Source organism: Rhinoderma darwinii, chromosome 4 (assembly GCF_050947455.1).
Source record: "Rhinoderma darwinii isolate aRhiDar2 chromosome 4, aRhiDar2.hap1, whole genome shotgun sequence".
Taxonomy (NCBI): Eukaryota; Metazoa; Chordata; class Amphibia; order Anura; family Rhinodermatidae; genus Rhinoderma; species Rhinoderma darwinii.
The window spans coordinates 31,985,164-32,048,996 of NC_134690.1; the positions used below are offsets into that span (position 1 = coordinate 31,985,164).

Genomic DNA, 63,833 nt, shown 5'->3' on the forward strand with positions numbered 1-63,833 from the left:
AATTTTTTGGTTACCAAGAGGGCTGGGTCTAAAAACATTAATGCTAAAGCACTGTCGCATAGCTTCATGGCCAGCCCTCCTTCGGAGGAAGATCCTGCTTGTATTTTGCCTCCAGGTATAATCATTTCCTCTATTGATTCTGATTTAGTCTCTGAGATTGCTGCTGATCAAGGTTCAGCTCCCGGGAACCTTCCTGAGAACAAGCTGTTTGTTCCCCTGCAATTCCGGCTAAGGGTACTTAGGGAAAATCATGACTCCGCACTATCTGGTCATCCAGGCATCCTGGGTACCAAGCACCTCATTGCCAGAAACTATTGGTGGCCTGGGTTGCCTAAAGACGTTAAGGCCTACGTTGCCGCTTTTGAGGTTTGTGCTAGGTCCAAGACTCCCAGGTCCCGACCAGCGGGCTTACTACGTTCTTTGCCCATTCCCCAGAGACCTTGGACCCATATCTCCATGGATTTTATCACCGATTTGCCTCCATCTCAAGGCAAGTCGGTGGTGTGGGTTGTAGTAGACTGCTTCAGTAAGATGTGCCACTTTGTGCCCCTCAAAAAACTACCCAATGCTAAGATGTTAGCTACCTTGTTTGTCAGACACATCCTGTGTCTCCATGGGGTCCCTGTCAATATTGTTTCTGACAGAGGGGTACAATTTGTTTCTTTGTTTTGGAGAGTCTTCTGTAAAAAGTTGGAGATTGATCTGTCCTTCTCCTCTGCCTTCCATCCTGAAACGAATGGCCAAACCGAGAGGACTAATCAGTCTCTAGAACAATATTTAAGGTGTTTTATCTCTGACTGTCAATATGATTGGGTCTCATTCATTCCCCTCGCCGAATTTTCCCTTAATAACCGGGGCAGTAACTCGTCAGGGGTCTCCCCCTTTTTCTGTAATTTTGGGTTTAATCCACGGTTCTCCTCCGTTTCACCTGGTAGTTCCAACAATCCCGAGGTAGAGGTCGTTCATCGGGAACTGTGCACAGTCTGGGCCCAGGTTCAGAAGAACCTAGAGGCGTCCCAGAGCATACAAAAAACTCAGGCTGATAGAAGACGTTCTGCTAACCCCTTGTTTATGGTCGGGGATCTGGTGTGGCTATCGTCAAAGAACTTGCGCCTTAAAGTCCCGTCCAAGAAGTTTGCTCCCCGGTTTATAGGGCCGTACAAGGTCATTGAAGTCCTCAATCCTGTCTCCTTCCGACTGGAGTTGCCCCCATCTTTTCGAGTACACGACGTGTTTCATGCCTCCCTCCTTAAACGCTGCTCCCCGTCCTTGGCTCCCTCGAGGAAACCTCCTGTCCCCGTTCTCACCCCTGAGGGGGTAGAATTCGAGGTGGCCAAGATTGCGGACAGCAGGATGGTCTAAGGCTCCCTCCAGTACCTAGTCCATTGGAGGGGATACGGGCCTGAAGAGAGGACTTGGGTACCCGCCTGGGATGTTCACGCTGGGGTATTGCTCAGGAGGTTCCACCTTCGTTTCCCCAATAAACCAGGTCCATCTAGAAAGGGTCCGGTGGCCCCTCATAAAAGGGGGGGTACTGTTAAGGATCTGCCAGGCACAGCTTCTGTATCCACGCCCATAGGTAATCAGTCTGCACCTGCTTCTATGTCTGTGAGACTGACTCCGTCTTCCACCACTCAGGATGGGCAGAATCCCCCCCCCCCTATAGTGCCCTCTGCAGTAAGTCAGACGCTCAGACCGCCCCCCTCTATCTATCCTTCCATTATAGTGATGTGAGGGCTCTACTGGGTGGATTATTCCCCCCCATAGAGCCCTTGTCTGTCAGTAAAATTCCCAGACCCCCCTTGCAGAATACTCCCGGGTCCCAGTCCCTCCGGCTTCGGCCCACCGACCCCTTTTAAATTAGTGAAGGCAGGAGCGTGAGCGTTTTAAGTGGCGCTCAGTTTTTAATACAGGCCACCGTTCACATCGTGCGTCTCGTCACTTCTCTTCTTACTTGAGGACACAGCGCTCGACCGCTCCATCTGCAGACCTGCTCCTCTCTGGCGGCACGTGCTGCATACAGCGTCAGACAGAAGGAGGAATGTTCTTACAGATGTGCCTATCATGCGGCATGTCTGCTAAGTAAAATAAGGCATGCCCTCTCCCCCAGTCCATCCCTGGCTCAAAATGCCGCCCCCCATTTCGGCTAGGCTGCACCGCCTGAGGCTGTCGGCTCACGGCAGGTGCGGCACTGTACCTGAGATACTTTTAATCAGGCACTCAAGTAGCGTCACGAGTGTGTCTGTCATCCTTTGATTTTATCCATTCCTGAGGAAGAGTTACAGGATTTTTTTTTACTTAGTAGGAGATCTGTCGCCATCTTGTGTCTGGTAGAGGGACCATTTTGTCAGAAGAATGGCTGCATCTTTTGGATCGAGAACAACATGAGTAGTTCCATTGTTCATGATGATCAACTTCACCGGATATCCCCAATTATAAGAGATGCTGTGGTCTCTCAGAATCTTTGTGAATGCTGCAAATTCTCTTCTTCTGGAGTGGGTAGCAGGGGAGAGGTCTGTGAATAAGGAGATTTGTTGGAAGCATTCTGGAAGATCATTTTTATGGATTGCCGCTTTCATTATCGCCTCCTTAAAATGGTAGAAATGGAGGCATGCAAGAACGTCCCTTGACACAGTGGAGGGAAGACTCTTTGGTTTAGGAAATCTGTGAGCCCTATCAATAAGGAGATCTCTTTCTTTAGCTGTAGGAATGAGAGCTACAAATAAATCGGTCAGGAATTCCTGTAGTTGTGAGTCTGAGACAGATTCAGGAATTTTCCTGAACCTGATATTGTTTCTTCCAGATCAGCTAATTTGAGCTTTATAATGGAAATATCATGCTCCATATCATTGTGGGCATACCTCCCAACTTTTGAATTCGGAAAAGAGGGACATTTTAAGCCATGCCCCTAACCACGCCCATAAACACATCAAATCGCGGCAGATCCTTCTGCAAATAACACGCGCACATTCTCACTGCGGATCTCTAGACTGTCTGGATATCACAGATATTATGGATAGCTCCAGACACAGCCCCCCTGTACATAGCGCCAGATACAGCCCCCCTGTAGATAGCTCCACACACAGCTCCCCTGTATATAGCTCGACACACAGCCCCCTGTACATAGCACCAGATACAGCCCCCATGCAGACAGCTCCAGACACAGCCCCCCTGTAGGTAGCGCAACACACAGCCCCTTAGGCCTTATTCACACGAGAGGGTCCGAATGTCGGCCGATAAAAACGGCCGTTTTGGGCCATTTTTCCCGGCTGTTTTGCATCCATTTTGCATCCGTTCCGATACCGTTTCGGGCCGTGTTGCCGTTTCTTAACGGCCGATTTTGACCCGTTTAGCATCCATTTTTCTCCCTGTCCATTTTAAAATCGGATGAATTTCATTTAAAATTGTTGCCACACACTTCCCTCTGTAGATAATGCCACAGCCCCCCTGGTAGGTAATGCCACACAGCCCCCTGTAGGTAATGCCACCTAGCCCCCTGTATGTAATGCCACCCAGCCCCCTGCAGGTAATGCCACCCAGCCCCCTGTAGGTAATGCCACAAAGTCCCCTGTAGGTAATGCCACACAGCCCCCTGTAGGTTGCACCAATTCCCCTCTTCCAGGATAAGTCACTGACTTCAATGTCCATATATGTCCCAGCCACAGGGTAGGGGATTCCGCTTCAGAAGTGAGTGACGTCACTGTATCCATATATGGACAGTGTAGTCACTCACTTCTCCTGTAGCGGAATCCCCAATCCACGGCCGGGGTTTGGGGATTCCGACTCCGACAAGGAGCAAAAAATGACCCTCCTCCTCCTCACATGCACTCTGCACTGTGAGGTGGAGGAGGAGGAGGATAGAGAGAGCGCGAGAAGACACGGACGTCACTCGGGACACATTCCGGTGATGACCGTGTATTATCCGGCCCCATAGACTTCTATGGGGGCCGGGTAAACGGCCGAAAATAGGGCATGTCCCATTTTTTGACGGACAGATTTCCCGGGCCGTCTAAAAATCGGTCGTGTGAATAGCCTCATTAGGGCTCTATTGTTCCTACTGCAGCTGTGTGGTAAGGGCTTATACTTTGTGCGGAGAGCGGTAGAGGTAGCCGGCCCTACTGCTGCCACTCTCCGCTCTGCTTTCACGCACCATCAGAAGAAGGCAGGAGTCTTACAGCGGCGTTCTCACTGGTGTCGATGCCAGCCCAGGAGTGGACCAGTCCTACCGGAACCGGAGGGGTGTGGTCGGGGGCGGGGGTACGCCGGTTCCGGAAGAGGCGTGTCACTGAACCGGAAGGGTGTGGTCTGGGGACCGTCAGTTCCGGAAGAGGCGTGTCACCTTTCAAAACCGGAACCGGAAGAGCGTGGTCTGGGGTGGTGTCTAACTGCAAAGATCAAATTATGGGAGCGTGGCTATATGTTAGTCACGCCATGACCACGCCCCTAAAGGCCGTGGCACATGTCAAAACTAGTTTGATGACTTATATAGCTCTATACTACTCTCTGTAATTCAGGAGCTTAACCAGAAAAGGTCTTGGGGCAGCTCCTGGCATCGGAGGTTTAGCAGGCACACGATGTGCTCTCTCCAGCACAAAAGCTGAAAAAGACGACTCTCTTAGTTTTGATTTTACCCAATTTTCAATAAACGTCTCAGGGTGCTGTCCCTCAGCTCGTTCTGGGAGACCAATAATTCGTAAATTGTTATGGCGTAGTCTATTTTTGAGGTCATCCGTTTTAGATTGGCAGGCATCAACTCTACGTGGCTGATAACGTAGCGGACCTATTCTGTCCTCCGCACGAGGGAGTCTGTCCTCTATTTCACTCATGCGACCCCTCATATTTTTCTGTTTGGATTTAGGTATGATGTAATGTAGGCACATTGATAGTAAAGGCTGTATGTGTGCTGCAGCAGGGGGGAGGGACAGTGTGTCTTGAGGTAATTTGGCGGGCTTTCACTATGAGCTCCGTGCAAGGAGCTCTAATGCTGTAGGTGAAGAGAGAGTCTGTGATCTGATGTAAGGGGGGGCTGTGCGCCGTGTGTATAGCTGTGGGGTGCCAGCTTGGTATCAACACATTCCGGTCTTCAGGGCGTCAACCCCTGTAATCAAACGAGGCTGCACTAGGCCGCAGCTCCCAAGCAGCTACCAGGAAGAAAAAAAAGTGAAAGTCCGGCGATACCTGGTGTATCATACTTTTCGGAGATTCAAAGGAGGATGCAGGAGTATTCAGTGCCTGTTCAGGTCCAGTTTCTACCGGATTAAAACCAGGTTGATGCAGGATTGATGCGGGAGCTCACCTCAAACGCGTCCTTCCATCTCGCTCGCTGGCCACGCCTCAACATAACAACCTTCATTTGGCGGGAAAGCAGTGCTGCTGCTTGGACTAAAGGACAGAGAATTTATGGTGAGTAGAAGTTACACTTTCCTTGATATCCACAGCGGCAGCCCCAATGGGGATTTAGCAATTAATCAACTTAGGGTGGGTTACTATTAACCGCGGTCTCTAACACCATTCGACCAAAGGCTGCTTCCCCAGCTCTTCTGACGTCTAGTCTGTAATGATTTACAAACGTATGAATTGTACTCCATGAGGCAGTCCTGCAGATCTTCTCAATTGGAACAAGATTTCTTTCAGACCAAGACATTGCAATTGCCCAAGTTGGATGGGCTCTAAAAGGTTGTGGAGACTGAAGACCTGCTTGGTTCTAGCAGATGTAATCACTTCCCTTATGCATCTGGACAGGGTTGCCTTGAGACCTTCTACTTCTGCCATGGAAAAAGAGAAAAAGATGATCCGAGCTCCTAAACTCATCACTACGATTCAGATAGACCTCCAAAGACTCACCAACATCCAAGGAATGGAGTTTTTTCTCTTTCTCTGAGGTGGGACCTGGGTAAAAGACAGGCACTTCAGTCTACTGGTTAATCTGCAGTGAAAGCACCTTAGGGATGAAATTAGGTAGAGTTCTGAGCAAGATTCGGTCTTGGAAAAAAAATTAGATACGGGTCAACAGCGCCTAATGCCTAGATCTCACTAACACGTTTTGCTGATGTTATAGCCACCAGGAAACAGACCTTGAGTGCTAGATGTTCTGCAAGGGTTCAAAGGGGGATAACAAAGCCTGCCCATGACAAGAGAAAGATCCCATTTTGGAACTGGATTGGAGATGGTAAGCCTGATTTTCTGGACGGCTTTGATAAACCTTTGTATTAAGGGTTCACTTGACAATTTCTTCCCCAAAACTGCTGACAAGGCAGAAATCTGCACTCTTATCGTGGCAGGTTTAAGTCCCCTGTCAAACCCATTTTGCAGAAAACTCAGGCTATCCCGGATAGAAAGATGCTTTAAAGAGACCTGTTTGTTTCTGTACCACCTGAAAAAAAGCTGTCTTAATCCTTAGATAGGTCTTGTTTGTGTTCCTATCTATGGACTGTAGGAGGGTATTAATGCATGCCTCAGACAAGCCGGATTCCCTCAAAAGGGAGCGGTCAACATCCATGTCGTCAGATGGAGACGATCGAGGTGTGGACAGCATCGGCTGTTCTGTGCCACCAGGTGTGGAATCAGGGGTAATCTCCAGAAGACTCCCGTGCTCATTGTCATTAATTGAGCAAACCAGGCTCTCTCTGTCCAGTAGGGGCAAATGGCAATCACCGAGACTTATTCCCGTCTGATCTTCAGCAAGACCTTTGGGATCATAGGGAGCGGCGGAAATTATAAGCAAAGTGAAACTCCCAAGGTATGGAGAGGGCATTCAGAACTGATGGTTTGTCATTTCTGAATAGGGAACAAAACTGAGTCACCTTTGCGTTGTGCTGTGTGGCCATTAGGTCCACTTGAGGCTGACCCAACCGTGCTGTGATCCTCTTGAAGATCATCGGATCAAGAGAGCATTCTCCCGAAAAAGGTCCCTTTGATATGGACCGCCGAGAGTTGCCGCGCGTGGATTTCTGCCCAAATCATGATCGGTTCCACTTCTACAAGCAGGGCTATAGATTATGTTCCTCCCTGGTGGTTTATATAGGAGACTGTTGTGTCATTGTCAGACTTTATCCTGATTGCTCTCCTGTGAATGACATGGTGAAAGTGTATCAGGGCCCACTGGGCCGCTCCATCGTGGTGGAGTGGCAGCTGGCCAAACAACAGTCTATATAAAGTCTTTAGCACAGGATTACCTGTAAGAGTCCAGACAGTAGCAGAGGCTTTGGCACTGATGGAGGTTGATGTGGCAAATGACTCAAGATGTGGCAGATGACACCAGGCGTGACAGATAACTCCAGACGTGGCAGATGACACAACACGACTCCAACACTAGATAAGGCACAGGAACAAACACAGCATGGGATACAGGAAACAGGATACGGGAACACTGGGAACAGGATACAACTAAGGGACCATTTGCGAAGACTAACATGGTAATGCCACAAGATCCCTCAGGCAAGAAGTGGAAGGGCAGAGTCCTTTGGATAGTACAGGGTGATCTGGGGATAATGGGATAATTTAATACATGTGCACGCACTGGCCCTTTAAGGCCAGGGACAAGCACGTGCACCCTAGAGGAAACCCCAGAGAGCTGCGGCCGCGTGTGCCGGCGTCTCCTAGGAGGGAGACGCTGACAAGAAGATAAAGGTCTACAGTTGCGCCCGTCGGGAGGTAAGGAGGGCGACGGTCCACGACCGCGGCCGTTACAAGCCATAGCACGAGATGCAAATCTCGCTTGCTGGATTGCTGCATAGCATAAAAAAATCAGAGGCTAAAGAGACCTGCCTAAAAGATTTAAGAATATCATCTCTGGACACCCTATTGTTGATATCTTCCTCCATCTGGAGTAGTCATGACCGCAGGTTTTTAGCAACGACTAATGAGGATAGGGCTACCCTAGCTTGGGCAGAAGCTGAAAGGTACCCTCGTCGGATCAATGCGCTGACCCATGGGGTCATCGAAGTTTGACCCATCCTCACTCGGAAACACGGTGCACTTATAAAGTCTGGCGATGGCTACATCCACCTGGGGGGGGGGGGCTCACCCCACTCCTACTCTTGCTCCTCATCAATGATGAACATGGTCTTAAATATCTTATTCAAAATTGGACCCTTGTCAGGTGATTTCCTTTGAAAGCTCTGACTTGCTTGGGAAGACCATCATCCCCCACGATCTCAGTCTGAACCCGCTCATCCGATTTAATCGCCTTAAACAGACGAGACATCTTTTCCAATGGAAAGCGACTTATCTCCAGGTCATCATCCGACTGGGAGGTAGAGGTATCAATCTAGTCAATCATTTTTTATTCTTTCCCAAGCTATAATTCCTAAGCAGATCTTGTATTGTCCCTTGGCATACTACCTCGGGCCAGAGAAGGGACCGTTCCTGCAGGTTCCCCCTGCTGACATAAGGATTCTTTAAATTCTGTGAGTGAATTGCTCTCAAAGTTTGTATGCAGGTGATGTTGCCCCTTTAAATTCAACTGTCTGCCCAGTGCAGCCTCCATGTTTGTTGCTACCTGCGTTCTGTGTTCCCTCCTGTGTGAGGTGATGTTTACACCTATGTGGTATCTGTTGCATGCCTGCCATGTTATGTGCAGCCACTAGGGGTCACTGAAGTATGAGTGAGATAGAGATGCCTGGCAGGAAACAGGAAGGTGTATGTGTGTGTAGCACACAGGGAAGTCAGAGAGAACCCAGTGCCTGAGACTGACAAGAAGCTGCAGGATGGAGGTCCACCCTACAAGAGAGGGAATGTGAGGGAACAAGGCGGTTACCCTGTGAGTAGAAGGAGGGGAGCGGGAATGCTGAGGAGAAAAGGGAGCCGCCATTAGAGGGAGTGCAGAGGATGTCAGAGATGAGCCTGACAGGATTAGCACAGAGAGAGAGAGAGATTGGAGAGCTGGATCAGGAGGACTTCAGTAAAGGAAACCACAACAGGAGATAAGTGTGCCCTTCCTCATGAACTCATCATCTGGACTGTCAATGGGTGAATTAATGTAAAGCAACTGCAATTATTTTGAGCGGTCCTTAAAGAGACGGTACCCGATTCAAAGACTTGGACTTAAAACTGTGTGAGCGTGTCACTCCATGGCCTGGTACCATTCTGAGTGCTGTGTGAACAGTACACAACGTGCACGTTGCACGAACGCAGCTGAGGGAGTCGGGATCTGTGAGGGTAGTGGTGTAGCAGCCACCGCGACCCACGGAGGCGCAGAGCATTCCTCCAAAGTAACTGGTGCACCCCAGGAGTAGCAGAGCAGGCTGTGGGTCGAGGGTAGCCCCATAGCGACCCGTAGCAGCATGGTGGTAATAGGCTGCGAAGCCTGCAGTCACTATGGCGCAGCCCGACTTGATTAGAACTCATGCAAAGTGGAGAGCCCAATCCCGGTTTAAGACTGCTCGTGTTGTTTGCCACGTGTTTAAATAAAACCTGTTTAACTGGTTGCCGACACAGGACGAGAATGCTCGTCCTGAGTGGCAAATACTTGGCGCATTAGGACGAAATTCTCGGCCTGTGTGACAGCCGTCTGTGCGCGCGATCGAGAGCGGGGCAACGGCTGTAATACACAGCCACGGCCCCGCTCTGACAGTGGAGAGAAGAGAAACATCTTCTCTCCGCCGTTAACCCTTTGAACGCCGTGATGAAAGCTGATCGCGGCGTTCAAGGAGACGGGACTGCACTTTGGTCGCGTCACAGAAAATAACTGTGATGCGATCAAAGCCCACAACTCGTATGGCCAGACAGCCCAGGGTCCCTTGAAGGACCCCAGGGCTGTCTGAACATATTTCCTGTTGTTAGGGCATACTGAGGTGCGCCCTAACAACTGCCTATGTACAATCAGTACACAGGCTAATGTACTGGCATATAGATCTATGCCAGTACATTGCAGTTACAAAATAAAAAATTCTAAATCCCTTTATGGGATTAAAAAAAAAAGTTAAATGAATGTAAAAAAAATTAATGATAAATAAATAAATAAAAAGTAAAACAAATACACAGAAATACAATTTTTTTTAATAATAAATAATCTTTTTATAATATAAGTCCCAAAACATGAAATAATATATGCATATTTGGTATCGCCACGACCGTAACAACCTGTACAACAAATGTATAACATTATTTATGATGATCGGTGTATGGTGTAAAAAAATAAATATTAAAACTGCAGCGGAACTGCTTTTTTTTCTGCATTTTCGCCAAAATAATAAATTATAGAAATGAAACCATAATAATAATAATAATAATCTTTATTTATATAGTGCCAACATATTACACAGCACTTTACAATTTAGAGGGAACATGAAACAAACAATATCAGACATTACATAGTGACAAAGTTAATTTACAATTCAAACCTGAGGAGTGAGGACCCTGCTCACAAGAGCTTACAATCTATGAGGAAATAAGGGAGACACAAAGTGTAACAGTGTTTGTTCTGTACAATAGTACGGCCATTTTTATACACATGGGGTGGTAACATAAAGCTGCATGAGCCGGTCACCAGCCAGTATCCATGTATGACAGATATGAAGAGAAGGAGTGTGAGGGAATCTTATTCTGATGACTAATCTAAAAGGAGGGCCATGGAAAGGAGTCAGATTAGGGAATGTTATAGGCCTGTCTAAATAGATGTGTTTTCAGGGCACGTTTAAAACTGTGCATATTGGGAATGAATCTGATTGTCCGGGGTAGCACATTCCAGAGGACGGGTGCAGCACGAGAGAAATCCTGGAGACGGTAGTGGGAGGTTCGGATTATGGAGGATTTTAATCTAAGGTCGTTTGCAGAACGTAGAGCCCGAGTTGGGTGGTAGACAGAGATGAGGGAGGAGATGTAAGGAGGTGCAGCACTGTGGAGAGCTTTGTGGGTGAGAGTAATACGTTTGAATTTTATTCTGAAGGGAATGGACAACCAGTGCAGTGACTGGCACAGGGTAGAGGCGTTAGTGTAGCGGTTGGTCATAAATATGAGCCTTGCTGCTGCATTGAGGATTGATTGGAGAGGGGAGAGTTTGGTGAGGGGAAGACCGATTAGTAATGAGTTACAGTAGTCAAGATGAGAGTGAATCAGAGCAACAATGAGAGTTTTGGCGGTTTCCTCCATAAGAAAAGAGCGGATTCTGGAGATATTTTTGAGGTGAAAATGACAGGAGCGTGAAAGTGATTGAATGTGAGGAGTAAAGGAAAGATCTGAGTCAAAACTAACCCCCGAGACAGCGGGCGTGCTGCTTAGGAGTTATGATAGTGCCACACACAGAGATGGAGACATCAGGTTTAGGGAGGTTAGTAGATGGTGGGAACACAAGGAGCTCAGTTTTAGAAAGATTCCGTTTCAGATAGAGAGAGGACATGATGTTAGAGACAGCAGACAGACAATCACTGGTGTTCTGTATTAGAGCAGGGGTGATGTCACGGGAAGAGGCATATAATTGGGTGTCATCAGCGTAGAGATGGTACTGGAAGCCAAATCTGCCGATGGTTTATCCAATAGGAGCTGTGTAGAGAGAAAAGAGGAGCGGACCTAGGACTGATCCCTGAGGAACCCCGACAGCAAGGGGAAGAGGAGAAGAAGTGGAACCAGCAAATGACACACTGAACGAGCGGTCAGAGAGATAGGAGGAAAACCAAGAGAGAGCAGCGTCCTTGAGGCCAATAGAGTGGAGCATGTTAAGTAGGAGTTTGTGGTCTACAGTGTCAAAGGCTGCAGAGAGATCCAGAAGAATCAGTAGAGAGTATTTGTCGTTAGATTTAGCCGCCAAGAGATCATTTGAGACTTTAGTAAGGGCAGTTTCTGTGGAGTGTAGAGTGCGGAAACCAGATTGTAAGGGGTCGAGAATGGAGTTAGCAGAGAGATAGCGGATAAGGCGAGAGTAGACCAAGCGTTCCAGGAGTTTGGAGATGAAGGGCAGATTAGAGACTGGTCGGTAGTTGGCAGCGCTGGATGGGTCAAGAGTTGTTTTTTTTCAGTAATGGGTTTATAATGTATTTGTCCCAAAAAAATGGTACCTACATAAAGTACAACTTGTCCCGCAAAAAACAAAGTCTCATACAACTACGTCGTACAAAAAATAAAAGAGTTATGAGCGTCCAGATGCAAAGAGGGAAATATAAAAAAATTGTTCTGTCCTCAAGGCCAAAATTGTCCGTGTCCTTAAGGGGTTAAACTGCTGCCCTCTGTGATTATTGAAGAACCACCTCCTACATAATTTGGCATAGTCAGCAGGATCACAGAAGAAAATGGCGCAGTCAGCAGGTGCTGATGACCCGAACATGATGTTCCTGGAATTCGCTAAAGAAATTGTGGACTTAGTGAAAGATCTTGCAGCAGAGATTGACTGACTTAAATGGGCCGCTGCAAGTATTGGAGACCGTGCCCATAGATACAGGGGTAGTTCAGCTGAGCCTCGCTTGTGCTGGAGGTGTAATCGACTTGGACATTTTGCCAGGGAATGCTGGGAAACCAAAGGGGCCATAGAGAACAAATGGCTCACATCAAACAAATAAGGACTACTGCTGTGGGCAGAGCGATGGAAACCCCAAATGGAGACCAATCTACATCCTTTCTAGTCGCTGCTCCATGGTACTGGCAGGTCAGCTGATGAACCAGCAGTTTAACCAAACCAGAAAGAGAGTTCTTGCCACCAAGGTACAAGGGACATTGAGGTGGTTCCGCATACGCAAAGGATATGCCTTTATTCACCAGAACGACATCAATAGTGACGTGTTTGTCCACTGGACTGCTATAAAGCGAAACAATACACGCAAGTGGAGAGCTGGTGGAGTTTGAAGTGGTAGAAGGTAAAAGAGGAGTGGAAGCTGCCAATGTGATAGGTCCCGGTGGGGCCTGGGTGAAAGGGAGCAGAACTACTCCTAATAGAAGGCGTTCTCGTCAGTGCTAGTTTCGGCTATAGATAAAGACTTCACTGCTGCCACCAAGCCGAGTCAACCAGTCACCTACTCAGGGCTGCCCTTGGAAGTACAAATGCCTAGAGGGGAGAGCGGCTCTAAGCATAGGGTGATGGGCACATGCCACATTGACTCATCTGTTCAGTCCAGTGAGCGAAAGGTCCAGCTGTTAGGAGTTACTCCACAGCCGGTGAAGGCTTCAAAGGTTGTCAGAGTGGGGGAGCCATTGTGTCAGAAGGCTCCGATAGAATCTGCCCTCCTAGCTGTTCAGCGGCAGAGTCCAATGCCAGCAGATGCACAGACTGAGGTGAGGCTGCTGAAGGTGGAGAAGCCCCAGAACGACACTGAAGTGAAGAAATCTGCTCCACAAGAGTTTGAGACCGTTACCGCAGCACAGATTAATGCCTGGTTTGCCTCTGTGAGTGCAAGGGACTGCACTCGAAAAGCCCTGGGGAAGTGTAAGCAGGTGATGTTGCCCCTTTAAATTGAACTGTCTGCCCAGTGCAGCCTCCATGTTTGTTGCTACCTGCGTTCTGTGTTCCCTCCTGTGTGAGGTGATGTTTACACCTATGTGGTATCTGTTGCATGCCTGCCATGTTATGTGCAGCCACTAGGGGTCACTGCAGTATGAGTGAGATACAGCTGCCTGGCAGGAAACAGGAAGGTGTATGTGTGTGTAGCACACAGGGAAGTCAGAGAGAACCCAGTGCCTGAGACTGACAAGAAGCTGCAGGATGGAGGTCCACCCTACAAGAGAGGGAATGTGGGGGAACAAGGCGGTTACCCTGTGAGTAGAAGGAGGGGATCGGGAATGCTGAGGAGAGAGGGAGTGCAGAGGATGTCAGAGAGGAGCCTGACAGGATTAGCACAGAGAGAGAGATTGGAGAGCTGGATCAGGAGGACTTCAGTAAAGAAAACCACAACAGGAGATAAGTGTGCCCTTCCTCATGAACTCATCATCTGGACTGTCAATGGGTGAATTAATGTAAAGCAACTGCAATTATTTTGAGCGGTCCTTAAAGAGACGGTACCCGATTCAAAGACTTGGACTTAAAACTGTGTGAGCGTGTCACTCCATGGCCTGGTACCATTCTGAGTGTTGTGTGAACAGTACACAACGTGCACGTTGCACGAACGCAGCTGAGGGAGTCGGGATCCGTGAGGGTAGTGGTGTAGCAGCCACCGCGACCCACGGAGGCGCAGAGCATTCCTCCAAAGTAACTGGTGCACCCCAGGAGTAGCAGAGCAGGCTGTGGGTCGAGGGTAGCCCCATAGCGACCCGTAGCGGCATGGTGGTAATAGGCTGCGGAGCCTGCAGTCACTATGGCGCAGCCCGACTTGATTAGAACTCATGCAAAGTGGAGAGCCCAATCCCGGTTTAAGACTGCTCGTGTTGTTTGCCACGTGTTTAACCCCTTAAAGAGGCAATGTCACCACATTATAAGTGCCCTATCTCCTACATAAGGAGATGGGCGCTGTAATGTAGGTGACAGTAATGCTTTTTATTTAGAAAAACTATAAATTTTTACCATTTTATGAGCGATTTTTAGCTTTATGCTAATGAGTGTCTTAATGCCCAAGTGGGCGTGTTTTTACTTTAGACCAAGTGGGCGTTGTACAGAGGAGTGTATGACGCTGACCAATCAGTGACCAATCAGCGTCATACACTTCTCTCCATTCATTTACTCTGCAGATAGCGATATAGCTATATCACTATGTGCAGCCACATACACACACTATAACATTACTGCAGTGTCCTGACAATGAATATACATTACCTCCAGCCAGGACGTGATGTGTATTCAGAATCCTGTCACTTCGGTAGCGTCTCTGTGATATTTACAGCAAGGCAAGTGTAATCTCGCGAGATTACGATGTAACCTGTCATTTCAAACGAGATTACATTTGCCTTGCTGGAAATCTCACAGAAAAGATTCAGAAGTGTCAGGATTCTGAATACCCATGACGTCCTGGCTGGAGGTAATGTGTATTCATTATCAGGACACTGCAGTAATGTTAGTGTGTGTGTATGAGGCTGCACATAACTATCGCTATCTGCAGAGTAAATTAATGGAGAGAAGTGCATGATGCTGATTGGTCACTGATTGGTCAGCATCATACACTCCTCTGTACAACGCCCACTTGGTCAAAAGTGAAAACACGCCCACTTGGGCATAAAGAAACTAATTACCATAAAGCTAAAAATTGCTCATAAAGTGGTAAAAATAGATCGTTTTTTCAAATAAAAAGCACTGCTGTCACCTACATTACAGCGGACATCTCCTTATGTAGGAGATATAGCACTTATAATGTGGTGACAGAGTCTCTTTAAGGACGCAGCCATTTTTGGTCCAAATGACACAGCCTCATTTTTTAAATCTGACATGTATCACTTTATGTGGTAATAACTTTGGATTGCTTTTACCTATCCAAGCGATTCTGAGATTGTTTTCTCGTGACACATTGTACTTTATGTTAGTGAAAAAATTTGGTCGATAAATTCAATATTTCTTGTGAAAAACACCAAAATTTAGAGAAAATTTACAAAAATTAGCATTTTTCTAAATTCAAATGTATCTGCTTGTAAGGGCGGATTTACACGAGCGTGTAATATGTCCGTGCAACGCGCGTGCTTTTCACGTGCGTCCCACTGACTTATATTAGTCTATGGGGCCGTGCAGACAGTTCCTGATTTTCACGCAGCGTGTGTCCGCTGCGTGAAACGCACGACATGTCCTATATTTGTGCGTTGTTCGCGCATCACGCACCCATTGAAGTCAATGGGTGCGTGAAAATCATGCGCAGCACACGGAAGCACTTCCGTGGGACGCACGTGATTCGCGCAACAACAGTAAAACTATGAATGAAAACAGAAAAGCACCAAGTGCGTTTCTGTTTACAAACATACAAACAGAATGTCATAATGATGGCGGCTGCGCGAAAAGCACGCAGCCGCACATCATATGGTGATCACACACGGAGCTGTTAAGTACCTTTTGCGCGCCCAAAACGCTGTGTTTTTTGCGCATGCAAGACGCACACGCTCGTGTAAATCCGGCCTAAGACAGATAGTAATACCACACAAAATAGTTACTAGTTTACATTTCCCATACGTCTACTTTATGTTGGCATCATTTTTTGAACATGCTTTTATTTTTCTAGGACGTTACAAGGCTTATAAGTTTAGCAGCAATTTCTCACATTTTCAAGAAAATTTCGAAAGCCTATTTTTTTAGGGAACAGTTCAGATCTGAAGTGGCTTTGAGGGCCTTATATATTAGGAACCCTCACAAATCACCGAATTTTAAAAACTGCACCCCTCAAAGTATTCAAAACAGCCTTTAGAAAGTTTCTTAACCCTTTATACGTTTCACAGGAATTAAAGCAAAGTGGAAGGGAAATGTGCAAATTTCAGGTTTTTTTTTGCAGAAATTCCATTTTAATCCATTTTTCCTGAATACTGAAGGTTTTTACCAGAGAAACACGACTGAATATTTATTGCCCTGATTCTGCAGTTTTTAGAAATATCCCACATGTGGCCCTAGTGTGCCATGAGCCTGAAACAAAGGCCTCAGTAGCAAAGGAGAACCTAGTGGATTTTTGGGCCTTCATTTTCTTAAATTATATTTCAGGCACCATGTCAGGTTAGAAGAGGTCTTGTGGTGCAAAAACAAAGGAAACCCCACAAAAGTGACTCCATTTAGGAAACTACACCCCTAGAGGAATTAATCTAGGGGTGTAGTGAGCATTTTGACCACACAGGCATTTCATAGATTTCATTAGAATTGGGCAGTGAAAATTACATTATTTTCCAATAAGATGTAGTTTTACCTCAGAATTTTTAATTTTTTCAACAAATAAATGAGGAAAAGCACCCCAACATTTGTAAAGCAACTTCTCCAGAGTACGGAAATACCCGACATGTGGTCATAAACTGCTGTTTGGGCAAGCGGCAGGTACCAGTACAGTGGAAACTCTCCAAAAGTAACTCCATTTGGTAAACTACACCCAAGAGGAATTAATCTAGGGGTGTAGTGAGCATTTTGACCCCACAGGTTTTTGCTGAATTTATTAGAATTGGGATGTGAAAATAAAAAAATATTAACAAAATTTTGCATTTTCACAAAGACTATAGGAGAAAAGCACCTCAACGTTCGTAAAGCATTCTCTCTAGAGTAAGGCAATACCCCACACGTGGTCATAAACGGCTATTTGGACACACAGCAAGGCTCTAAAGGGAAGGAGCGCCATTTAGTATTCGGAGTGGAGATTTTACAAGATTCGTTTTTTGACACCATGTTGCATTGAGCTATAGTACCAATACAGTGGTACCCTCGAAAAATTACCCCATTTTGGAAACTAGAAATTGCCATTTGGGCACACTGCCAGGCTCAGTTGGACTACCATTTGGCTTTTGAAGAGCAGATTTTGCTTGGTGTTTTACTGGTATTTCAGCTTATAATGTGGAGGCATATGTAAGCTGGGCGGAGTACATCAGGCTATATGTAAACTGTGCGGAGTACATCAGGGTATATGTAAGCTGGGCGGAGTACATCAGGGTCTATGTAAGCTGTGCGGAGTACATCAGGGTATATGTAAACTGGGCGGAGTGCATCAGGGTATATGTAAGCTGGGCGGAGTGCATCAGGGTATATGTAAGCTGGGCAGAGTACATCAGGGTATATGTAAGCTGTGTGGAGTACATCAGGGTATATGTAAGCTGTGCAGAGTGCATCAGGGTATATTTAAGCTGTGCGGAGTACATCAGGGTATATGTAAGCTGTGCGGAGTACATCAGGGTATATGTAAGCTGTGCGGAGTACATCAGGGTATATGTAAGCTGTGCGGAGTACATCAGGGTATATGTAAACTGTGCGGAGTACATCAGGGTATATGTAAGCTGGGCGGAGTACATCAGGGTATATGTAAACTGGGCGGAGTGCATCAGGGTATATGTAAGCTGGGCGGAGTGCATCAGGGTATATGTAAGCTGGGCAGAGTACATCAGGGTATATTTAAGCTGTGCGGAGTACATCAGGGTATATGTAATATGTGCAGAGTACATCAGGGTATATGTAAGCTGGGCGGAGTACATCAGGGTATATTTAAGCTGGGCGGAGTACATCAGGGTATATGTAAGCTGGGTGGAGTACATCAGGGCATATTTAAGCTGGGCGGAGTACATCAGGGTATATGTAAGCTGTGCGGAGTACATCAGGGTATATGTAAGCTGTGCGGAGTACATCAGGGTATATTTAAGCTGGGCGGAGTACATCAGGGTATATGTAAGCTGTGCGGAGTACATCAGGGTATATTTAAGCTGGGCGGAGTACATCAGGGTATATGTAAGCTGTGCGGAGTACATCAGGGTATATGTAAGCTGTGCGGAGTACATCAGGGTATATGTAAGCTGTGCGGAGTACATCAGGGTATATGTAAGCTGTGCTGAGTACATCAGGGTATATGTAAGCTGGGCAGAGTACATCAAGGTATATGTAAACTGTGTGGAGTACATCAGGACATATGTAAGCTGTGTGGAGTACATCAGGGTATATGTAAGCTGTGCGGAGTCCATCAGGGTATATGTAAGCTGGGAGGAGTACATCAGGGTATATGTAAGCTGTGCGGAGTGCATCAGGGTATATGTAAGCTGGGCGGAGTACATCAGGGCATATGTAAGCTGGGCGGAGTGCATCAGGGTATATGTAAGCTGGGCGGAGTACATCAGGGTATATGTAAGCTGGGCAAAGTGCAACAGGTCATAATAGGATGATGTAATAATGGGGTGAATGAAGAACCCATGGATTGGTGTGGTACGCTTTGAACCAATACTTTATACACAGGCCGGGTTTATTGGCTATTATACAAAATATCTGCGCTCCAGTATTGCATAATCTTTGACTTCATCACTAGCCCTATAAGCCACACAAGGCCCTAAAGTTTCCTCATCACCGTTGCATCTACAGGGTCCACCTGTGGGGTCCAGCAAATGATGATGTGGGGTATTTAGTGAAATTCTACTGGACCTAAAAAATTAGTCTGGGCCGTCATTTTGCATCATTGCGTTTTGAGAGTCATAACGTGTTATTTTTCCGGTGACGGAGCTGTGTGAGGGCGCATTTTTTGTGTAACGAGCTGTAATTTTTATTGGTTCCATTTTGAGGTACATGCGATTTTTTTTATTTTTTATCACTGTTTATTACATTTTTTGGTAGATGAGGAATCCAAAAAACAGCAATGCTAGTACGTTTTTTGTTTTTTTACAGTGTTCACCGTGCAATTTCACACTGGACCGCAAGACACTTGGATTGATTCCTCTCCACTCTTCCTCCAGACTCTGGGACCGAGATTTCCAAATGAAATGCAAAATTTACTTTGTAAAGTTTCCACAGTCAGTGATGAAGCAACCTGAGCTTGCATAATAGCTCAGCAGTGCCACAGGCTGATCGCCTCCATGCCACGACGCATTGATAACACCTCAGCTGTGCCACAGGCTGATCACCTCCATGCCACACCATTGATGCAGTCGTAGCCCCGATCAAGTATTGAGGGCATATACTGTTCATACTTCTCAGTAGGACGACATTTCGGTATTAAAAAGAATTTTTTTAATTGGGCTTATATAATATTCCAATTTTCTGAGACACTAAATTTGGGGTTTTCATTAACTGTTCCCATAATCATCAACATTAAAAAAAAAAAATGCTGGAAATTTTTTGAATTTAATTGTATATGTTTTGAGCTTGGTTGTTCTGATATATATGTACTGAGCTTGGTTCTGGTGGGTATATTTGTACTGAGCTTTGTTCTCATGTATTTATGCACTGAGCTTTGTTCTGGTGTATTTAAGTACTGAGCTTGGTTCTGGAGTTGTATATATGTACTGACTTTGGTTCTGGTGTTGTATGTATGTACTTAGCTTTGATTTGGTGTTGTATTTATGTACTGAGCTTGGTTCTGGAGTTGTATACATGTACTGAGCTTGGTTCTGGTGGCTATATATGTACTGAGCTTGTTTCTGGAGTTGTATATATGTACTGAGTTTGGTTCTGGTGTTGTATATATGTACTGAGCTTTGTTCTGGTGTTGTATTTATATACGGATCTTGGTTCTGGTGGGTATATATGTACTGAGCTTTGTTCTGGTGTTGTATTTATATACGGATCTTGGTTCTGGTGGGTATATATGTACTGAGCTTTGTTCTGGTGTTGTATTTAAGTACTGAGCTTCGTACTGGAGTTGTATATATGTACTGAGTTTTGTTCTGGTGTTGTATATATTTACTGAGCTTTGTTCTAGTGTTTATGTACTGAGCTTGGTTCTGGAGTTGTATATATGTACTGAGTTTGGTTCTGATGTTGTATATATGTACTGAGCTTTGTTAAAAGTGTTGTATTTATGTACTGAGCTTGGTTCTGGAGTTGTATACATGTACTGAGTTTGGTTCTGGTGTTGTATATGTGTATGAGCTTGGTTCTGTTGCTGTATTTATGTACTGAGCTTCGTTCTGGTGGGTATATATGTACTGAGCTTGGTTGTGATGCTGTATCTATGTACTGAGCTTGATTCTGAAGTTGTATATATGTACTGAGCTTTGTTCTGGTGTTGTATTTATGTACTGAGCTTGGTTCTGGTGTTGTATATGTGTATGAGCTTGGTTCTGTTGCTGTATATATGTACTGAGCTTTGTTCTGGTGTTGTATTTATGTACTGAGCCGAGTTGTATATATGTACTGAGTTTGGTTCTGGTGTTGTATATGTGTATGAGTTTGGTTCTGTTGCTGTATATATGTACTGAGTTTGGTTCTGGTGTTGTATATGTGTATGAGTTTGGTTCTGATGCTGTATATATGTACCGAGCTTGGCTATGATGTTGTATATATGTACTAAGCTTGGTTCTGGTGCTGTATATATGTTCTGAGCTTCTTTTTGGTGTTGTATATATGTATTGAGCTTGGTTTTGGAGTTGTATATATGTTCTGAGCTTCTCTTTGGTGCTGTATATGTGTATTGAGCTTGGTTGTTATGATGAATACAACTCCAGAACCAATCTCAGTACATATATACAGCACCAGTACAAATACAGCTCAGTAGAGAGATAATTTGCAAATTTAGTTTAACCCCTGCCATATAAGTTTGTACGGAATAAAACTACAGCTCCCAGTATAGCCAGAACGATGGTAAGAATATGCTGGGAGTTGCGGTTTCAGAAAAAAAGAGCGATACACACATCATCTTGCTGCAGATCATGCAGTGGCTACAGTACTGAGCAGTCACAGGGGGAATAAACATTTACATTTAGTGACTCACCGGTGACGTATTCTCAGATTCGTTCTTTTTCTCTTTACTTTTCCATCTGGTCCAGAACTATATGATGCCTCCTGGCCATGACCCATTTCTGCAGAAATGGGTCAATTTGTTCAATCAGATGTTTTCGGAAGCTCACTTTTTCTAAATTTCTGCACCTATAAAAATTCTTATGGTGCTACACTCTGTGCCACTAAATATAATAGTATCATAAGCTGTGTCCCCGAATATAATAGTGCTACACACTGTGCCCCTGAATATAATAGTACCATACACTGTACACCTGATTATAATAGTACCATACACTGTGCCCATGAATAAAATTGTGTCAAACACTGTAAAGTAATGCACCACACACAGTGCCCCCTGTAGATATTGCCCCTCATAGAGCCCTCTGTAGATAGTGCTCCCAGTAGAGCCCTCTATAGATAGTTCTCCCCATAGAGCCCTCTGTAGATAGTGCTCCATATAGAGCCTTCTGCAGGTAGTAGCGTTCCCTGCAGATAGTGCCCCATGTATCGTTCCCTGCAGACAGGGCCAACTGTAGCATTCCCTGTAGATAGTGCCCCCTGTGCTATTCACTGTAGTGTTCCCTGTATAGTGCCCCCTGTAGATAGGCCCCCCTGTGGCGTTACCTGTAGATAGGACCCCTGAGGCGTTCCCTGTAGATAAGGGCCCCTATATAGTCCCCTGTAGTTAGTGTTCCCTATATAGTCCACTGTAGTTACAGTTCTCTATATAGTCCCCTGTAGCTACTGTTCCCTATATAGTCCCCTGTAGCTACTGTTCCCGATATAGTCCCCTGTAGCTACAGTTCCCTATATAGTCCCCTGTAGCTGCTGTTCCCTATATGGTACCCTGTAGCAACTGTTCCCTATATGGTCCCCTGTAGCTACTGTTCCCTATATAGTCCCCTGTAGCTACTGCTACCTATGTATTGTCCCTTGTAGTTTATGTTCCCTATATAGTCCCCTGTAGCTACTGGGGACTATATACAACGCTTACCTGTCCCATTCCCGCTCCGTCCTCCAGCGACTCCAGTCCTCCTCCAGCGGAACAATGCAGCAGCGCGACGACGTCATCGCCGACTGCATCATCACTAAAGCGCCGAATGGCGAGGCATCATGTGCCTCGCCAGGGCAGCGCTAGTGAAGTCAATTGTATCCGCGTTCTAAGGACGCGAATACAATTGAGTGCAGAGGACCAGTTCCGGCTTCCCGCTTCACCCGGTTCTGCGAACCGGCTGTTATTTTAACAACCGATTCGGGGGAACCGGGGCGAACCGGCCGGATCCCACCCCTGGGTCAGACAACCCAGTCTGTAGCTCCACCCCTCTTCTAGAAGCATCTTAGTGATGCTCTATAATAAACCTGTCCTGTTTCCTGTATCCAAAATCTGCAAATAATTTTCTTAAAGGTAAATAAACAATAAAGTGCAACAGCATGAAAATATGTCAACATCATAGATACATTTAAGTAGTGTAACTCTTGTACACTACATGGGCAGCTGTAAGGGCATTATACTGTGTGGGGACCACTAAGGGGTCATTCTACTGTGTAGGGGCCCACTTAGATGTGTTTCACCCCCCTGTGCTAAACCCCTAGCCTCTGATGGACAGGTCGGGTCACATCCATAATCAGCGGCCATAGTCGGGGCTCAGTGACGCACAGCAGCAGGATACCTTGAGCCTGCCGCATCCCTTGTCCGCACAATTAACGTGGTTTCGATGTAGCAGGTACTTATTTTTATAATGGAGCTAAGTACCAGCAACTGACTATGAATGATGAAAGAAATTGTGCTAAGTACGGTAGTGGGGGGGTCCCAAACAAGAGCCTTGACCAAAAGAGGGTCCCGGCCTCAGAAAGTTTGGGAGTCACTGGTCTAAACTATGCACTTAACGGGAGGTAATCTCTGGTAGTGAAGATTTCTATGGAAACCAGGTTTACTACAACAGGTTGTCACGTAGGGTTCGTGGACCCACTGGACCGTACCGACTTGGCGTTATGGCAGCTGGCCAACAGGACGCAGGTCACAGTCTACAGTTCATATAGGGTACCTGTGGCAGCTCGGACAGTAGCAAGGCAGCTTGGCTGGGACTAGGCAGCAGGCAGACGTCAGGCGGGGTGTAGCAGGACAGGCGTGGTATACAGTACAGCACGACTACAGCTCAGCACGACACTTGACCAGGATAGCATGGGATACAGGATACAGGAACAGGGAACACTGGGAACTGGAAAACACTAGGAGACCATTTGCTTAGACAAACAAGGATACAACAAACAAAGCCCAGGCATGGAAGAAAGGGACTGGGCCCTTCTTATAGTCCAGGGCACTCATGGGCTGATTACACATTAAAGTCTGGTGCGCGCGCTGCCCCTTTAAGAGTGGGCTTGAGCGTGCGCGCGCACCCTACGGGACCCAACCGAGGTGAGTGGAAGTGAGCGCTGGCGTCTCCTGAGGAGGAGACTGGGGCCAGCGCTGGCCGACCCATGGCTGCGGCCGTTAGGAGGTGAGTGAACCTGACGGCCTGCAGCCATAGACATGACACAGGTTACCATCTTTTTAAAAATTCCACTGTTCTATGAGCCTGCAGGGCAGAGAAATCATCATCATTGTGCTCTGTAAGGGATGTAAGGAAAAGCCTTTTATCGCATTCCTAGACAACCCCTGTAAGGATGTAACCAATTTTGGATTTTTTTTCCTTCGTAGTTGTAGTTCTTTTCGTCCAAGCACTGGGATAGTGGCCACAAATAATCTGCAAACAGGGGTCACAATACCCCATTCTCCTAATGGGATGTACCTATCAGGCTTTTATGGCAGATTCTCTGAATTAAAATACCCCTTTATTGATCATGCGATTCAAGTGTTCTTTTTCAGTGATTCATTTCCTAAAAGTAGTTGTGAGATTCGAAAAAGGTTCTGCTTTTTTAACAATGAGGCAAAACCAGACACAGACTATGGACATGAGTAGTGTTGTTTCATTAAAAAAAACAAAAAACACCATATTTAATAACAATAATATCCTTAGTGTCAGGGGTTAATGGCAAAAGGGATGTTCTGAACTGTAGCTTTCAATAGTTCTTAAAAGTAAACTTTGGGTTCACCTTGTTAATCATCCTATGCACATATGTCTCTACCTACATAGTGAATACAGTGGCATATCTACAGTACATCACCTATCTGTTCCCATTATAGATGCACATGAATTGACTTTATCCTAGGGAGATACAATTGTTTAATAGGTACGGTACTCTACTTTGCAGACAAAGATATTTGTGTTGGGTGGGGGTAGGTGCGGTGTGTAGGGCCACGGAAAATGATTCCAACTCTAATAATCGAATAAAACAATTAGAATTTTACGAATACAGTATAAATTAATGTGGACCCTAAATAAATATTTTTACATGTATCAGTAATGTCCTAGAAACATTCTAAACTGATTTGGAAGAACAGGGTTAGGGTTAGGGATCAGGAAAATACATCCGGATCTCACCCCTGCATAATGCTGAGCAATGCCTTTAATATCTCTGGTGATCTATAGGGTTCATTATAATATCCCTTTGGATTACTTTGGATCCCTTTGGATTACTGGTGTCAACAAATATTATCCTTGAGTGGTAGTCTTGAGGTAATAAATAATATCCTTGGTGGCCCTGTGTGGTTTAACATTAAAATTAAGATCCCTGGTGGTTTAGGATAATTTACTGGCTAATACATTATATTCCTAATGGTCTAGGGTGGTTGTGGCATGAAGATTTCCCATCAGAACATTGCCCAGAGCATCACACTACCGATTTGCTTTCTTACATAGTGCCTCCTGGTGCCATCTAGTGCGAAAGGCACCTGCACTGATCACTAAATCTTAGGTCAATTGACCCCCATTCTTCCTCACCCAAATGACCACGATAAAGAGTTTAAATGGACACAAACTCTTCAAATAACTTATGCTAATCTAATAGTTTACCTGATATATGTCAATTTTGTAATTTACTTACTGTTAAAATGTATTCAGGCAATTTCTGTTATGTTATTGCCACCAGGTGTCTCCCTTCTTTATATCTGCTGTCCACCCTCTGTTGTCAAGCAAAATCCTTCCCTGGTTACAGAGGAGATGGACTGCAGGAAGTGGGGGGAGGGTGTCTCTTCCCAGCCTGCCCATAGAAGTCTATGCGGAGGGGTGGGGAACAGAAGAAAGGAGCAGGAAGTAGAAACAGATGCTACTGCCCATAGAAGTCTATAAAGAGGGGAGGGGGAACAGCAGCAGAGGGAGAGACACACACAGACCCTGCTGTCCATAGACGTTTATGAAATGGGGAGAAATAGCAGGAGGGGGAGCAGAGACACAGATACACAGAAAAATAAACTACTGCCCATAGAAATCTATGGAGAGGGAAGGAGGGAGTATAAGGAAGAGGGAGCAGAGAGAGAGACAGATGCTGCTGCCAACGGAAGTCTATAAAGAGGGGAAGGAGGAGTGTACAGGAGCAGAGAGAAACAGACACAGACTCTGCTGTATATAGACGTCTATGGAGATGGGAGGGGGAGGAGGGGAGGGAGAGGGACACAGGCGCTGCCCATAAAAATTGAATGCTTTAGGGTGGTTGTGGCATGAAAGCTTTCAATCAGAGCATTGCTCAGAGCATCACACTGCCACCGCCGACTTTCCTTCTTCACAAGGTGCCTCCTGGTGCCATCTCTACCTCAGGTAAGTCTACACACACCAAAACGCAAGTCACTTATCCAACATTGCTCCTCACCCAAATGACCATTGTGAGGAAGCTTTTGAATGGACACAACATTTTTAAACAATTTACACTAATAGTATACATAATATAGATCAACTTTGTAATTCACTTACTGTTAAAATTAAGTTGTATTATCCATGCAAATTCTGTATGAAGTTACTGCCACTAGGTGTCTTCCTTCCTTGAATCTGTTGTCCACCCCCTGTTGTTGAGCAAAATCCATCTCTGGTTATAGACCAGAGAAGACAGACTGGAGGAATTAGGGGGCTATCTAGTCATAGCCTGCCCTTAGAAGACTATAGAGAAGGAAGTGGGAGCAAAGGAGGGAACAGTACCAGAGAGGAGACATAGACTGCTGGTATGATTTAGATGCCACCCCAGTGCTGGATTCTCAGCTACACTGCTCATTACTGCTCTATGATGTCCTCTATGCTGCTTCTGCTTGTAAAGGTGTGCCACAGAGATAGTGGACCAGGATGTTCTCTTTTCTATGTGTGCAGTGTATAAAAGACATGGTAGCAGTATTGCATCCCCCACTAGTTCAGAGAAGACTGAGAACTTGAGATACAGCCTGCAGAGGGGAAAACTGCTAAAAATTGGAGAGTACAAGTTATATAATAGCCAGAAATAATGTAATTTCTCATGTGCACACATTTTCCAATTTATTCTTTAAATGGCGCAATAGTCAAGTATGCGTGTTGCCGATCTATTAAAACTCGATGGGACTGACAGAAACAGCTGAGCCCAAATAGGAAGACACCAGTAATATAAATGTCACACGGTAGGTGGGGGCCCTGTTATGGATTTTGCATTGGGGCCCAAGCGCTTCACATTACTCCTCTGGTTTTTTTTTCTTTTGGGAGAAGAAAAAATACAACAAAATTTATGTACAAGCATATAAAAATAAAAAGAGACATTTTTTAAAATTCCTGTAATTTATTCAAAACAAGAAATAAAAGTAACAGACATGGATCAACATATGTTGTAATGAATAAAATGAAAAGATAACAACATTTATAGAGAAAATAAATGATTAGTAAAACGATATACAACTAACTGGAAATCTATCAATCGTCCCCGTGATTTTCAGGTTCCTCTCATTCAGTGGTTTCATTCCTCAAAGTTCTAGACCACTGAAAAACATATATAATAAAAAAATTATGAATTATTGAAGGACAACAAAGAGTTATTTTTTATGGTCATAACTTTTCAAAAGCTTGGGTGCAATTTCTACCTGATCCCCACCCCCACCTTCATTTCCCTGGCCCTATTCCTCACTGATAAGATATTTGCTTGATACCTAATTTTGGTGGGATTTGTAGACAGTCTTATATCTATGGTGGAAATTATTATATACAGAACATGTGCACGTACCCTTTTAAATGTATTGTAATCTTTTTTTTTATAATCATTGAACACAAACAGGACTTATCATCATTAGGGACTAATAGGTTATTTGTGAATAACCCTATTGGCAAAATATTGGCTCCAAAGTGAAATCCAAATGGGATTGTCTTTTGCTGAACCTTTGGGGCATGTATTAGGGGTCGATTTTGTGTCAGAGATTAGGCCCACTGAAATATCCTCTGGTACTCTAGTGGGCCAGTCTGACACTGTGTGGGCCATAAACATTAAAGTCTTGGTTGATCTCCCTGCAGATGGGGCCACAAGGATCAAACCGGTCACATTTTAACCTATTCAATTCTTTGTATTCTCAGAAGAAGGCAGTGCCAGAGGTGTTCTCACCCCTCTACCCAAATAACAAGCTGAATGTCCCCGAATGTGCAAGTTATTGAGGGAGTCAGGGTCAATTTTTGTGACCATCTTTGGATGAGAGCTAAACACTTACCAGTGGAATAAATAGCTTTAAATATACTCAGTTTTGAACTGGATGTGCTCACAAACTCTACAAGCATGTTACGCCCAGATGAAACCAGAGATATGAATAATTTTAATCCGCTTGTCCTCGCCAATAGGACAGGTGAAGATTTAGTTAAACCGTCATAGACTTTAATATAATCAGTAGAAAAGATGCTAAGATTAACAATCTGCAATGAAACCTGGGACATAAATAGAAAGTAAAAGTGGCTATTAGTTTAGACCAAGTTACAAAAATGTTAAATGTTTTTTGTATGTTCATATTATCTTCATTCATCAATTTTACCTTTTTACCAGGGACTTGAATGAGCCAGAGGCAGTTTCCACCACCATTAGTTGCAGAATTGCTGCTTCCGGTAAAAGATCCTGAGAGCTGCCCCAGCTTTTCCCTGCAAAGATCTGTGGTGATAGAGATGGACAATGTTAGCGAGAAGTGTAACGTTCACACCAAATAAAATACATATAAGTAGATTTCAGAGAAGACATAAGGTAAGGAAACCACTTACTGCAGCTGTAAAAGGCATTAATTTTCTTCACGTCCAGGTTACTCAACCCTTTTCTCTGTCCAATTTCCACAGTAGGGTCAGGTTTCGGGACAATAGTAGGTAATAGCGGACCATTTCTGGAAAAGGCATACCTAGAGAGAATGGATGAAGAAGTATTTGCAATATTAATCACATTGTAGACTATTACAGGATGTTACAAAAATGTGTTTATTAATGGACATAAAGCTGCCCCTATGTCCTAATAGGGCATATGAACAGGGGTTGTATTCATGAGACAACCCATTTAATTGGGATTTTACAACAACTTTGTAAAAGAAACATTGGAGCGATTCATTTTAGCAAGAGGCGCTAGAATTCTCTTGCAAATTACAGAAAAAAAATATTTTTGCCAACTGTCCCGCAATCTGAACTACAAAATGGACAGGGTTTATTCTAATTTGTACTAAAAAGGGCCATTTTGGGGGCTTTCACATGTGGAACAGGGGTGGTGCTTCAAATGTACCTTGATTTGGGATTTGAATTTTGGTAATTATGATGAAAGGCGGCCAGCTGGTCCAGCATTGGGAACTGCAAATGTGTGGAGGGGATGGAGGTGGAGGGACATGGAAATTATGTATTATAAATAAGACTGCATGGTGTTGGTGGGGAAGGGGTCAGCGTCCATCCAACAAGTATCATGCTGAACTGAGGGTGGTGGGTTTGAATTCTAAAATCAACTCCCTAGGGCACCAAGAGAGCTTGCCCGACACCTGGCTAACAATTAAATCTAAAGCCAGGATCATACACACAGTTTTGGTACAGTTTTTGGTGCAGTTTTTGGCTCAGTTTTTTTTTAGCCAAACCCAGAAGTGGATTCAAAAGGAAAAAAAGTATAAAAAAAGACTAATGCATCTCCTTTCTTTTGTGTCTATTTTTGTGTTTGGCTCAAAAACGGAGCCAAAAACGTCCTCATAAACTCTGTGTGTGATACCGGCCTACGAGGAGTTGTAAAGTGCCCAGAGACATTTTTGGTGCACAAGTGAGAAAAAAGTGTCTAACACAAATATCTTATTTTCAGGGACACATATATATATATATATATATATATATATATATATATATATATATATATATATATATGTATATGTATTACCGGCCTCAACAAAGCACATTTTGCAATTACAAGGTAAAATGAATGACTCAGCGGTATCGGTAAAATGATCTGTGCACCTATGAGCAGCTTAAAGCTCACAAACACGCCTCTCCTTAGGTCCTATTAGACCATATGGAAGTCATAGAGGTGAATCCCCTATTTGAGATAACCCTCTATCAGCCAGAGTCAAGACCCACTAAGAAAGAGCTCCTGCACTATATAGTCACCCATTTGAATGAGCGCCATTTAAAACTACAAATTTGTGGTCGTCCAGTTTAAGAAACTGACCTCTGGGTGGCTTTCTCCTGTTAAGATAACCCCTTAACTATAGAACAAGTTTCCTTAGTGTCCTTAGGTCTGTAGAAGTGGGGCATGTTCCCTGAGTGCTGGGCACCAAAGGGGCACCAACAAGCCACTTGACTTGGCCAGTGTATCCAGATACAGGGCTGGGGCAGCCAATAGAATTTTTGCCTTCCTACACTTCTTCTTAGGGTCCTCCCAGAAAAAAATCTCTAAAACTTTTATGATCACAACTTGACTTGTAGAAGAGGTCTTAAAAACTGTATTCACAAAATATACATTTTTAAAAAAATAATCATGATGTGTGTCGCTGTAATAAGAAATAACGGTATATGGAATGAGGAACAAAAATAAATATTTCTCATGTGGACTTACCTGTGGTAATGCATCACTGAGGTATAATCATAAGGTAGGTTCAAGGTGTTCCCATAGATAACATTAAAATTTTTCATGTAAACTGGAAGACATGTGAATTATGTTATTACATATTACTGTAGCTGTATGTGAGGTTTTTCCAGGTTTTCTCTGTGGACAATGCATGGGTCAACCATGAGGACACTGCAACCAATATCTACAAAGGTTTGACCACCAGCATTTGGAGCTTCCCACAAGTTGTAAAAGTTAACAATCACCTTTGTCCATGTTTTTCCATAAGATGTCAATGTAGTTATCTCGGTCAGTTCTGGTATGTTCATGGAGGAAAGCCAGATTGTGCATAGCTTCATGTTGTATCACACCGTACACCATACAGTCCGGGCTGGAGAGGCTTACCATTTGTTTGCCGGAACTTCTTCCAATGTAAGACCAGCAGCTGTAGTTATAAAAAGGAGACTATTAATATTCTTCTGCACATATCTCATACTTGGTCAAATAAACACGTTACTTGAAAGGTCTTGCTCATGTCTTATCTTCTACCAGTATTATATTTCAGAAAATTATATTGAAAAGTAAATGTGGAGACAGTCAATTTTCATTTTTCATTCTCGTTTTTCCATCATCACATTCCAAAAACCATAACTTTTTTATTTTACGTTGACATAGCTGTATGAGAGCTTATTTTTTGCAGGACGATTTGTAATTTCTAAGGGTACCACTAAATATATAATAAAATGTACTGGGAAACAAAAAAAAAAATATATCCCACACAGTATAATGCCAAATAAATACCCCCGACACAGTATAATGCCCTCATAGCTGCCTCCATATAGTATAATGCCCACACAGATGCCACTATACAGTATAATGCCCACACAGATGCCTCCATACAGTATAATGTTCACACAGATGCCCCCATACAGTATTATGCCCACACAGATGCCCCCATACAGTATATTGCCCACACAAATTTCCCCTTGCAGTATAATGCCCCATAGCTGGCCCCCACAGGATAATGCTCCCATAGTTGCCCCATAGAGTATAATGCTCCCACAGATGCCCCCATACAGTATAATGTTCACACAGATGCCCCCATATAGTATAATGCCGCCATAGCTACCTCCATACAATATGATTCCCACACAGATGCCCACATACAGTAGAATGTTCACACAGATGCCCCCATAGAGTATAATGCCCCATAGCTGCCCCCATACAGTATAATGCCTCCAAAAATTTCCCCATACAGTATAATGCCCCCATAGCTGCCCCTATTCAGAAAAATGCCCCATAGCTGCCCCATACAGTATAATGCCCACACAAATGCCCCCATACTGTATAATGCCCACACAGATGCCTTCATATCATATAATGCTGCCTTAGCTGCCCCCCATACAGTATAATACCCCCTTAGCTGCCCCATAACGCCAGTGCCCACATATAAAGTGCCAGTACCTACAAAGATAGTGCTACAGTGCCCATATAGATAGCGCCACAGTGTCCCCTGTAGATACTGCCCATATAGCGTCGGCAATGCTCTGACCAGGGGTTCCATTCCAGGAGTAGCCCCTGATGTTACTGTCCATATATAGATAGTGATGCCAGGGGCTGCTTCAGTAGTGGAATCCCCAGCCAGAGCGTCCGCAACGCTCTGGCCAAGGATTCCACTCCAGAAGTAGCCCCTAAAGTCACTGTCTGTATATGGTTATTGACACCAGGGGCTCCTACAGGTGTGGAATCCCTGGCCAGAGCTCCGGCAGCGTCCTGGCCATGGATTCCGCTCCAGGAGGAGCCACTGATATCACTATCCATATATGGACAGCGACGTCAAGGGCTTTCCTTGCTCTGTCCATGGACTCCATAGTTGAAGACACGACATCACTGTCCACATATGTACAGTGACGTCAAGGACTTTTCCGGGCTCAGTGCTTAAAGTAACGCTGTGCCTGGGGAGTCTTCTACTAGTAGACAGTTAATGCTGAAGCAGGGAGCTGACGGTTCCTTGCTTCAGCATTGGATTTAACCCCTTCCCGACATTTGACGTACATGTACGTCATGGAAAGCATTGACTTCCCGCAAAATGCCGTACATGTACGTCAAACGTTTGGCACCGGCTCAGAAGCTGAGTCGGTGCCATCATCGTCGGATCTCAGCTGTATCTTACAGCTGACATCCGACTGTAACGGCGGGGACCGAAATTAGCTTCGATCCCCGCCATTAACCCCTTAAGTGCAGCGCTCAAACGCGATCGCTGCACTTAAGGTGTTTCCAGCTCATCGGAGCCCCAGCAATGAAATTGCCGGGGTTCCGGTGGCTGCAATGGCAACCGGAGGCCTAATACTGGCCTCCCGGTCTGCCTAGCACCGAAGCCGGTCAAGATCCGCCCGGCGGCGGAGCCTGATCGGCTTCCGTAGCTGCCGGCAAGATGGCGCCGGGTCAGGAGCTGATCCGGCGTCATCAGCGGTGGAGGTCAGCTGTACTGTACAGCTGACATCCACCTGTAACGGCAGGAACCGGAGCTAGCTCCGATCCCTGCCATTAACCCCTTCTATGCAGCAATCAAAAGCGATTGCTGCATCGTAGCGGTTACTAGCAGATCGCCAGCCCTGACAGGCAATCGGGACTGGCGACTGCTGTTATGGCAACAGGAGACACAATGGTCTCTTGCTCTGCCATTACGGAAGCCGATTTAGACCCCGCCGGGAGGCGAAGCCTAAACGGCTTGCTGTCAGTGAATGACTGACAGATCTAATACATTGCACTACATAGGTAGTGCAATGTATTAGAAAAAAAAAATCTGACCGTTGGACCTTCAAGTCCCCTAGTGGGACTTGAGAAAAAGTGTAAAAAAAGTATAAAAAAGTGTAAAAAAAAGTGCAAAAAATAAAAGTTTGAAAACAATAAAAGTTTCAAGTAATCAAATAACACACAATCCCCCTTTTACTCTTATCAAGTCCTTTATTATTGAAAAATAATAATAAACCATATGTATTTGGTATCGCCACGACCGTAACGACCGGAGGTATCAAAATATTATATTATTTATTGCACGCGGTGAACAGCGTAAAAAAAACCCGTAAAAAACTTTACCAGAGTTTCTGTTTTTTGGTCACTTTGCCCTACAAATATTACAATAAAAAGTGATCAAAAAGTCGCACGTATCCAAAAATAGTACCTATAAAAACTATAGCTCGTCCTGCAAAAAAACAAGCCCTCATACAACTCCGTCGACAAAAAAATTAAAAAGTTATGGTTCTCTCAACTTGGCGACAGAAAAAATACATTCTTTTTACAAAAGTAATTTTATTGTGCAAAAAGTTGTAAAACATAAAAAAGTGCTATAAATTAGGTATCGCCAGAATCGGACTGACCCACAGAATAAAGTTAACATGTAATTTATAACGCATGGTGAACGCTGTATAAAAAAAACAAAAAAAGCTGTGCCAGAATTGCGTTTTTTTGTTTACCTGGCATCCAAAAAATAGGATAAAAGGTGATCAAAAAGTTGCATGTACCCCAACATGGTACCAATAATAACTACAGCTCGTCCCGCAACTAACCAGCCGTCATACCGCTACGTCTATGAAAAATAAAATTAGTTATGGCTCCAATAAGTCAGGAAATAAAAAAATATGCAGTTGTGCCCGAGGGGAACATTTCTTCTGTTTCAAGAGGCGATTTATCAAGGACCTAAAATTAGGGAACCAGGAAGGGGAGGGCCCAAACATATCCGCTGGAAGCGACGGTGCCCGTATTATACCAGGACAACACTGCCCAGCAAAATTCCCCAAACTACAAAAGGTGCGGAGTGTGGACCAAAAGGGGGATAAGAAATGACACCATTTATCAGTGCGACACCGGCCTGTGCAGAAAGGATTGCTTCACAGCGTAACACACATCTATGGATTATTTTTATTTTTTTATACCACCTGACTATGCCCCTTATATACTCCGCCCCGCATACATGTACCCCCACATTATAAAACACCAGCAATACTCAAACAAATATAGTACCAAGCAAAATCCGCTCTCCAAAAGCCAAATGGTGCTCCCTCGGCCCTGAACCCTACAGCGTCCCCAAACAGCAGTTTCCTTCAACATATATGGCATCGTCATACCCGGGAGAACCCTTTTAACAATTTTTGGGGTGTGTGTCTCCAGCGTCATAAGCTGGGCATGACATATTTGCCACTGAATGGCATATCTAGGGAAAAATATACATTTTTAATTTGCACCATCCGCAGCGCATTCATTTATGGAAAAGACCTGTGGGGTGAAAATGCTCACTACACCCCTTAATAAATGCCTTGAGGGGTGCAGTTCCATAGTGGGGGTCACTTATCAGGGGTTTCTTTTTATTATTTCACATCTGAGCCTCTGCAGTTGTGAACCAATACTTTGTAAATCGCCAAATTAGGCCTCCACTCCGCATGGTACTCTTCACTTCTGAGCCCTGTCATATGTCCAGACAAAAGATTAGGGTCACATGTAGGGTGTTTCTAAAACCGGGAAACACCGCATAATAATTAGAGAGCCGTCTTGTTATGGTGGCACAAGCCGGGCACCACATATTGGCATATCTATGGAAAAAAATCCCATTTTCACTCTGCAACATTGAGCGCACACTAATTTCTACAAAACACCTGCAGGGTTAAAATGCTTACTACACCCCTTGGTAAATGCATTGAGGGGTGTAGTTTCCAAAATGGGGTCACTTCTGGGGGGTTTCCACTGTTTTGGGCCCACAGGTGCCCAGAAACCAATCCAGCAACATCTGCACTCCAAATGGCGGCCCTTCCCATCTGAGCCCTGCGGTTTGCCCAAACAGCAGTTTATGACCACATATGGGGTATTGCCGTACTCGGGAGAAATAGCTTTACAAATGTTGGGTTCTTTTTTTCCTTTATTTGTTGAGAAAATGAAAAAATTTGCGCTAAAGCTACGTCTTATTGAAGAAAAAGGACTGTTTTTATTTTCACTGCCTAATTCTAATAAATTCTATGAAACATCTGTGGGGTCAAAATGCTCACTACACCCCTAGATGAATTCCTCAAGAGGTGTAGTTTCCTAAATGGAGTCACTTTTTGGGCGTTTTCATTGTTTTGTCCCCTCAGGGGCTTTGCAAATGTGACCTGGCCTCCGCAAATCATTCCTGCTTAATGTGATCTCAAAAAGCCAAATAGCGCTCTTTCCCTTCTAAGCCCTGCCGTGTGTCCAAACAGCCGTTTATTACCACATGTGGGGTATTGTTTTACTCGGGAGAAATTGCTTTACAAATTTTGTGGTGCTTTTTCTCCTTCAGTCCTTCTGGAAATGAGAAAAAATTAGCTAAACCTACATTTTCTTTGAAAAAATGTAGATTATTATTTTCAGGGCCTACTTCCAATAATTTCTGCAAAAAAACTGTGGTGTCAAATCGTTCACTATACCCCTAGATAATTTCCTCAATGGGTGTAGTTTCCAAAATGGGGTCACTTGTGGGGGGTTTCTACTGTTTTATCCCCTCAGGGGAATGTGACATGGCCTCCGCAAACCATTCCTGCTAAATTTGAGTTCCAAAAGCCAAATGGCGCTCTTTCCCTTCTCTGCCTCGCCGTGTCTCCAAACAGCCGTTTATTACTACATGTGGGGTATTGTTTTACTCGGGAGAAATTTCTTTACAAATTTTATGGTGCTTTTTCTCCTTTAGTCCTTGTGGAAATGAAAAAAAATTAGCTAAACCTACATTTTATTTGAAAAAATGTAGATTTTCATTTTCACAGCCTACTTGCAAAAATTTCTGCAAAAAACCTGTGGGGTCAAAATGCTCACTATACCCCTAGATAATTTCCTCAAGGGGTATAGTTTCCAAAATGGGGTCACTTGTTTGGGGTTTCCACTGTTTTGTCACCTTAGGGGCTTTGTAAATGTGACATGGCCTCCGCAAACCATTCCTGCTAAATGTGAACTCCAAAAGCCAAATAGCGCTCTTTCCCTTCTCAGCCACGCCGTGTCTCCAAACAACCGTTTATTACCACATGTGAGGTATTGTTTTACTCGGGAGAAATTGCTTTACAAATTTTGCGGTGCTTTTTCTCCTTTAGTCCTTGTGGAAATGAGAAAAAAAATCGCTAAACCTACATTTTCTTTGAAGAAATGTTGATTTTAATTTTCACGGCCTACTTCCAATAATTTCTGTAAAAAACCTGTGCGGTCAAAATGCTCACTACACCCCTAGATAATTTCCTTGAGGTGTCTAGTTTCCCAGATGGGGTCACTATTGGGGGATTTTGACTGTTTTGGCACCGCAAGAGCCCTTCAAACCTGACATGGTGCCTAAAATATATTCTAACAAAAATAAGGCCCCAAAATCCACTAGGTGCTCCTTTGCTTCTGAGGCCGGTGCTTCAGTCCAGTAGCACGCTACGGCCACATGTGGGATATTTCCTAAAACTGCAGAAACTGGGCAACAAATATTGAGTTGCATTTCTCTGGTAAAACCTTCTGTGTTATAAAAAAAATTGTATTAAAAATTTATTTCTGCAGAAAAATATGAAATTTGTACATTTCACCTCTACTTTGCTTTAATTCCTGTGAAATGTGTAAAGGGTTAAGACATTTTCTAAATGCTGTTTTGAATACTTTGAGGGGTGAAGTTTTTAAAATGGGGTGACTTTTTTGGGGTTTCTAAAATATAAGGCCCTCAAAGCCACTTCACAACTGAACTGGCCCCTGTAAAAATAGCCTTTTGAAATTTTCTTGAAAATGTGAGAAATTGCTGCTAAAGAACTAAGCCTTGTGAGGTCATAGAAAAATAAAAGGATGTTCAAAAAACGATGCCAATCAAAAGTAGACATATGGGGGATGTTAATTAGCAACAATTTTGTGTGGTATAACTGCCTGTCTTACAAGCAGATACATTTAAATTGAGAAAAATGCAAATTTTTGCAATTTTTCGCTAATTTTTGGTGTTTTTCACAATTAAATACTGAACATATCGAGCAAATTTTGCCAGTAACATAAAGTCCAATGTGTCACGAGAAAACAATCTCAGAATCGCTTGGATAGGTGAAAGCATTCCGGAGTTATTACCACATAAAGTGACACATGTCAGATTTGAAAAATGAGGCTCTGTCAGGAAGGTCAAAAGTGGCTAAAGAGGGAAGGGGTTAACTGTATCTGCATCCTGAGGAGCGCAGATACAGTTGACACCGGGACATGCCACCGGCTGCCCGGGACAGCGGGACACCGCCCAGAATCTAGGACTGTCCTGCTGAATCCGGAATGGTTGGGAGGTATGTGGCAGCCTTGGACGCCCTTTATAGGACTTTGGCTTCCATGGCAGCCAATTGGCACCACGCGACTTCTGCTTGCTTTCAGTGAATTATAAATTCTTGTTTATATACAGAAGCCAAAACCCAGTTCTGATCATGTCCATCTACAAGAAAAAGGTTTGATACACTGTAACTCTAGTTCACCTATGTGTACAGTTCTAAGCCAAGAGGTTTTGAACCTCTGAATGTAGACCAGAATAATTCCAGTCATTGAACCATAATTCCACCCAACCCTATAACAGACCTAGGGCTAAACTGTGAATACTACTCCTGGTGAGATTTTGTGGTGCCCAGAAATGTTATAACCTCCCTTATTTCCTTTTTTTGCAGAACAAGCACCACTTTTGCCGACAGGTTGTGTCTGCTATTGCAGGTATTGAATAGGACTAAACTGCATTACCAGAAAAAGTCCATTGCCAAGTGTAGCGTTGATAATGGAATATCTCAGACAATCCCCTTAAGCGAACTTAAGCACTTACCCTGCTCCAGACTCTATACTGAGATAATCTGATTCTGAGCTTCGGTCCACAAATTGCACACAGGTCATCATTTCAAATTCCTTCAAGGCCGAATAAATCAGAGATTGGTCCTTTACAGCTACATCGGAGATTAGTTTAAAGTTAATTTTGGAATAAGTAAAATTAGGCTGTATTGACAAGTGTCCGTTTTGCTGCGGTTTTGGCTAGGCCAAACCATTAAGTCAAGAGTATGATACTGCGCTTATTGAGGAAGGTAAATGATTGCTAGAACCTTTTTTAGGCCAGGATCACACACACAGTTTTTTTGCAGTTTTTGTGGTAATTTTTTGATTCGTTTTTTGAACCAAAGCAAGAAGTGGATCCAAAAAGAAGAAAGGAAAGGTATAAAGGAAATATTGATGCATCTCTTTTCTTGGTGTCCACTTCTGTGTTTGGCTCAAGAAACCGAGCCAAGAAACTTCCACAAAAACTGGATCAAAACTGTGTGTGTGATCCTGGCCTTCAGAAGACAAAAGAAAAATTCCAAGTCATATACATGGCCCATAGACTTCTAAAGGCTCCCTAATAAGGGGTCCGTACAAGTCAGAAATTAAACTGAGCCCTAATTTGGTTGTGTGTATGAGACCTTATGCATACAATACTTTTATGAAAAGTTATTAGACTGAATTAAAATGTATAATAAGAATAGTAGTAATAATAGTAGTAACCACAACTCATAGTAATACATTATCATTAAAGGGGTTTTCCAGGACATTAAATCGGATTTGTCACCTAGGTAAGGGCAACATATTACAGGGAAAAGTTCCACTCTTCTATAAGCCGAAAAAGCACAAAAAAGTCTACAAACATTCTTCTTATTACCACTGCTAAGAGTATTAAGAACAATAATATAATGCCCTGCGACTGCATCTGTTCATCTACATAAGAAAACGTAATACATATACATAAAGTTGTAAAGTTGTCACCACAAGCAACATATAAAAGATACAATGACAAACAAAATAGGAGGCACTTACTGTAGTGAGGAGATATGACAAATGGTACTGGGACGATACCATTCTTCTGCTTTGGCCACATGCATGTTGAACATTTTCTAGCATTACGATAGGGATCGATGGCAATATCCGCTTCTCTCAGCAATATAGGAATATCTAAGAAGATGGAAAAACATTGATCCTCTTATTATTGATATTTTAGAAGTATATATTCACCTCTCTATCCGATATTTTTATTCCTCCAATGCATTTCAAATAAATAAAAAAATGAAGTTACTTTGCAATCAGTCTTGATTAAAAATCTACTCATGTATGCAGCTCCTATATACCATGTGTCACCATGGTTACAGACTGAAAACAACTTTGTGTAGTCTCATCTTACAGTCTTACTTGCTTTAATATGTCGCCTTACAGTGGGCAGTTATCTAATATCTATGGTCAGTTTGACAACCCCTGTCCTTATGCCCTGTAATGACATAATGACGCCCTATAGGGCATTCCACTGCGGATCTCCCTTATGAGATATGATGATGTTAAGAAATATGATTTCTCACTCTGGCTGACACAGTCCGTCCATGCTTTTCATTTATGAATGGCCGACATGTAATACTACATTTCACCTGCAGTGGCCACTCAAGAACAAATCTATGAGCAGATACAGTTCCTCTAGATCACCAGAATTTTTGAAAAAGAGTTTGCCTTGATGAAAAAACCCATTTAATACCAATGTAATCTATCAATACATCAAAAACTAGCTACATATTTCAGGAGCCCAAAAAGTTACACTTAGAGCTCTCCACAACATACACCAAAAACCCACTTTTTGGAATCATTAATAAAAGATTTACCTTTGTTTGCATCCTCAATAATTTCAAATATAGTGACTCCCTGGTCAATATCATCGTTATCTGTGGAGACAAAAATATATAACAATATGATAAAATATGTGACGAAAGGAGCCATTACTATGAACACAGCATATCTGTATGTTCTATAATAAGACCATGTGTTATTACTATATACTGATATTATTATATTCAAAGGATGAAGAACTTACTCTGATCATCAGGTCCTTGCATCTGTTAGAAGAAAAAAGTGGGCATTAAAGAAAAAAGTTGAAGACATTCCAAAAAAAGTAAAGTTACAGTCCCAGCATGAACCAATGTACAATAATGTAGTGTGTACAAGCAACACATAAGTTTTTGCTCCCCAAAGTCGTAAGGATAAAGATAAGAAATTTAGGTGGATGGATCTCGACTTACTGGCCTTGGCAGAGTCTGGCCAGCCAGACACATCAACATCACCAACCTCAGCTCCATTGTCTTGTATATTGTAAGACACTGCTGACACATCTTCAATCAATGCTTTATTTAAACCCTCCAGAGGTTGGGAGCAACCAATCATCACATAGACAAAGGAATAGAAAACGTGAATTTCAAGTCATTCCAGTGGCCCTGGTGATCTTTTATTGACTATTCATACACATGGAAAGAATATGTCACCAGTGCCCTGGAAAACCACACTAGGTGGGTAGCAACACGAATATGATAAAAAAAACTATATACAGTATTTCCATAAGGGATGGACTAATGCCATATGGAAAAATAACATCAAACTTTTTTTAAATTCCTCACATTCTTGGAGTCGTCTTTCTGTATATCTGTTTCTATGAAAGCTAAGTGACAACCAATATTTCCACCACTACATCTCCGACAAGTATTGTCACCCAGCTTTTCCAGACTACTGATCAGCAAAGCTACTTTTAGGAGTGTATCACTGCAGTGGTGCATAAAAAATATTTGTATTATTATATGCAGCTGAGACCAGGGCAGTACGGCTGGTACTGACGTCAGGGGTCCAGCCACAATGCTGAAAATAAGGGGCCTGCCCGCTTTTTATTAACATTGAACATTTGGATCAAGACCCCAGCGATAGTTTTACTTGGAGAAAGGAACGGACACTTTTATGTAATGGGGCCTGCTCCTTCCTCCGAAGTAACTAACGCTGGGACCCTGAGAGGAATTATGCCCTGTTCACACTGAGTTTTTTGGCACTGATTTTGACCGCATAGAATTCAGAGCCAAAAAACGCCCGAAACCGCCTCCTATTGATTTCAATGGGAAGTGAAGGCATAAAAAATGGCATGATATTTCTTCCCACACTTCCATCACTGACCTCCCATTGAAATCACAGCAAAAACCGCCCCAAGAAAGTGCAGGCAGGTCAAAATCTTTTTTCTGGCTGCAAAATACCCCGCATGAACAGGGCCTTACAGTAGTGGAAGATGCTGCGTAAGAGCAGAAACTCCTTGTGGAGAGAGCCCACCCACCAGACAGGTCCTTCTCTACACAGCCGACTGGACCCTGCAAGACTGGTGAGTGCCCCATCCTCCTTCACATCCCTCCTGACGCCACTTGTAGAAAATAAAGTGTTTTGTTTTCTTGTTTCTCTCGATTTTTTTTGTTACGATATTCGTAATTGCTGTAAAAATGGCGCGGCTTTGCCGCAATTATAAAAATCACGACAAAACCACGTAATTTGTGCAGCGATTACAAAATTGCATTAAAAAAATAGGACCAAACATGAAAAAACTGTGCTTTTAGGCAAAATTCTCGTAGTGCAGTCAAATCACGTTTTTGCTGTGATTTTGCAAAAATCGGGGCAAAAAATGGGATTTGACCTCCCTGTGTGAGTAGACCCTGAGGCCACTTCAGACGTAGTGGATTTGTCTCCTATTTTCGGTGCGGATAGCTCACTGAAAATCCACTACAAATTACAATACAACTCATGTGAATTGGGTTTTCAAAACACCCATGCACATGCAGCAAAATAAAATCTGCATGTAATTTAGGGGTTTTTGCTGATTATGAAATCAGCAGCATGTCTATTATGTTGCAAAATTGCCACGCATTTCAAGCTTTACAATTCATAGGGTTAATTTGCTGCAAATCCTTAGCAAAATCTGTAAGGGTAAGTTCACACATAGCGTATACACTACGGATTTTCTGCAACAGATTCCATTGCTGAAAATCCGCAGCGTAATACAGTAGCAGCAGAGTGGATGAGATTTGAACAAATCTCATCCCCACACTGCATAAAAAATGCACTGAAAAATCGTTGATGAATTTACCTGCGGCGCGTTTTTTAATCCGCAGCATGTCAATTTATGTTGCAGAATCTCTGCTTTTCTGTTACGGGTTTTCCCTATTGAATTCAATAGGGAAGTAAAACCAAAAACAAATATCAGATGTTGATATATTTGCAATGGAAAAGCTGTGATTCCACCACCAAAAATGTGATCCTCAGAAGAAAAAAAATCTTATACATATCCAGATCTCTGTGCTCCTGCATCCAGCCCGGCCTCCAGGGATGACGTTTCATCCCACGTGACTGCTGCAGCCAATCACAGGCTGCAGCGGTCACATGGGATGAAGCGTCATCCCAGGGAGCAAGGCTGCAGGATGTCAGAGAGACGCGTTGCCATTGTAAGTATAGGCTTTTTTTTTTTTTTTCGTTACCTGCTATTTTCTGCAGAAGACATTCCAGGCGAAAAACGACACCACAATTTCCTGCGGGGACCAGGGCGAATACGATGTGTAATTTTACACAGCGTATAAGCCCTGTGTGAACATAGTCTAACAGTTTTTTTAACTCACCATAAGGCCCCGTTCACACGTGTTGGATTTGACACGGATTCCGATGACAATCTGCATCCCATGCATGTGAATGAGTTTTCCACAACCCAGTTCCCATGCTATGAAAAATTTTCCATGCATATTTTTGTCCGCACCATGGAAAGAAATTCACCACAGCAATAAGTAGCATGCACTTTGCACAGAAAAGCCGAGGATAAGCAACTTTGAATGACAATGGGACTAATTCTCGTGCGGATCTGCTACACACCCGTGGCACATCTGCAGCGGAAATCCAAGGGTAAACCTCGGATTTCTGCTGCGGAGATGCATGTCGGACTTTAATGACAACGTGTGAACGGAGCCTTAGTGCTCCTTACATCCTCACAAGTGCTTCACCTTCTCTTAAGGCACCCTCGACATTGTGTTATCACCCTACGTTTATCTTATACGTCGGAAAAGCTCCCGACATACACGATGAATGTGTTCATAGGGCTCCATTATGCCCTTTTGTTCTCCGTCGGCTGGTATATTTCGGTATACCTTTTTTTTTTTTTTTTTCTTAAAGGATGGAATAGCGTAGTAGACTAGACTATTCCATCCTGAGAGATCCCACAAAAAAACGTACACTGCTCCTGACAACACTACACCGTGTTCCACATTATTATGCACATTGGATTTAAGTGTCATAAACATTTAATTATTAGTTTTTCAATTAAACTCATGGATGGTATTGTGTCTAAGGGTATGTGCACACACACTAATTACGTCCGTAATGGACGGACGTATTTCGGCCGCAAGTACCGGACCGAACACAGTGCAGGGAGCCGGGCTCCTAGCATCATACTTATGTACGACGCTAGGAGTCCCTGCCTCTGCAGGACAACTGTCCCGTACTGTAATCATGTTTTCAGTACGGGACAGTAGTTCCACTCAGAGGCAGGGACTCATAGCATCGTACATAAGTATGATGCTAGGAGCCCGGCTCCCTGCACTGTGTTCGGTCCGGTACTTGCGGCCGAAATACGTCCGTCAATTACGGACGTAATTAGTGTGTGTGCACATACCCTTAGGGCTCTTTGGATCATTGTAATCAATCTCAGACACCCGTGATAATTAGTTTGCCAGGTGTGCCCAATCAAATCAAAACTACTTAAGAAGGACGTTCCACATTATTAAGCAGGACACAGGTTTCCAGCAATATGGGAAAGAAAAAGGATCTCTCTGCTGCCGAAAAGCGTGAAATAGTGCAATACATTGGACAAGGTATGAAAACATTGGATATTTCAAGAAAACCTAAGCGTGACCATCGTACTGTGAAAAGATTTGTGGCTGATTCAGAGCACAGACGGGTTCGTTCAGATAAAGGCATAATGAGTAACGTTTCTGCCAGACAAATTAATAGGATTAGGAGAGCAGCTGCTATAATGCCATTGCACAGCAGCAAACAGGTATTTGAAGCCGCTGGTGCCTCTGGAGTCCCGCGAACCTCAAGGTGTTGGATCCTCCAGAGGTTTGCAAGTGTGCATAAAGCTATTATTCGGCCACCCCTAAACAATGCTCACAAGCAGAAAAGGTTGCAGTGGGCTCAGAAATACATGAAGACTAATTTTCAAACCGTGTTGTTTACTGATGAGTGCCGTGCAACCCTGGATGGTCCAGATGGATAGAGTAGTGGATGGTTGGTGAATGGCCACCATGTCCCAACAAGGCTGCGACGTCAGCAAGGAGGTGGTGGAGTCATGTTTTGGGCTGGAATCATGGGGAGAGAGCTGGTAGGCGCCTTTAGGGTCCCTGACGGTGTGAAAATGACCTCTGCAAAGTACGTAGAGTTTATGACTGACCACTTTCTTCCGTGGTACAAAAAGAAGAACCATGCCTTCCGTAGCAAAATTATCTTCATGCATGACAATGCACCATCTCATGCTGCAAAGAATACCTCTGTGTCATTGGCTGCTATGGGCATAAAAGGAGAGAAACTCATGGTGTGGCCCCCATGTTCCCCTGACCTCAACCCTATTGAGAACCTTTGGAGCATCCTCAAGAAAAATATCTATGAGGGTGGGAGGCAATTCACATCAAAACAGAAGCTCTGAGAGGCTATTCTGACATCCTGCAAGATATTCAAGCAGAAACTGTCCAAATACTCACAAATTCAATGGATGCAAGAATTGTAAATGTGATATCAAAGAAGGAGTCCTATGTTAACATGTAACTTGGCCTGTTAAGTTTTTTTTTATTGAAAAAAGCTTTTGATTTCGGTAAATATGACCTCCTGATGCTGCAATTTCAACAAATTACCATTTTAGTTATTTTTACAACCTTTAAAATGTTTTGATCTCTGTTGTGCATAATAATGTGAAACAGTGCATTTTGAGTTTTTTACTTCTAAAAAAAAATCTGTTATCATTAGGTGATTTGTTCAATAAAATTTGCATTATACTCCAACGGTTGATGGCTTGAAGATTATACTGACTGTCATTAGCATCGACTATTTAGGAAAATCAGCGAAAAATAACATTTGCATAATAATTTGGAATGCGGTGTACATGGACAGTGATGTCAGGAGCTTCCCAATGCCGAAGTCCCTAGGCAGAGCATCACAAGCACTCTGCTCATGGACCTTTTGCCCTGGGAAAGCTCCTGATATCTCTGTCCATTTAAGAACAGTGACTTCAGAAGTTTCCCCAGGGCCATTCCCCAGGCGACATATCCCATTGTATGCCATCAGTAGGATACATTTTGGCTGAATTCAATAAAATCCAGGGTAACAACTAGTCACTGACTGCTCCTTGGTTTTGTTCACTGTAATTGATGTTTGTACCAAAATCAGTTACTGAAATAGCGTACAAACCTGAGTGCCACACTTACCGCTGCCCACCCACGGTCATGGAGGGGGGTCCCAATCTCTTTGGCTGTATGGGGCCCAGAAATTTCTAATGGCGGCCCTGGCTGACACAAGCGGTGCTGAAGCAGGTGAAGTATTAGACATTACACCCAGTTCACATTGATGTTTTTGCAGGCAGAAAAATCTGCCTCAAAATCCCTTCAGGAATTTTGAGCCAGATTTTGACCTGCCTGCTCTCTGTTTGCCAAGTTTTTTTTGCAGTTTTTTGGTCACGGGCATTGAGCGCCACAGTAAAAAAAACGCAGCGAAAACCGACGGGTGGTCGGAGTCGGAAACGCCTGAAGAAAGAGCATGACGATTCTTTTTCCCGTGAGCGTTTTTTTCAGCTCACAGGAAAAAATGCCTCCGTCTCCCATTAAAATCAATAGGAGGCGTTTTTGGCAGTTTTCTGGCATTGTTTCCAATGCGGTTTCTGCGTCAAAAATAGCACCAGAAAACTCAGTGTAAACATATTCTGAGGCCCTGTTCACACACAGATTTTTGCAGCAATTTTTGCAACCTGCACTCTCTTTGCCGCGTTTTTTTCGGCGATTTTAGCTGCGTTTTTCGCCCATGGCCATTACGTGCTGTGGGAAAAAAACACAGTGAAAACCGTTTTCTCTGCCTCCCATTGATGTCAATGGGAGGTTAGAGATGGAAATGTCTGAAGAAAGGGCATGACGCTCCTTTTTCCCACGGGAAAAAAATGCCTCCACCTCCCATTAAAATTAATGAGAGGCGATTTCTGACATTTCCGTGGTTTCCGTGTCAAAAACCGTGCCATAAAACTCTGTTTGAACTAGACCTTAGAGTTTAAGGGTACGTCCACACACAGCACATACACTGAGCAATTTTGCAAGAGAAATTGACATGCTGCAGATTAAGTCAGCCAAAAGTAGTGAATAGCTTTAGTCTGTATTCTGGAACAAATGCGGTTTTAAGTGGTTAAGTTAGAAGGGTTTTGTCTAAGAGGTGGATCTTTAAGTTAGGGGAGGAGTATTGGACATATAAGCACTGGTGGGATAGAGGCAGCCCTCTTTCCCGTCCGACAACAGGAGAAGAAAGTTTGTGTAGGTAATGTAGTAGTGTTTACCTGTACAATGGGCGAGTCTTTGGAGTCCATGATGGCCCGAATATATAATGCTGCGCTTCTGCATGGTCCTTGCTGGCTGGAGCAACGGTTTTGGTGGGCTCTGCCTCCTTTGTCGGCTGCTAGCTCCACTGGCAGGAAAGTCTGCATAAGCTGGCGTTCCAGGCCTTTCTCTGGAGGTGACTCCTCAGTCCCGTTGACGCCGTGGAGCCCCAACAGGGACCCTCCTCCTTCTGCTCCCAAGCACGTTCCAGGCTCGTGAGCTAGGAGGCTTGAGAGGAATCCCGGTAGGCGGGCGGGATCGGAGGTGGCAGGAGGAGCGGGGCCGCAGCCATCTTTCCTCCTCCTGTCTTCGCTGGACAGACCGGAAGTGACGGCACACTCCAGCACTGATGAGCCGGGCGCTAGGGGAGCTCAGCAGGGGGCAGCAGGCAGACTCTGCTGGAGTATTTTCGTCGTCTATTGCTGGAGCAGGGTGGTGTGCATCTAAGGCAGGAGGTACCCGGTCTTTGACTCATATCAAATGCCATGGCCCGTCCTGTGAGGGGGATCGGCGGCCATCTTGCCCGCGGGAGACGACGGGTGCCTGTGACGCTGCAGATGAGTCGGAGGACAGTGTCAGTGATGCCGACAGTTTCAGGAGAGGGGACTGTCTTTCACTTTATGCCACCATGGACGCAGGTGGCGCGCCTTGAATGGGCTAGTCTCGGCTGGGCCTAGTATGTCTTCAGCCAGAGCTTTGGCTGGCAGCGGGTCGTGGGTGGTGCTAGCTTCTCACCCCCCTGGAATGCCACGGACAGAGTTGAGCTCATTTGGATCTATGAAGACGGCCACTGGGATGTCGCCTCAGCGACGACTGGGTAAGTCAACCACCATTCCTGTTGAGGGTGGGTTTGGGTGGCATGTCGGGGGGATGTTTTCTATGTCTAATGTGCAGCTGTTTTTTAAGGGGATGCAGGAATTCTTTACTGAGGGTATGGGGGGATGTAGGTCAGTACCCGACGAGGGTGTGGGGTGCTGCTAATGAAGTGTGTGGAGGTGCGCCTGTTGGAGGGCTTGCGGTTGCTGGAGTGGGTAAGCCTGGTGCGGGGGCTGTGGTGGATGTAGACAAGGCCGTGGACGTGGGGGCCGGGACTTCCAAGAAAGTTATGGAGAACGTGCATTTGGCTGACGCTGCGAGAGGTGAGGTGTATGTGTGCTTTGAGGGCCCACTTGGGGCGCAGTTGAAATCTGAGATTAGAGAGAAGATATGGAAGGTCGAGTATGTGCAGTTTTTTGCGTTGTTGCCGTTGGAAAAGTGTAAACTTACCCGGGTGAAACCAGATGAGAGTAAAAAGGAGGAAGAGGAGCGGCGTCGTTATAGGTTGATTCCTTGTTGGTTTGCGAATTGGCTTCATGCCTAAACCATTTTAGCGAGCGTGGTGGGGGAAAAGGCACCGGAAAATTGTTCAGAGCTTTTTTGTTATATGGATTCCATGGGGGAGATGAAGCCGGGAACCCGTTGACATGTCTGCTGTATTTTATAGGGAGGAGGTCCTATAGTGAAGGGGTGTCCCCCTCGGGCATGGCTAGGTGGTTGGCGGCCCTTGCTTTTTGGTTTCGACTGAAGGGGGAAGAGGATGTGACTAAGTCCTTCTTGGTTAGGCAGGCCATGAAGGGTTTTCGGAAGGGTTCACAGAACAGAGACTGTAAGACACCCGTATCTTTTGGAATCGCTTTGAGTGCATCTGCGCGCCGTTTGTGTGTCACAGTTTGAGGTTCATTTGATTACTTTGGCATTTTTTGGCGCTTTCAGGATATCCAAGTTGGTGGCATCGAGCAAGCGGGTGATTGGGGGTTTGTTGTTCTTGGATGTTACCTTGCATGGGTCCTAATTGTCGTGTTTGCTTCGCAGGTCAAAGACTGAACAAGTTGGGAAAGGTTTCCTGGTGTGTCTTGGTTTGTCAACAGGGTCTCGGGTGTGCACAATTCACTGTTTTCAGGATTATATGGCAATTAGGCCTGTGGTGCCGGAATATTTGTTGGTTCATGCCGATGGTTTTTCTCTGTTATCTGTGAGGGTGAGTTTAGGGTATAGTTCCCATTATTTTCAGATTGGTCACGGAAGCAGCCAGGTGGGGTTTATCCTCAGCTATGGTTAAAAAGATACTCAGGTGTTATTCGGACAGGTACAGGATTTACAGTATGTTCGTCCTCATTTGCTTTAGATTGTTCTCGGGGATGGTGTGGTTTGTGAGATGTCGGGGTGGTGGGTTGATGTTTGTTTTCTGATGTCTTAATCTTCTTGTGTATTAAGTTTCAGGTGCAGGCCCCTGTTTGGTGTGGATAATGGGGCACACATACGTACACTGGGGAGGTGTTAGGGAAGATGTTCGCCCGTCTGGATGCCAGTTGGGCTTCACCCAGACCGATATTCAGGTCAGATGGTTGGCTTTGAAGGGCATGTTTTGGTGCCCGCTTTTGGCGCCGGATATTTTGATCATTCACCTTGGCAGGAATGATTTGGAGATAAGGTCGTCGAGGGGGTCTGATTAGGGATGTTAAGCTGGATCTCTTGCGTTTGTGGGTCTCAATTCCTGGTCTGATCATTTTATGGTCAGATATCGTTGCTCTCAGGGTTTGGCGGCAGGCGCGTTCGGTGCAGAGTTTGAACTGCGCCTGGGCAAAAGGGAACAAAGTTGTGGGATGATTTGTTGCTTGCAACGGAGGTGTGGTGGTCCGACATAGGGACTTGAAGGGAGCTAATGTTGGCTTCCCTTATTCTGATGGGGAACATTTGAATGATGTGGGCCTGGACATATGAACTTTGGGCATTCATGACGGCCTGGAAAGAGCCCTGCAGCTATGGTGGGACGTTCATGTGTAAGGGGTCACACATGAACGTCATTGCGGTAGGAGGAGGGGTCTTTGAAGGAGAAAAACATAAAAGATTGTTAGTAAAAGAACTGGGGACATTTAACCCTGGGTAGGATTGTAGGGGCTGGGAGTGGTTATCCAGCTTATATTATACATTCTTGATGGGCAGGGTCCCCAGGAAGGGTAAGGTCTTGGAGATGGTTGGTGCCCTCGGGTCGGTTCCAGAACTAACAAGAAAAGGATGGAGTGAAAATTATATTTATTAAAGTGCCTTCAAGGATCCTTTAACAGAGGAATGTTTTCAGAATAGTGCAGGATGTTGTTTAACCCCTTCCCTCTTTAGCCACTTTTGACCTTCCTGACAGAGCCTCATTTTTCAAATCTGACATGTTTCACTTTATGTGGTAATAATGTCAGAATGCTTTCACCTATCCAAGCGAGTAAGAGACTGTTTCTCGTGACACATTGGACTTTATGTTACTGGCAAAATTTGCTCGATACGTTCAGTATTTAATTGTGAAAAACACCTAAATTTTGTGAAAAATTGCCAAGATTTTCATTTTTCTCACTTTAAATGTATCTGCTTGTAAGACAGATAGTAATACCACACAAAATAGTCGCTAATTAACATCTCCCATATGTCTACTTTAGATTGGCATCGTTTTTGAACATCCTTTTATTTTTCTAGGACGTTACAAGGCTTTGAACTTTAGCAGCAATTTCTCAAATTTTCAAGAAAATTTCAAAAGGCTATTTTTACAGGGGGCAGTTCAGTTGTGAAGTGGCTTTGAGGGCCTTATATATTAGAAATCCCCAAAAAGTCACACTATTTTAAAAACGTTACCCCTCAAAGTATTCAAAACAGCATTTAGAAAATGTCTTAACCCTTTAGACGTTTCACAGGAATTAAAGCAATGTAGAGGTGAAATTTACAAATTTCATATTTTTTTGCAGAAATTAATTTTGAATCGAATTTTTTTATAACACAGAAAGATTTACCAGAGAAATGCAACTCAATATTTATTGCCCAGAGTCTGCAGTTTTTAGAAATATCCCACATGTGGCCCTAGCATGCTACTGGACTGCAGCACCGGCCTCAGAAGCAAAGCAGCACCTAGAGGATTTTGGGGCCTTATTTTTATTAGAATATATTTTAGGCAATATTTGTGGTGCCAAAACAGTGGAAATCCCCAAAAGTGACCCCATTTGGGAAACCACACACCTCAAGCAAGTTATCTATGGCCATTTTGACCGCACAGGTTTTTTTACAGAAATTATTGGAATTAGACCGTGAAAATTAAAATTGACATTTTTTCAAAGAAAGTGTAGGTTTAGCGATTCTTTTTCTCATTTCCACAAGGACTAAAGGAGAAAAAGGACCAGAAAATTTGTAAAGCAATTTCTCTCGAGTAAAACAATACCCCACATGTGGTCATAAACGTCTGGTTGGACACACAGCAGGGCTTAGAAGGGAAAGAGCGCTATTTGGCTTTTGGAGCTCAAATTTAGCAGGAATGGTTTGCGGAGGCCATGTCACATTTACAAAGCCCCTGAGGGCACAAAACAGCGGAACCCCCCACAAGAGACCCCATTTTGGAAACAACACCCATTGAGAAAATTATCTAGGTATAGTGAGCGTTTTTACCCCACAGGTTTTTTGCAGAAATTATTGGAAGTAGGCCCTGAAAATGACAATCTAAATTTTTTCAAAGAAAATGTAGGTTTAGCTAATTTTGTCTCATTTCCACAAGGACTGAAGGAAAAAGGCACTGTAAAATTTGTAAAGCAATTTCTCCTGAGTAAAACAATACCCCACATGTGGTAATAAACGGCTGTTTGGACACACGGCAGGGCTTGGAAGGGAAAGAGCGCTATTTGGCTTTTGGAGATCACATTTAGCAGGAATGGTTTGCGGAGGCCATATTGCATTTCCAAAGCCCCTGAGGGGACAAAACAATGAAAACGTCCAAAAAGTGACTCCATTTAGGAAACTACACCCCTTGAGGAATCCATATAGGGGTGTAGTGAGCATTTTGACCCCACAGGTGTTTCATAGAATTTATTAGAATTGGGCAGTGGAAATAAAAACAATCCTTTTCCTTCACTAAGACGTAGCTTTAGCTCAAACATTTTCATTTTCTCAACAAATAAAGGAAAGAAAGAATCCAAAATTTGTAAAGCAATTTCTCCCGAGTACGGCAATACCCCATATGTGGTCATAAACTGCTGTATGGGCACACGGCAGGGCTCAGAAGGGAAGGAGCGCCATTTAGGGTGCAGATTTTGCTGAATTGGTTTCTGGGCACCTGTGATACCAAAAAAGTGAAAACCCCCCAGAAGTGACCACATTTTGGAAACTACACCCCTTAATGCATTCACCTAGGGGTGTAGTGAGCATGTTAACCCTGCAGGTGTTTTGTAGAAATTGTTGTGCACTTGATGTTGCAGTGTGAAAATTGGATTTTTTTCCATAGATATGCCAATATGTGGTGCCCAGCTTGTGCCACCATAACAAGACAGCTCCCTAATTATTATGCAGTGTTTCCCGGTTTTAGAAACACCCTACATGTGACCCTAATCTTTTGCCTGGACATTCGACCAGGCTCAGGAGTGAAAGCGTACCATGCGAAATTGAGGCCTAATTTGGCGATTTACAAAGTATTGGTTCACAATTGCAGAGGTTCAGATGTGAAATAATAAAAAGAAAGTGACCCCATTTTGGAAACGGCACCCTTCAAGGCATTTATTAAGGGCTGTAGTGAGCATTTTCACCCCACAAGTCTTTTCCATAAATGAATGCGCTGCGGATGGTGCAAATTAAAAATTAATATTTTTCCCTAGATATGCCATTTCAGTGGCAAATATGTCATGCCCAGCATATGCCAGTGGAGACACACACCACAAAAATTGTTAAAAGGGTTCTCCGGGTATAGCGATGCCATATATGTGGAAGGAAACTGCTGTTTGGGCACGCTGTATGGTTCAGAGCGGAGGCAGCGCCATTTGGCTTTTGGAGAGCGGATTTTGCTTGGTAGTAGATTTGTTTGAGTATTACTGGTATTTCCGTTTATAATGTGTGGGTACATGTAAGCTGGGCAGAGTATATCAGGGGCATAGTCAGGTGGTATAATAATGGGGTAAATAATAAAATAATCCATAGATGTGTGTTACGCTGATCCTTTCTGCACAGGCCAGTGTCGTACTGATAAATGTCCTTTCTTATCCCCCTTTTGGTCCACACTCTGCACCTTTGCAGTTTGGGGAGTTTTGCTGGGAAGTGTTGTCCTGGTATAATACGGGCACCCTCGCTTCCAGTAGATATGTTCATTGCTGAGGTTCCGATGAGCTGAAAACACCTTAAATGTAGAGATCGCATTTGAGCTCTGCATTTAAGGGGTTAATGGCGGGGATCGAAGCTAATTTCGGTCCCCGCCATTACAGCCGGATGTCAGCTGTAAGATACCGCTGACATCCAGCGATGATGGCACCGGCTCAGCTTCTGAGCCGCTGCCAAGTATTTGGCGTATAGATACGGCAAAATGTGGGAAGCACTAGCTTTCCATTACGAATATCCATACGGCAAATGTCGGGAAGGGGTTAATAAAATGTTTTATATTATGGTTATGCTTTGATTGCATTTAAATATATTTGTGTATTTTTTTTTAAATGGCTGCTGTGGCCTTTACACCAATTTCACCAATTTCAGGTCGTGGCCCATTTTTTGGGGTATTGGTGGGAGGTCATAGACACCAGTGGTGTAACTACCGCTATAGCAGCCGTAGCGGCTGCTACGGGGCCCGCAGCATGGCCGGAGCCTCCGCTAGCAGCTGCTATGGCTGCTACAGCGCGACGCCACTGTAGGGGTTGTTCCTACAAAAGACATGCATCCCCTATCCACAGGATAGGGGGATACATGTGTGATCGCTGAGACACCCAGCGATAAGGAGAATGGGGGACCGAAAGTCCCCCGAAGTTCTCCATGACAAACCTCGGACTTCCGGGGTCTGTCTGCAGCTCCATAGAAATAACTTGCGCACCCGTCGCGCTTGTGCGCATGTGTGACCAGCGGTCCTTTCATTTTTATTGAACTGCGCAGATGCCGGAAGTCCGAGGTTTGTCATGGAGAACTTCGGAGGACTTTCGGTCCCCCGTTCTCCTTATCGCTGCCAGCAATCACACATGTATCCCCTATCCTGTGGATAGGGAATGCATGTCTTTTGTAGGACAAACTATAGGCCGTTTTTTTTTGGGGGGGTCTGTATGGCGTTATCTGCAGGGGGGGTCTGTATGGCGCTATCTACAGGGGGGATTTGGGACTTTATGGCATTATCTACAGGGGGGCTGTATGGCGTTATCTACAGGGGGCTGTATGGCGTTATCTACAGGGGGCTGTATGGCGTTATCTACAGGGGGGTCTGTATGGCGTTATCTACAGGGGGTCTGTATAGCGTTATCTGCAGGGGGGTCTTTATGGCGTTATCTACAGGCTAGGTCTGTATGGCGTTATCTACAGGGGGGATTTGGGGCTGTATGGCATTATCTACAGAGGGGGCTATATGGCGTTATCTACAGGGGGTGCTGTATGGCATTATCTACAGGGGGCTGTATGGCGTTATCTACAGGGGGGATTTAGGGCTGTAAGACGTTATCTACAGGGGGGCTGTATGGCATTATCTACAGGGGGCTGTATGGCGTTATCTACAGGGGGATTTGGGGCTGTAAGACGTTATCTACAGGGGGGCTGTAAGGCGTTATCTACAGGGGGCTGTGTATGGTGCTATCTATAGGGGGGCGCTGTGTGGTGGAATCTATACGGAGGCACTATCTACAAGGGGGGGGTGTGTGATACCCAGCGGAGGGGGGCCCCCTGTCAAAAGTTTGCTATGGGGCCCAGTCTTTCCTAGTTACGCCCCTGGACAGCACAAGCATCAAACATACCTTAGTCAAGAATCTGCACTGCAGATCAATTTCCACATCAATTTCTACAAGTTTTTTCTGCAACATGTGGATGAAATTTGTTCAAATCTCATCCACTTTGCTGCTACTGTAATACGCAACTAAATATTCTGCGTGTAAAATCCAGACAGGAATTCTGCTGTGTGGACGTAGCCTAAAAGGAATGTTCCCCTCTATTTTGATTTTTTTCACTCTAGCACAAGTAAGGAAAGGATACATTTCTAAAACATAAAATGTTGTCTGATTGTGACACTTCTGAGCATTTGATGCCAAGTTGTAATAAATGACATATGGAACTGTATGATTTTGAAGCAGATGGTTGAGGGCACTGAAATTAGTCTCAAAAGTGCTGAAAAATAGGGCACAAAGATCTTTACATTGGTATCTGATACATACGCAGGGTCAGCGTAAGGCTGGGTTCACGCGACCTATTTTCAGGCGTAAACGAGGCGCATACCCTGCACTGTACCCTCTGACGCCTGGAGCTGATGTGTCTTCTCACTTCCGACGCCAAGGTTGAAGGACCTGTGGGTGACGTCATCATTCCCAGCCAGCTTCTTTCACTGCTGACACACAGCGTGACGTCACCCACAGGTCCTTCAACCTTGGCGTCGGAAGAGAGAAGACACATCAGCTCCAGGCGTCAGAGGGTACAGTGCAGGTAAGCATAGCAAACTCCCTAGAGACGAGCATATTAACCTTTTGGACGCCTGGAGCTGATGTATCTTCTTTGTCCGACGACAATGTTGAAGGACCTGTGGGTGACGTCACGCTGTATGTCTGCAGTGAAAGAAGCTATGTGGGAATGATGAGAAGTGTATGATGCTGATTCGTCAGCGTCATACACTTCTGTTCACAACGCCCAGTTGGTAAAAACACAATACACGCCCAGTTGGTAAAACGAGAAAACACGCCCAGTTGCCCATTGAAAAGCTCATTTGCATAAATATAAAATTGCTCATAACTTGGGCAAAAATGATCATTTCAAAAAAAAACTTTGCTGTTATCTACATTGCAGCGCCGATCACATTCAATAGGAAATAGGGATTTGATAATCTGGTGACAAAGCCTCTTTAAAGGCGGCATTATACTGTACAGGGGCAGCTAAGGCAGCATTATACTGTATGGGAGCTATGGGTCATTATCATGAATGGGGCAGCTAAGGGGGCATTATATTGTATGGTGGCAGCTAAAAGAGCATTATTCTGTATGGGGGCTTATACTGTATGGGGAAGCTATAGGGGTATTATACTGTATGGGGGAGCTGTGGGGCATTATACTGTATGGGGCAGCTATGGGGGCTTTAAACTGCATGGGGGAACCCATAGGAGCATTATACTGTATGGGGAAGCTTTTGGGGAATTATACTGTAGGGGGCAGCTATGGGGCATTATACTGAATAAGGACAGCTATGGAGGCATTATACTATATGGGGGCATTATACTGTATGGGTCAGCTATAGGATATTATGTTGTATGGGGGCAGCTATGTGGGCATTATACTGCATGAGGGCATCCGTATGGGCATTATCATTATACTGTATGAGGGCAATTAAGGGGGTATTATGCTTTATGGGGCAGCTATGGGACATTACACTGTATGGGGGAATTTGTTTGGCCATTATAGGGGCATCTGTGTGGGCATTATACTGTATGGGGGTATCTGTGTGGGCATTCCACTGAATTGGGGCAACTGTGTGGGCATTACACTATATGGGGGCATCTGTGTTGACTTTAGACTATAAGGGGTATTATACTGTGTGGTGACAGCTATGAAGACTACGCGCGCCGCATCAGTTGTCTTTTTTTGCGATACTTGAAAGTTGGGTGGTATGCAGGGTCCCTGCGCAAGCTGGCGTGATAATGTCACTGGATCACGCTGGCCTATGCAAAGGTCCCGTCTGGAGGCTGTGGAGCAGCTCCATTCATCGCGGAAATGGAGCTAGGTGAGTATAATATGTTTCTTATTTGTTTGTGGGGCTTTGTGTGCCACTATCTACCAGAGGCGGGGCTGGGTGTGGCGCTATCTACAAGATTTATTCAGTAACCGTATGGGGCATTATTCAGTCACTATGTGATTATGGTGTAGCGGTATTGTTCAGTTTCAGTATTGGGTAATATTCAGTCACTATGTGGTTATGGCATGGAGGTATTATTCAGTAACAGTGTGGGGGTATTATTCAGTCACTATGTGATTATGGTGTGGCAGTATTATTCAGTAATAGTATGGGGGTATTATTCAGTCACTATGTGGTTATGGTGTTAAGGTAGGTATTATTCAGTAATAGTATGGGGGTATTATTAAGTCACTATGTGGTTATGGTGTGGTGGTATTATTCAGTAACAGTATGGGGGTATTGTTCAGTCATTATGTGGTTATGGTGTGGCAGTATTATTTGGACCTTATATTGTGTTGTTATTATTGGTAATATTGGTGTAGCGCTCATCAAGAGTTTGCTTCTACATTCGGGTCCTAAGAAGAGGGGGCGTAAAGTACTGTAACGCTGGTGGCCGCAGATCCGGCGTCCCTTGGCTGCCACCAGCACCTCTAACCTCTATTCCGGTATTCCTCCCCCCCACCCAGCTGCCGCCGGCATGTACTGCTTCCGCTTGCTGCTCGCTCTCGTAGGGTGTGTGTGCACATCCTGGTGACCTCTTAAATCCACCCTGCCCTCCTTCCTGTGCCTGAGCGTTGTTGTGTCTGCCCTTGTTTGCCTAGAAAATGGTCCCTTAGTTGTATGCTATACCCAGTGTTCCCGTATCCTGTTTTCTGTATCCCATATCCAGTTACTGTTTTTTGTTCCAGTACGAAGTATAGTGTTGCAGTCGTGTCAGTCATCTTTACCAGGTGTCAAGTGTAATCTGTGCCAAGTATCATCACGCCTAGTGTCATCACGCATAGTTTCATCACGTCAAGCGTCTTCACGCCAAGTGTCATCATGCCAAGTGTCTATCACGCAGGTGTCTGCATATTTTCTACCCAGGTACTCTTGTCCTAAAGACATTCATTGGCTGCTGTTTGGCTAGCTGCGGAGCGGCCTAGTGGGTCCACATACCGCATAGTTGTGATAGTACGCTCAGGCCATGAATCCTGCTGGCCAACCTAAAAAGGTGATGCAAGCGGACATGCGTGACCTCCGGGCATGTCAAGATCATCTACTACAGGCATTAAACTCCATAATAACTCATTTGAATCTTCCTACTTCACCTCGTCTGGCTTTTTCTGCTGTTGCACTACCTGCAACCCCTTCTGCCTATCCTGGGTCTATAATTTCGTTGCCTCTACCTCCTCGCTACGATGAAGATCATAAGACCTGTAGATGCTTTATCAATCAATGTACGATCCACTTAAGTTACATACGTGCCATCTCTTCCCCTCTGATGAGGCCAAGGTTGCTTTTATTATTTCTCTCCTCGCTGGCAAATCCCTGACATGGGTGAACCCCATCTTGGAACGAGAGGGTCCAGAATTCTTTGATCTACCACTGTTTCTTGAGACATTCCGTACAGTGTTCGAGGAACCGTGTCAAACACTCTCGGCAGCTGCCTCACTGCTGACCCTCAATCAAGCTGAGTCAACTGTAGGGGAGTTCGCCATCTCCTTCCGTTTGCTGGCAGCGGAGCTGGCTTGGAATAATGAGGCCTAGTGGTGACTTTCTAGCAGGGTCTTAGCCCACATATATAGGACCCAGATTGATATGAGGATCCAAGAGCGCACTCTGGAAGTTCGTTGGGAAAAAAGTTCTTGTCAACTGGCACCAAAATTTCAAAGGCCGCTACTGCCCTGTTCTGCTGCACCTCGGAAAGAGCCTATGCAGGTGGGCAGACTCAAACTGTCCGATCAGGAGCGGCAGCGCAGACGCTCTGCAGGTTTGTGTCTGTATTATGGCCACAAAGGTCATTTTGTGCGTCTATGTCCACAGAGGCCGGGGAACTTCCACACCTAGGGCTGATTGTAGACAACCCTAGGTGGAATGACGTCAACAGCCAAATCGTCTCCCAAATTTTCTATTTTCTATATGTTAAGGGCAAATCACCTATATGCTAAACTCGAGAAGTGCATGTTCAAAAGCAACTCTTTGCCCTTCCTGGGCTACATTGTCTCCGATCATGGACTCAAGATGGATCCAGAGAGGGTGAAGTCCATCTTAAAATGGCCACGTCCCCATGGTCTCCGGGCTTTATAGAGATTTCTGGGATTCGTAAATTTCCATCGGCAATTTATCCCAAACTTCTCGTCTCTGACTGCTCCAATCTCTGCTCTCACCAAGAAGGAGCTGAACGCCAATGTTTGGACTGCGGAGGCAGAGTCAGCATTTACTAACCTCAAAAGCGCCTTCATTTCGGCCTCCGTTCTTCACCATCCTAACGTGACTCGGGTTCTCACTGGAGGTTGATGCTTCTTCCGTGGGTGCTGGAGCACTTCTGTTTCAATGAAACTACAGGGGTAAGGCAGTGACTTGTGGCATCTTCTCCAAAGTATTCTCTCCTGCAGAGCGCAACTACTCCATTGGGGACCGGGTGTAGCTGGCGGTCAAGTTGGCCTGCAGGAGGGCGCTATTCATCCTATCATCATTTATACGGATTACAAAAATCTCATGTACCTGCAGTCTGCACAACGATTAAATCCTCGCAAGCCAGATGGTTGCTGTTTTTCACCCGATTCCAGTTCCTTTTCCACTTCCATCCTGCAGATAAAAATGTGAAGGCCGATGTCCTGTCTCAGTCATTTGAATCTGATGACTCTGAGGAGGCTTCTCAATATATTAAAGAGCTGTAATGACGGGGTAGGGAGATGGACAAGTGAGCCCTAATCTACCCGCAGCCCAGTCCCTGCCTACTTGCACGGCCCGTCCTAGGCGACGGCATACAACTGGGCGACGGTCCCTACACTCAATATGGGCACGACAGACAACACAAGACAAGGTACACAGAAGTGAGGGAAGTGGGGCAGTTGCCCACGGCAACACCGTGAGCGACAGGAGTAGTGAACGAGCCGAGTCAAACCAGGAGAGTACGTGGTAACAATAGCAGAGCAGAAGAATAGTAGTCAATCAAGCCAGGGTCAATATGGAGCAGGTCAAATGTAAGTAGCAGGAACAGCAGAGCCAGGAACCAGAGAGAATCACAGGCAAAGGACAAGCAGCAAATGAAGGTATACATAGACCAAGGGCAGGAGCTAGAACCGTCTGGCCAGGCTGTGATAGGTTCTCCCACTGCTGAGCCTACCAGCCTGAGTGGTAGCAGATCGAGTCACTCTATCAGACCTAGGCACAGATGCAGACTGATTAACCACGGGTGTCGACACAGAAGCTGTGTCAGGCAAATCCTTTACAAGAAGAACCGATAAAAACACAGGGACATATACAAAAACACCGACAAAGGCCATACTTGCAAATGGACACAGCCAGGCCAGAAATGCTGATGAAAGGGCGAGCAGGTGCTTTAAATAATAATAGCCACTCCCACTAGTCTTGAGGGGAGTGGTGTGTGGTGCATGGGATGTGTAGTAAGAAATAATAAATGAATAGTGTGTGTGCAAGTGTAATACTATAAGTGAAATATAGGGGGCAGTAATAAATGAAGTGCCTCAATAGAAATAAATGGATAATGGGGTGCAAGTGAGTGAAACATGGAGGGATAGTGTGTACGTCATGAGGCACAACGTGTATAGCCAGGTAGAAGCCTATTTGTGACGCCTTGATAATTCATAGAGCGGGCTACCCTGCTTGCTATGCCAAACAACAACACACCATGCTCTCCCAGCATCAAAGACCCGGCTGTGTCCAAGAGAAGCGAATATACATAATAATGAAAAATACCTGGGGTATTGGTAATCATTTTGGCCAAAAGGACGCAAGCTCGCAATCCACGACAAGGATCCCCAGACTTGCGAGTCCCTAACTCCTAAACTGGAACAGAACGTTCCTGATGCACAAACAGAACCGATAAAAACACAGGGACATATACAAAAACACCGACAAAGGCCATACTTGCAAATGGACACAGCCAGGCCAGAAATGCTGGCCCAATTTACAAGAGCCTTCCAGGATTATTGCCGTTAACCCTCTGCAAATTAGAGATATTCCCTCCTGTAAAGACTTTTGTTCGTCCTGCAGACAGGAAAAAGATTCTCCTTTGCGGACACAATTCCATACTCGCTGGGCACTCTGTTATCTGTAAGACACAGGACTTTATCTCTTGTCACTACTGGTGGCCCACGCCACCTAGAGATGTTGTGGACTATGTTGCTTCTTGTACCAATTGCGCCCAAGACAAGTCTACTCATTCCAAGCCTGCTGGTCTGCTCCAACCTCTGCCCATTCCTGATGGTCCTTGGCAACACATTGCCATGGATTTTATCACCACCTTCCTCCTTCTGCAGGTTGTACCACTGTCTGGGTCATGGTTTATCGCTTCTCTAAGGCTGGATTCACACGAGCATGTTCGGTCCGTAAAGGACGGAACGTATTTCGGCCGCAAGACCCGGACCGAACACACTGCAGGGCTCCTAGCATCATAGTTATGTACGACGCTAGGGGTCCCTGCCTCTCCGTGGAACTACTGTCCCGTACTGAAAACATGATTACAGTATGGGACAGTTGTCTCGCAGTAAGGCAGGGACTCCTAGCGTCGTACATAACTATGAAGCTAGGAGCCCGGCTCCCTGCAGTGTGTTCGGCCCGGGATTTGTGGCCGAAATACGTTCCGTCCTTTACGGACCGAACATGCTCGTGTGAATCCAGCCTTAGACGGCACATTTCATCCCACTAGCTGGCCTTCCCTCTGCTCTTCTGGCAAATGTATTCATTGAGCATATCTCTCGTCTGCATGGACTGCCTCTCCATATCGTGTCTGATCGGGGTGTGCAATTTACTTCTAAATTCTGGAGAGCTCTGTGTAAACTTCTAGATCTGAGAGTGTACTTTTCCACGAAATTGTAGGTATGGGGAAAGAGGAAAATAGAGCAAAATTGGTCAATGTCACTTTCAATTCTTTTAATTGATACCGACTGGTATAGGAAAAGGAATTTATTGTGCAATGTCCCTTTTTCCTTTTTATTGCACAACAATTTTTAATTATGTTTAATTTTTAATTTTTATTTTGTAATTTTTATATTTTTATTACTTCATTTGTTGTAAATATTTTATTTGTATTTCAAATCCCATTGATTAAGGGGCCATTATATGGCTATTCCTCATCAATGGGAAAAAGGAGGGAGTACTCCAAAAACTTGTGTTGTGATTATGACTTAGTCCATAAATTCACACAACATAGAGTTAAAAGCCGCAGCCTGTGTCAGACGAGTAGCTGGATCAGATTACACCAGTAGAAGGTAAGTTTCCTAGTTCATATAATTTATGGTTGTGTGTATTAGGACTTTTCCTCTGCTTATCACCCACAATCTAAAGGCCAAGTTTAAAGGATAAATAAAATATCTTTGTCACTTTGTTTCTGCTGAAGACGAGAATTGGGTGCAGCTTCTTTCTTGGGCCTAATTTTTCTACAACAACCGCACGAGTGAATGTGCTGCTTCTTCCCCGTTCTTCATTGTATACAGCTAACATCCACGTGTTCCTCTTCCTGTACCGGCGACATCTCAAGTGCCTGCAGCTAATTCTTCATTTGGAGACTTTCTCCATATCTGGCAGCAAACCAAGTCCTCTATCATACAGGCGGTGGACCGCATGAAGAAAACTGCTGATAGAAAATGAAAAAGCCCTCCTCAGTTTCTTCTTGGAGCTAAAGTCTGGTTATCGTCTAAGAATATTCGTCTGAAAATCCCTTCTTACAAATTTGCTCCCCAGATTTCGTGGTCCTTTTGAAGTTCTCCAATGGATCAATACTGTGTCATATAAGCAGGGAATGCCCCCGACTCTCAGGATTCACAACTCTCTCCATGTGTCCGTGTGCCTGTGGTCCTGAATCGCTGCAGAAAATCCCCTGTCCCTGCAATTTCTCCCAGTGGTGCTTCTGACATCTTTGAGGTTAAGGAGATTCTGGACTACAAGAGGGTGGGTGGAAAAGTCTTGAACCTTGTTGACTGGAAGGGGTTTGGTCCTGAGGAGAGACCTTGGGAACCTGAAGAGAACATTGATGCCCCTGCGCTCATCAAGAGGTTGCTTCTACGCTCTGGTCCTATGAAGAGGGGGCATAAAGGGGAGGTACTGTAACGCTGGCGGCCGCCGATCGCCGTCATCCGGCTTACCTTTGCGGCCGCCAGCATCTCTTACCTCTGTGCTGGCGTTCCCCTACTCCTCCCCGGGGACGCCAGCATGTACTGCTCCCGCACACTGCTCTCTCCCGTAGGGTGCTCGAGCACGCCCTGGTGACCTCTTAAAGGGCCAGCGCGCACACACCACTATAACCTTCCCTAGCCTATCCCTGTGCACCCTGCCCTACTTAAATCCATCCTGTCCTCCTTCTTGTGCCTGAGTGTTGTTGTGTCTACCCATATTCGTTTAGCAAATGGTCCCTTAGTTGTATCCTGTACCCAGTGTTCCCGTATCCTGTTTCCTGTATCCAGTAATTGTGTTTGTTCCAGCACGAAGTATAGTTTCGGAGTCAAACTTGTTATCTGTGCCAAGTGTCATCTGTTCCAGGTGTCATCAAGCCAAGTGTCATCACGCCTAGTGTCACCGCGCCAAGTGTCTGCCTATCTTCAACCCAGGTACTCTTGTCCTAAAGACTTTCATTGACTATTGTTTGGCTAGCTGCTACTCCGCTACAGCAGAGCGGCCTAGTGGGTCCACATACCCCATAGTCGTGATAATTGGTATTATAATAGTGAGTTGTGTTCAGTAACAGTAGGCAGTTAATATTTAATTTGGTATAGTAGTATGATTTAATAACTCTATCTGTATATAGATTATTTTTTGGGTGAGAGGGGGGGATGTATACTTTAAGGCTTTCAACACTCCAGAATGCACTAGAAATGAGCGCTGCAGTTTTCTGCACACCGCCTTCTGAATTGACTGTATTATTGATAAAATAATTCAACATTTGGGCATTACGTTTTACTTTCCCAGGGCCACACTTTGTCTAAAACTGGTCCTGACAACATTTTATATGTTTTAGAAATTTAGCCTTTCCTTACTTGTGCTAAAGTGAAAAAATTAAATAGAGGGGAACATTCCTTTCAGGGTACGTCCACACACAGCGTAACCACTGCAGACTTCCTGACCAGATTTTACATGCAGCTTCCGCAGCATATTACAGTAGCAGTGAATAAGACTTAAATAAATATCATCCACACGTTGCAGAAATATCTGAAGAAAACACATGCAAAAATTGATCTGCGGTGCAGATTCTCAATCTGCAGCATGTCAATTTCTCTTGCAAAAACGCTCAGTGTGTCATTTTCTGCACCCACGTTGTATCATCAAGTTCCTGTCCACTTCCACTTTCTATACCACCCTAGATCTCATCATAATTTGTGTGAAAACATGTATTATAAACTCTTAGAAATTCTCTATAAATATTGAGGTGT

General features: G+C 44.5%; 1 protein-coding gene and 1 long non-coding RNA gene across 3 annotated transcripts; one reads left to right on the forward strand and one right to left on the reverse strand.

The window, feature by feature from the left end:
• Positions 1-13,580: 13,580 nt before the first annotated feature.
• Positions 13,581-40,552, forward strand: LOC142759111 (uncharacterized). The gene is made up of 4 exons (XR_012883063.1): positions 13,581-13,680; positions 28,121-28,312; positions 37,780-37,822; positions 39,967-40,552. It is a non-coding gene; the product is annotated as an uncharacterized LOC142759111 (long non-coding RNA).
• On the reverse strand, positions 26,918-54,815 carry LOC142759110 (hatching enzyme 1.2-like). 2 transcript variants are annotated; one of them, XM_075860978.1, is made up of 11 exons: positions 54,741-54,815; positions 39,981-40,002; positions 39,772-39,831; positions 38,945-39,079; positions 37,929-38,046; positions 30,394-30,572; positions 30,137-30,218; positions 28,330-28,460; positions 28,110-28,222; positions 27,795-28,005; positions 26,918-27,078 (listed from the first exon to the last, which is right to left on the reverse strand). In XM_075860978.1, the coding sequence occupies exons 2-11, from the start codon at positions 40,000-40,002 to the stop codon at positions 27,071-27,073; spliced, it is 1,059 nt and encodes a 352-aa protein (XP_075717093.1). In that variant the 5' UTR covers positions 54,741-54,815; the 3' UTR covers positions 26,918-27,070. The 2 variants fall into 2 exon arrangements, with proteins under 2 accessions (XP_075717093.1, XP_075717094.1); XM_075860979.1 differs by lacking the exon at positions 54,741-54,815 and having other exon boundaries at positions 39,981-40,019.
• Positions 54,816-63,833: the final 9,018 nt, after the last annotated feature.

Excerpts from the sequence above, each read along its gene's own strand:
- LOC142759110 (XM_075860978.1), bottom strand. The coding sequence starts at position 40,002 with ATGCAAGGACCTGATGATCAGA. Across the intron at positions 30,573-37,928 it reads AGTATAGAGTCTGGAGCAGG|CTGCTGGTCTTACATTGGAA; the intron begins GTAAGTGCTTAA and ends TTATAACTACAG. Across the intron at positions 28,223-28,329 it reads TAATGCCTTTTACAGCTGCA|ATCTTTGCAGGGAAAAGCTG; the intron begins GTAAGTGGTTTC and ends CTATCACCACAG.